We start from the raw sequence: 72089 nt of genomic DNA, 5'->3' as shown, positions 1-72089 counted from the left end.
GTGAGTTTCTAGATTATTCACATGTCTACAAATTGGTGTTCCCACAACTACCTGCTCAGGTTTGGTAATTTGCTAGAAAAGGCTCTCAGAACTCAGGGAAAGCAGTTTACTGTTACTGGTTGCTTATGAAAGATACATCTCAGGACAACCAAATGGAATATATGATTAGGGCAAGTTATGGGAATGAGCACAGAACTTCCATGCCCTTTCGGGGCATGTTACCCTCCCAGCACCTCAATGTGATCACCAACCCAAAAGCTCATCAAATCGTGTTGTTCAAGAGTTTCTGTGGTGCTTAATCTCCAGCCCCTCTTCTGCTTCCTGGAGGTTGGCAGGTTGGGTTAAAATTTCCAATCCTCTAATCACCTGGTCTTTCTGATGACCAGCCCCATTTTGAAGCCATCTAGGGGCTCCACACTAAGTCACCTTATTAACATCAGATGTGATTGAAAGGGGATCATTATGAAAAACAATAGATATTCCTATCACTCAGAAAATTCCAAGGGTTTAGGAGACATATGCCAGGAACTAGGATAAAAACCAAATGTATTTCTTATTATACCACAAGAATACAGTTGTTTAAAATTATACTTATTTGTTCTCCAAATAAGAACAAGTACAGCATTTGTCTTCATTAGAACGCTCTAGGAAAATTGTCAGGATCTAGGGTTTCTTTGTGGGAATAGTTTGAATGACAGATTCAAATTCCCTAATGGTTATAACAATATTTGGATATTCTGTTTCTAGTTGATCCCATTTCAGTAAGTTATATTTTTTAACATCTTTATTGGAGTATAATTACTTTACAATGTTGTCTTAGTTTCTGCTGTATAACAATGTGAATCAGCTATACGTATACATATATCCCCATATCTCCTCCCTCTTGCGTCTCCCTCCCACCCTCCCTATCCCACCCCTTCAGGTGGTCACAAAGCACTGAGCTGATCTCCCTGTGTGATGCAGCTGCTTCCCACCTGCAATCTATTTTACATTTGGTAGTGTATATATGTCAATGCCACTCTCTCACTTCGTCCCAGCTTACCCTCCGCCAGCCCCGTGTCTTCCAGTCCATTCTCTACATCTGTGTCTTTATTCCTGTCCTGCCCCTAGGTTTATCAGAATATTTTTTTCTTAGATTCCATATATGTGTGTTAGCATACAGTAATTGTTTTTCTCTTTCTGACTTACTTCACTCTGTATGACAGACTCTAGGTCCATCCACCTCACAACAAATAACTCAATTTAGTTTCTTTTTATGGCTGAGTAATATTCCATTCTATATATGTGCCACATCTTCTTTATCCATTCATCATTCGATGGACACTTAGGTTGCTTCCATGTCCTGGCTATTGTAAATAGTGCTGTAATGATATTGTGGTATGTGACTCTTTTTGAATTATGGTTTTCTCAGGGTATGTGCCCAGTAGTGGGATTGCTGGGTCATATGGTAGTTTTATTTCATTTTATTTTTTTTTAAGAGAGAAAGAAAATTTTATTGCAATTTTTTTTTCAGGATTGCTGGTAAAGATGATAGTAGCAAAGTCTTACTAACGCAGAACACTTCAGTGTTTATGATATATATTTCATTTTCTTAATATCTTTATTGGAGTATAATTGCTTTACAACTGTGTGTTACTTTCTGTTTTATAACATAGTGAATCAGCTATACATTTACATATATCCCCATAAGTCCTCCCTCTTCGTCTCCCTCCCACATTCCCTATACCAACTCTCTAGGTGGTCACAAAAAATAGAGCTGATCTCCCTGTGCTATGCAGTTGCTTCCCACTAGCTATCTATTTTACATTTGGTAGTATATATAAGTCCATGCCACTCTCTCACTTCGGCCCACCATACACTTTCCCCTCCTCATGTCCTCAAGTCCATTCTCTACGTCTGTGTCTTTATTCCTATCCTGTCCCTAGGTTCTTCATAACCATTTTTTTGTTTTTATAGATTCCGTATATATGTGTTAGCATAAAGTATTTCCTTTTCTTTATCTGACTAACTTCACTCTGTATGACAGACTCTAGGTCCATCCACCTCACTACAAATAACTCAATTTCGTTTTGTTTTATGGCTGAGTAATATTCCATTGCATATACGTGCCACATCTTCTTTATCCATTGATCTGTTGATGGACACTTAGGTTGCTTCCATGTCCTGGCTATTGTAAATAGAGCTGCAGTGAACATTGTGGTGCATGACTCTTTTTGAATTATGGTTTTCTCAGGGTATATGCCCAGTAGTGGGATTGCTGGGTCATATGGTCATTTTATTTTTAGTTCTTTAAGGAACCTCCATACTGTTCTCCATAGTGGCTGTATCAATTTACATTCCCACCAACAGTGCAAGAGGGTTCCCTTTCCTCCACACCCTCTCCAGCATTTATTGTTTGTAGAAATTTCAACTTAGGTTTTCTGCACATTTTTGGATTGTGTTGTTCGTTTTTCTGATATTGAGCTGCATGAGCTGCTTGTAAATTTTGGAGATTAATCCTTTGTCAGTTGCTCCCTTTGCAAATATTTTCTCCCAATCTGAGGGTTGTCTTTTCGTCTTGTTTATGGTTTCATTTGCCGTGCAAAAGCTTTTAAGTTTCATTAGGTCCCATTTGTTTATTTTTGTATTTATTCCCATTTCTCTAGGAGGTGGGTGAAAAAGGATCTTGCTGGGATTTATGTCATAGGGTGTTCTGCCTACGTTTTCCTCTAAGAGTTTTATAGTGTCTGGCCTTACATTTAGGTCTTTAATCCATTTTGAGTTTATTTTTGTGTATGGTGTTAGGGAGTGTTCTAATTTCATTCTTTTACATGTAGCTGTCCAGTTTTCCCAGCACCACTTATTGAAGAGGCTGTCTTTTCTCCATTGTATATTCTTGCCTCCTTTACCAAAAATAAGATGACCATAGGTGCGTGGGTTTATCTCTGGAGTTTCTATCCTGTTCCATTGATGTATATTTCTGTTTTTGTGCCAGTACCATACTGTCTTGATTACTGCAGCTTTGGAGTATACTCTGAAGTCAGGGAGCCTGATTCTTCCAGCTCCATTTTGCTTTCTCAAGATTGCTTTGGCTATTGGGGTCTTTTGTGTTTCCATACAAATTGTGAAATTTTTTGTTCTAGTTCTGTGAAAAATGCCATTGGTAGTTTGATAGGGATTGCACTGAATCTGTAGATTGCTTTGTGTTGTATAGTCATTTTCACAATGTTGATTCTCCCAATCCAAGAACATGGTATATCTCTCCGTTTGTATCATCTTTAATTTTTTTCATCAGTGTCATATAGTTTTCTGCATACAGGTCTTTTGTCTCCTTTGGTAGGTTTATTCCTAGGTAGTTTATTCTTTTTGTTGCAATGGTAAATGTGAGTGTTTCCTTAATTTCTCTTTCAGATTATTCATCATTAGTGTATAGGAATGCAAGAGATTTCTGTGCGTTAATTTTGTATCCTGCTACCTTACCAAACTCATTGATTAGCTCTAGTAGTTTTCTGGTAACGTCTTTAGGATTCTCTAAGTATAGGATCATGTCATCTGCAAACAGTGACAGCTTTACTTCTTTTTTTCGAATTGGATTCTGTTTATTTCTTTTTCTTCTCTGATTGCTGTGACTAAAACTTCCAAAGCTATGTTGAATAATATTGGTGATAGTGGGCAATCTTGTCTTGTTCCTGATCTTAGTGGAAATGTTTTCAGTTTTCACCATTGAGAAGGATGTTGGCTCTGAGTTTGTCATATATGGCTTTTATTATGTTGAGGAAAGTTCCCTCTATGCCTACTTTCTGGAGGGTTTTTAATCATAAATGGGTGTTGAATTTTGTCAAAAGCTTTTTCTGCTCTATTGAGATGATCATATGGTTTTTCTCCTTCAGTTTGTTAATAAGGTGTATCACATTGATTGATTTGCGAATATTAGAGAATCCTTGCATTCCTGGCATAAACCCCACTTCGTCATGGTGTATGATCATTTTAATATGTTGTTGGATTCTGTTTGCTATTGTTGTGTTGTGGATTTTCGCATCTATGGTCATCAGTGTTATCGCCCTGTAGTTTTCATAGTGACATCTTTGTCTGGTATTGGTATCAGAGTGTTATTAGCCTCATAGAATGAGTTTGGGAGTGTTCCTCCTTTTTCTATACTTTGGAAGAGTTTGAGAAGGTTAGGTGTTAACTCTTCTCTAAATGTTTGATAGAATTCACCTGTGAAACCATCTGGTCCTGGGCTTTTGTTTCTTGGAATATTTTTAATCACAGTCTCAATTTCAGTGCTTGTCATTGGTCTGTTTATATTTTCTATTTCTTCCTGTTTCAGTCTCAGAAGGTTGTGCTTTTCTAAAAATTTGTCCATTTCTTCTGGTTTTCCATTTTATTGGCATATAGTTGCTTGTAGTCATCTGTCATGATCCTTTGTATTCCTGCAATGTCAGTTGTTACTTCTTTTTCATTTCTAATTCTGTTGATTTGAGTCTTCTCCCTTTTTTTCTTGATGAGTCAGGCTAATGGTTTATCAATTTTGTTTATTTTCTCAAAGAACCAGCTTTTAGTTTTATTGATCTTTGCTATTGTTTCCTTCATTTCTTTTTCATTTATTTCTTATCTGATCTTTATGATTTCCTTCCTTATGCAAACTTTGTTTTTTTTTGTTCTTCTTGGTCTAATTGCTTTAGGTGTAAGATTAGGTTGTTTATTTGAGGTGTTTCTATTTTCTTGAGGTAGGATTGTATTGCTATAAACTTTCCTCTTAGAGCTGCTTTTGCTGTATCCCATAGGTTTTGGGTCGTTTAGTTTTCATTCTTATTTTTTTTTTTATTTCCATACATATTTCCATACAAATACAAATATAAGATTTTTAGAAATTTCATGTAATGTCTGAAGCATTTATATTAACATATTTCCATACAAATAACCCAATGAAAGTTTAGTATTAGTTGTTTTGTTTGTTTTTTTTTTATACTGCAGGTTCTTATTAGGCATCAATTTTATACACATCAGTGTATACATGTCAATCCCAATCGCCCAATTCAGCACACCACCATCCCCACCTCACTGCAGTTTTCCCCCTTGGTGTCCATATGTCCATTCTCTACATCTATGTCTCCACTTCTGCCCTGCAAACTGGCTTATCTGTACCATTTTTCTAGGTTCCACATACATGCATTAATATACGATATTTGTTTTTCTCTTTCTGACTTACTTCACTCTGTATGACAGTCTCTAGATCCATCCACGTCTCAACAAATGACTCAATTTCGTTCCTTTTTATGGCTGAGTAATATTCCATTGTATATATGTACCACCACTTCTTTATCCATTCGTCTGCTGATGGGCATTTAGGTTGCTTCCATGACCTGGCTATTGTAAATAGTGCTGCAATGAACATTCGGGTGCATGTGTCCTTTTGAATTACGGTTTTCTCTGGGTATATGCCCAGTAGTGGGATTGCTGGGTCATATGGTAATTCTATTTTTAGTTTTTTAAGGAACCTCCATATTGTTCTCCATAGTGGCTGTATCAATTTACATTCCCACCAACAGTGCAAGAGGGTTCCCTTTTCTCCACACCCTCTCCAGCATTTGTTGTTTGTAGATTTTCTGATGATGCCCATTCTAACAGGAGTGAGGTGATACCTCATTGTAGTTTTGATTTGCATTTCTCTAATAATTAGTGATGTTGAGCATCTTTTCATGTGCTTCGTGGCCGTCTGGATGTCTTCTTTGGAGAAATGTCTATTTAGGTCTTCTGCCCATTTTTGGATTGGGGTGTTTGTTTCTTTGATATTGAGCTGAATGAGCTGTTTATATATTTTGGAGATTAATCCTTTGTCCGTTGATTCATTTGCAAATATTTTCTCCCATTCTGAGGGTTGTCTTTTCGTCTTGTTTATGGTTTCCTTTGCTGTGCAAAAGCTTTGAAGTTTCATTAGGTCCCATTTGTTTATTTTTGTTTTTATTTCCATTACTCTAGGAGGTGGATCAAAAAAGATCTTGCTGTGATTTATGTCAAAGAGTGTTCTTCCTATGTTTTACTCTAAGAGTTTTATAGCGTCCAGTCTTATATTTAGGTCTCTAATCCATTTTGAGTTTATTTTTGTGTATGGTGTTAGGGAGTGTTCTAAATTCATTCTTTTACATGTAGCTGTCCAGTTTTCCCAGCACCACTTATTGAAGAGACTGTCTTTTCTCCATTGTATATCTTTGCCTCCTTTGTCATAGATTAGTTGACCATAGGTGCGTGGGTTAATCTCTGGGCTTTCTATCTTGTTCCATTGATCTATGTTTCTGTTTTTGTGCCAGTACCATATTGTCTTGATTACTGTAGCTTTGTAGTATAGTCTGAAGTCAGGGAGTCTGATTCCTCCAGCTCCATTTTTTTGCCTCAAGACTGCTTTGGCTATTCGGGGTCTTTTGTGTCTCCATACAAATTTTAAGATGATTTGTTCTAGCTCCGTAAAAAATGCCATTGGTAATTTGTTAGGGGTTGCATTGAATCTGTAGATTGCTTTGGGTAGTATACTCATTTTCACAATGTTGATTCTTCCAATCCAAGAACAAGGTATATCTCTCCATCTGTTGGTATCATCTTTAATTTCTTTCATCAGTGTCTTATAGTTTTCTGCATACAGGTCTTTTGTCTCCCTAGGTAGGTTTATTCCTAAGTATTTTATTCTTTTTGTTGCAATGGTAAATGGGAGTGTTTCCATAATTTCTCTTTCAGATTTTTCATCATTAGTGTATAGGAATGCAAGAGATTTCTGTGCATTAATTTTGTATCCTGCAACTTTACCATATTCATTCATTAGCTCTAGCAGTTTTCTGGTGGCAGTTTTAGGATTCTCTATGTATAGTATCATGTCATCCGCAAACAGTGACAGTTTTACTTCTTCTTTTCCAATTTGGATTCCTTTTATTTCTTTTTCTTCTCTGATTGCCGTGGCTAGGACTTCCAGAACTATGTTGAATAATAGTGGTGAGAGTGGACATCCTTGTCTCGTTCCTGATCTTAGAGGAAATGCTTTCAGTTTTTCACCATTGAGAATGATGTTTGCTGTGGGTTTGTCATATATGGCCTTTATTATGTTGAGGTAGGTTCCCTCTATGCCCACTTTCTGGAGAGTTTTTATCAGAAATGGGTGTTGAATTTTGTCAAAAGCTTTTTCTGCATCTATTGAGATGATCATATGGTTTTTATTCTTCAATTTGTTAATATGGTGTATCACATTGTTTGATTTGCGTATATTGAAGAATCCTTGCATCCCTGGGATAAATCCCACTTGATCGTGGTGTATGATCCTTTTAATGTGTTGTTGGATTTTGTTTGCTAGTATTTTGTTGAGGATCTTTGCATCTATATTCATCAGTGATATTGGTCTGTAATTTTCTTTTTTTGTAGTGTCTTTATCTGGTTTTGGTATCAGGGTGATGGTGGCCTCATAGAATGAGTTTGGGAGTGTTCCTTCCTCTGCAATTTTTTGGAAGAGTTTGAGAAGGATGGGTGTTAGCTCTTCTCTAAATGTTTGATAGAATTCACCTGTGAAGCCATCTGGTCCTGGGCTTTTGTTTGTTGGAAGATTTTTAATCACAGTTTCAATTTCATTACTTGTGATTGGTCTGTTCATATTTTCTATTTCTTCCTGATTCAGTCTTGGAAGGTTATACCTGTCTAAGAATTTGTCCATTTCTTCCAGGTTGTCCATTTTATTGGCATAAAGTTGCTTGCAGTAGTCTCTTAGGATGCTTTGTATTTCGGCAGTGTCTGTTGTAATTTCTCCTTTTTCATTTCTGATTTTATTGATTTGAGTCCTCTCCCTCTTTTTCTTGATGAGTCTGGCTAATGGCTTATCAATTTTGTTTATCTTCTCAAAGAACCAACTTTTAGTTTTATTGATCTTTGCTATTGTTTTCTTTGTTTCTATTTCATTTATTTCTGCTCTGATCTTTATGATTTCTTTCCTTCTGCTAACTTTGGGTTTTGTTTGTTCTTCTTTCTCTAGTTTCTTTAGGTGTAAGGTTAGATTGTTTACTTGAGATTTTTCTTGTTTCTTTAGGTAGGCTTGTATAGCTATAAACTTCCCTCTTAGAACCGCTTTTGCTGCATCCCATAGGTTTTGGGTCGTCGTGTTTTCATTGTCATTTGTCTCTAGGTATTTTTTTATTTCCTCTTTGATTTCTTCAGTGATCTCTTGGTTATTTAGTAACGTATTGTTTAGCCTCCATGTGTTTGTCTTTTTTACATTTTTTTCCCTGTAATTCATTTCTAATCTCATAGCGTTGTGGTCAGAAAAGATGCTTGATATGATTTCAATTTTCTTAAATTTACTGAGGCTTGATTTGTGACCCAAGATGTGATCTATCCTGGAGAATGTTCCGTGCGCACTTGAGAAGAACGTGTAATCTGCTGTTTTTGGATGGAATGTCCTATATATATCAATTAAATCTATCTGGTCTATTGTGTCATTTAAAGCTTCTGTTTCCTTATTTATTTTCATTTTGGATGATCTGTCCATTGGTGTAAGTGAAGTGTTAAAGTCCCCCACTATTATTGTGTTACTGTCGATTTCCTCTTTTATAGCTGTTAGCAGTTGCCTTATGTATTGAGGTGCTCCTATGTTGGGTGCATATATATTTATAATTGTTATATCTTCTTCTTGGATTGATCCCTGGATCATTATGTAGTGTCCTTCCTTGCCTCTTGTAACATTCTTTATTTTAAAGTCTATTTTATCTGATATGATTATAGCTACTCCAGCTTTCTTTTGATTTCCATTTGCATGGAATATCTTTTTCCATCCCCTCACTTTCAGTCTGTATGTGTCCCTAGGTCTAAAGTGGGTCTCTTGTAGACAGCATATATATGGGTCTTGTTTTTGTATCCATTCAGCCGGTCTATGTCTTTTGGTTGGGGCATTTAATCCATTCACGTTTAAGGTAATTATCGATATGTATGTTCCTATGACCATTTTCTTAGTTGTTTTGGGTTTGTTTTTGTAGGTCCTTTTCTTCTCTTGTGTTTCCCACTTAGAGAAGTTCCTTTAGCATTTGTTGTAGAGCTGGTTTGGTGGTGCTGAATTCTCTTAGCTTTTGCTTGTTTGTAAAGCTTTTGATTTCTCCATCAAATCTAAATGAGATCCTTGCCGGGTAGAGTAACTTGGTTGTAGGTTCTTCCCTTTCATCACTTTAAGTATATCATGCCACTCCCTTCTGGCTTGCAGAGTTTCTGCTGAGAAATCAGCTGTTAACCTTATGGGAGTTCCCTTGTATATTATTTGTCGTTTTTCCCTTGCTGCTTTCAATAATTTTTCTTTGTCTTTAATTTTTGCCACATTGATTACTATGTGTCTCGGCGTGTTTCTCCTTGGGTTTATTCTGTATGGGACTCTCTGTGCTTCCTGGACTTGGGTGGCTATTTCCTTTCCCATGTTAGGGAAGTTTTCGACTATAATCTCATCAAATATTTTCTCTGGTCCTTTCTCTCTCTCTTCTCCTTCTGGGACCCCTATAATGCGAATGTTGTTGCGTTTAATGTTGTCCCAGAGGTCTCTTAGGCTGTCTTCATTTCTTTTCATTCTTTTTTCTTTAGTCTGTTCCGCAGCAGTGAATTCCACCATTCTGTCTTCCAGGTCACTTATCCGTTCTTCTGCCTCAGTTATTCTGCTATTGATTCCTTCTAGTGTAGTTTTCATTTCAGTTATTGTATTGGTCATCTCTGTTTGTTTGTTCTTTAATCCTTCTAGGTCTTTGTTAATCATTTCTCGCATCTTCTCAATCTTTGCCTCCATTCTTATTCCGAGGTCCTGGATCATCTTCACTATCATTATTCTGAATTCTTTTTCTGGAAGGTTGCCTATCTCCACTTCATTTAGTTGTTTTTCTGGGGTTTTTTCTTGTTCCTTCATCTGGTACATAGCCCTCTGCCTTTTCATCTTCTCTATCTTTCTGTAACTGTGGTTTTTGGTCCACAGGCTGCAGGATTGTAGTTTTTCTTGCTTCTGCTGCCTGCCCTCTGGTGGTTGAGGCTATCTAAGAGGCTTGATGGGAGGCTCTGGTGGTGGGTCGTTTTCATTGTTATTTGTTTCTAGGTAATTTTTGATTCCTCTTTGATTTCTTCAGTGACCTTTTGGTTATTAAGTAGTGTATTGTTTAGCTTCCACCTGTTTGTACTTTTTAAAGGGTTTTTTTTTTTTCCTGTGGTTGATACCTAATATCATAGTGTTGTGGTCGGAAAAGATACTTGATACGATTTCAATTTTCTTAAATTTTCCAAGGCTTTATTTGTGACCCAAGATATGATCTATCCTGGAGAATGTTCCATGAGCACTTGAGAATAAAGTGTATTCTCTTGTTTTTGGATGGAATGTCCTATAAATATCAATTAAGTCCATTGTGTTTAATGTAAAACTTGTGTTTCCTTATTTATTTTCATTTTGGATGATCTGTCCATTGGTGAAAGTGGGGTGTTAAATTCGCCTACTATGATTGTGTTACTGTTGATTTCCCCTTTTATGGCTGTTAGTATTTACCTTATGTACTGACGTGCTCCTATGTTGTGTGCATAAAAAATTACAGTTGTTATATTTTCTTCTTGGATTGATCCCTTGAACATTATGTAGTGTTGTTCTTTGTCTCTTGCCTTAATTTTAAAGCCTATTTTGTCTGATATGAGAATTGCTACACCAGCTTTCTTTTAATTTACATTTGCATGGAATATCCTTTTCCACCCCCTCCCTTTCAGACAGTATGTGTCCCTAGGTCTGAAGTGGGCCTCTTGTAGACAACATATATACAGGTTTTGTTTTTGTATCCATTCAACCAGTGTATGTGTTTTGGTTGGAACATTTAATCCATTTACATTTAAGGTAATTATCAATACGTATGTTTCTATTACCATTTTCTTAATTGTTTTGGGTTTGTTATTGTAGGTCTTTTCCTTCTCTTGTGTTTCTTGCCTAGAGAAGTTCCTTTAGCATTTGTTGTAAAGCTGGTTTGGTGGTGCTGAATTCTGTTGGCTTTTGCTTGTCTGTAACGGTTTTAATTTCTCCATCGAATCTGAATGAGATCCTTGCTGGGTAGAGTAATCTTGGTTGTAGGTTTTTCCCTTTCATCACTTTAAATATGTCCTGCCACGCCCTTCTGGTTTGCAGAGTTTCTGCTGAAAGTTCAGCTGTTAACCTTATGGGGATTCCCTTTTATGTGATTTGTTGTTTTTCCCTTGCTGCTTTTAATATGTTTTCTTTGTATTTTATTTTTTATATTTTGATTAACATGTGTCTTGGCATGTTTCTCCTTGGATTTTTCCTGTGTGGGACTCTCTGCTCTTCCTGGACTTGATTGAATATTTCATTTCCCATATTAGAAAAGTTTTCAACTGTAATCTCTTCAAATATTTTCTCAGTCCATTTCTTTTTCTCTTCTTCTTCGGAAACCCCTATCATTCGAATGTTGGTGCATTTAATGTTGTCCCAGACGTCTCTGAGACTGTTCTCAATTCTTTTCATCCTTTTCACTTTTTTCTGCTCTGCAGTAGTTATTTCCACTATTTTATCTTCAACGTCATGTATCCGTTTTCCTGCCTCAGTTATTCTGCTATTGATCCCTTCTAGAGAATTTTTAATTTCATTTATTGTGTTGTTCATCATGGTTTTGTTTGCTTTTTATTTCTTCTGGGTCCTTGTTAAACGTTTTTTGTATTTCTTCATTCTATTTCCAAGATTCTGGATCTTCTTTACTATCATTACTCTGAATTCTTTTTCAGGTAGACTGCCTATTTCCTCTTCATTTGTTTGATCTGGTGGGTTTTTACCTTGCTCCTTCATCTTCTGTGTGTTTCTCTGTCTTCTCATTTTGCTTAACTTACTGTGTATGGGGTCTCCTTTTCTCAGGCTGCACGTTCATAGTTCCCATCGTTTTTGGTGTCTGCCCCCGGTGGCTATGGTTGCTTCAGTGAGTTGTGTAGGCTTCCTGGTGGAAGGGACTGGTGCCTGTGTTCTGGTGGATGAGGATGGATCTTGTTTTTCTGATGGACATGTCCGCATCTGGTGGTGTGTTTTGGGGTGTCTGTGCCCTTATATTGATTTCAGGCAGCCTCTCTGCTAATGGGTGGGGTTGTGTTCCTGTCTTGCTAGTTGTTTGGCATAGTGTGTCCAGCACTGTATCTTGCTGGTCGTTGATATGTGCTGGGACTCAGCATTGAGATGAAATCTCTGGGAGAGCTTTCATTGTTTGATATTACATGGAGCTGGGAGGTCTGTGTTGGACAAATATCTTGATGTCGGCTCTCCCACATCAGAGGCACAGGCCTGACACCAGGCTGGAGCACCAAGAAGCTGTCAACCACACAGCTCAGAAGAAAAGGGAGACATAAATAAATAAATAAATAAATAAATAAATAAATAAATAAAATAAAGTTATTAAAATAAAAAATATTTATTACAAATTGAAAAAAAATTCAAAGTAATAAATAAACAAGAAAGAAAAAATGGACAGACAGATCCCTAGGAAAAATGGTAAAAGCAAAACTCTACAGACAAAATCACACAAAGAAGCATACACATACACACTCACAAAAGAGAAAAAGGAAAAAAAAAATATATATCATTGCTCCCAAAGTCCACTGCCTCAATTTTGGAATGATTCATCATGTATTCAGGTCTTCCACAGGCACAGGATACATCAAGTTGATTGTGGAGATTCAATTCACTGCTCCTGAAGTTGCTGGGAGAAATTTCTCTTTCTCTTCTTTGTTCGCACAGCTTCTGGGTTTCAGCTTTGGATTTGTCCTTGCCTCTGCATGTAGGTCACCTGAGGGCCTCTGTTCATGGCTCAGAAAGGACTGGGTTAAAGTAACAGCTGATTAGGGGGCTCTGGCTCACTCAGGCCAGGGGGAGGAATGGGTACAGATTGCAGGGTGAGCCTGCAGCGGCAGAAGCTGGCGTGACCTTGCAACAGCCTGAGGCTTGCCTTGTGTTCTCCTGGGGAAATTGTCGCTGTATCACGAGACCCTGGCAGTGGCCGGCTGCACAAGGTCCTGGGAGGGGAGGTATGGAGAGTGACCTGTGCTTGCACACAGGCTTCTTTGTGGCTGCAACAGCAACCTTAGCGTTTCATGCCTGTATCTGGTGTCTGCACTGTTAGCTGCGGCTTGCATCCAACCCTGGAGCTCATTTAGGCGGTGCTCTAAATCCCCTCTCCTCACACACCCCGAAACAATGGTCTCTTGCCTCTTAGGCAGGTGCAGACTTTTTCTTGGACTCCCTTCCTGCTAGCTGTGATGTACTAGCCCCCTTCAGGCTGTGTTCATGCAGCCAACCCCAGTCCTCTCCCTGGGATCTGATCTCCGAAGCCCGAGCCTCAGCTCCCAGCCCCCACCCACCCCAGTAGGTGAGCAGACAATTCTCTCGGGCTGGTGAATGCTGATTGGCACTGATTCTCTGTGTGGAAATCTGCCCACTTTGCCCTCTGCACCCCTGTTACTGTGCTCTCCTCCATGGCTGTGAAGCTTCCCCCCACCACCCCCGTCTCCACCAGTGAAGGGGCTTCCTAGTGTGTGGAAATTTCTCCTCCTTCACAGCTCCCTCCCAGTGGTGCAGATCCCATCCCTATTTTTTGTCTCTGTTTTTTTCTTTTTTCTTTTTCCCTAGCCACTTATGGGAGTTTCTTGCCTTTTGGGAATACTGAGGTCTTCTGCCAGTGTTCAGTAGATGTTCTGTAGGAGTTGTTCCACATGTAGATGTATTTCCGATGTATTGTGGGGAGGAAGGTGATCTCCACGTCTTACTCCTCTGCCACCTTGAAGGTCTCCAGTAGTTTTATTTTTAGTTTTTAAGGAACCTCCATACTGTTCTCCATAGTGGGTGTATCAATTTACATTCCCACCAGCATTGCAAGCAGGTTCCCTTTTCTCCACACCCTCTCCAGCTTTTATTGTTTATAGATTTTTTGATGATGGCCATTCTGACCAGTGTGAGGTGATACCTCATTATAGTTTTTATTTGCATTTCTGTATTGATTAGTGATGTTGAGCATCCCTTCATGTGTTTGTTGGCAATCTGTATATCTTCTTTGGAGAAATGTCTATTTAGATCTTCTAGCCATTTTGGATTGGGTTTGCATTTTTGATATTGAGCTGCATGAGCTTTTGTATATTTTGGAGATTAATCCTTTGTCATTTACTTCTTTTGCAACAATTTTCTCCCATTCTGAGGGTTGTCTTTTGGTCTTGTTTATGGTTTCCTTTGCTGTGCAAAAGCTTTTAAGTTTCATTAGGTCTCATGTATTTATTTTTGATTTTATTTCCATTACTCTAGGAGGCAAGTCAAAAAGGATCTTGCTGTTATTTATGTGAAAGTGTGTTCTTCCTATTTTTTCCTCTAAAGTTTTATAGTGTCTGGGCTTACATTTAGGTCTTTAATCCATTTGGAATTTATTTTTGTGTATGGTGTTAGGAAGTGTTCTAATTTCATTCTTTTACATGTAACTGTCCAGTTTTCCCAGCAACACTTATTGAACAGGATGCCTTCCCTCTATTGTGTAGTCTTGCCTCCTTTATCAAAGATAAGGGGACCATATGTGCATGGGTTTATCCGTGGGCTTTCTTTCCTGTTCCATTTATCGATATTTCTCTTTTTGTGGCAGTACCATACTGTCTTGATGACTGTAGCTTTGTAGTATAGTCTGAAGTCAGGGAGCCTGATTCCTTCAGCTCCGTTTTTCTTTCTCAAGATTGCTTTGGCTCTTCGGGGTCTTTTGTGTTTCCATACAAATTGTAAAAATTTTTGTTCTATTTCTGTGAAAAATGCCATTGGTAGCTTAATAGGGATTGCATTGAACCTGTAGATTGCTTTGTGTTGTATAGTCATTTTCACAATGTTGATTCTCCCAATCCAAGAACATCGTATATCTCTCCATTTGTTTATATCATTTTTAATTTCTCTCATCAGTGTTTTATAGTTTTCTGCATACAGGTCTTTTGTCTCCTCAGGTAGGTTTATTCCTAGGTATTTTATTCTTTTCGTTGCAATATTAAATGGGAGTGTTTCCTTAATTTCTCATTCAGATTTTTCACCGTCAGTGTATAGGAATGCAAGAGATTTCTGTACATTAATTTTGTTTCCTTCTACTTTACCAAATGCATTGATTAGTTCTAGTAATTTTCTGGTGGCATCTTTAGGATTCTCTATGTATAGTGTCATGTGATCTGTAAACAGTGACAGCTTTATTTCTTTTCTGATTTGGATTCCTTTTATTTCTTTTTCTTCTCTTATTGCTATACCTAAAAGTTCCAAAACAATGTTGAACAACGGTGGTGAAAGTGGGAATCCTTTTCTTGTTCCTGATTTTAGAGGAAATGTTTTCATTTGTTCACCCTTGAGAGTTATGTTGACGGTGGGTTTGTTATATATGGCCTTTATTATGTTGAGGTAAGTTCCCTGTATGCTTACTTTCTGAGAGCGCTTATCATAAATGGGTGTTGAATTATGTCAAAATTCTTTCTGCATCTAGTGAGATAATCATATGGTTTTTATCTCTCAATTTGTTAATATGGTGTATCACATTTGTTGATTTGCGTATATTGAAGAATCCTTGCATTCCTGGGACAAACCTTACTTAATCATGATGTATGACCCTTATAATGTGCTGTTGGATTCAGCTTGCTAGTATTTCATTGTGGATTTTTGCATCCATGTTCATCAGTGATATAGGCCTGTAGTTTTCTTTCTTTGTGACATCTTTGTCTGGTTTTGGTATCAGAGTGATGGTGGCCTCGTAGAATGTGTTTGGGTGTGTTCCTCCCTCTGCTATATTTGGAAGAGTTAGAGAAGGATAGGTGTTAGCTCTTCTCTACATGTTTGATAGAATTCTCCTGTGAAGCCATCTGGTCCTTGGCTTTTGCTTGTTGGAAGATTTTTGTTTTAAACATCTTTATTGCAGTATATTTGCTTAACAATGGTGTGTTTGTTTCTGCTTAGTAATAAACTGAATCAGTTATACATATACATATGTTCCCATATCTCTTCCCTCTTGCATCCCCCTCTCTCCCACCCTCCCTATCCCACCCCTCTAGGTGGTCACAAAGCACCGAGCTGATCTCCCTGTGCTATGCGGTTGCTTCCCACTAGCTATCTATTTTAATTTTCATAGTGTATATATGTCCATGCCAATCTCTCAATTTGTCACAGTTTACCCATCCCCCTCCCCATATCCTCAAGTCCATTCTCTAGTAGGTCTGTGTCTTTATGTGTCTTTATTCCCGTCTTACCACTAGGTTCTGCATGACCGTTTTTTTTTCCATTAGGTTCCATATATATGTGTTAGCATAATGTATTTGTTTTTCTCTTTCTGACTTACTTCACTCTATATGACAGACTCTAACTCCATCCACCTCACTACAACTAACTCAATTTTGTTACTTTTTATGGCTGAGTAATATTCCATTATATATATGCGCCACATCTTCTTTATCCATTCATCCAAAGATGGACACATAGGTTGCTTCCATGTCCTGGCTATTGTAAATAGAGCTGCAATGAATATTTTGGTACATGACTCTTTTTGAATTATGGTTTGCTCAGGGTATATGCCCAGTAGTGGGATTGCTGGGTCGTATGGTAGTTCTATTTTTAGTTTTTTAAGGAACCTCCATACTGTTCTCCATAGTGGCTGTATCAATTTACATTCCCACCAACAGTGCAAGAGTGTTCCCTTTCCTCCACACCTTCTCCAGCATTTATTGTTTCTAGATTTTTTGATGATGGCCATTCTGACCGGTGTGAGATGATATCTCATTGTAGTTTTGATTTGCATTTTTCTCATGATTAATGATGTTGAGCAGTCCTTCATGTGTTTGTTGGCAATCTGTATATCTGCTTTGGAGAAATGTCTATTTAGGTCTTCTGCCCATTTTTCGATTGGGTTGTTTGTTTTTTTGTTATTGAGCTGCATGAGCTGCTTGTAAATTTTGGAGATTAATCCTTTGTCAGTTGCTTCATTTGCAAATATTTCTCCCATTCTGAGGGTTGTCTTTTGGTCTTGTTTATTGTTTCCTTTGCTATGCAAAAGCTTTTAAGTTTCATTAGGTCCCATTTGTTTATTTTTGTTTTTATTTCCATTTCTCTAGGAGCTGGGTCAAAAAGGATCTTGCTGTGACTTATGTCATAGAGCGTTCTGTCTATGTTTTCCTCTAAGAGTTTGATAGTGTCTGGCCTTACATTTAGGCCTTTAATCCATTTTGAGTTTATTTTTGTGCATGGTGTCAGGGAGTGTTCTAATTTCATACTTTTACATGTACCTGTCCAATTTTCCCAGCACCACTTATTGAAGAGGCTGTCTTTTCTCCACTGTATATGCTTGCCTCCTTTATCAAAGATCAGGTGACCATATTTGCGTGGGTTTATCTCTGGGCTTTCTATCCTGTTCCATTGATCTATATTTCTGTTTTTGTGCAGGTACCATACTGTCTTGATTACTGTAGCTTTGTAGTATAGGCTGAAATCAGGGAGCCTGATTCCTCCAGCTCCACTTTTGGTTCTCAAGGTTGCTTTGGCTATTGGGGTCTTTTCTGTTTCCATACAAATTGTGAAAATTTTTGTTCTAGTTCTGTGAAAAATGCCAGTGGTAGTTTGATAGGGATTGCATTGAATCTGTAGATTGCTTTGGGTAGTAGAGTCATTTTGACAATGTTGATTCTTCCAATCCAGGAACATGGTATATCTCTCCATCTATTTGTATCAACTTTAATTTCTTTCATCACTGTCTTATAATTTTCTGCATACAGGACTTTTGTCTCCTTAGGTAGGTTTATTCTTAGATATATTATTTTTTTTGTTGCAATGGTAAATGGGAGTGTTTTCTTAATTTCACTTTCAGATTTTTCATCATTAGTGTGTAGGAATGCCAGAGATTTCTGTGCATTAATTTTGTATCCTGCTACTTTACCAAATTCACTGATTAGCTCTAGTAGTTTTCTGGTAACATCTTTGGGATTGTCTATGTATAGTATCATGTAATCTGTAAACAGTGACAGCTTTACTTCTTCTTTCCTGATTTGGATTCCTTTTATTTCTTTTTCTTCTCTGACTGCTCTGGCTAAAAGTTCCAAAACTATGTTGAATAATAGTGGTGAGAGTGGGCAACCTTGTCTTGTTCCTGATCTTAGTGGAAATGGTTTCAGTTTTTCACCCTTGAGGGCGATGTCAACAACCATAAATGGGTGTTGAATTTTGTCGAAAGCTTTCTCTGCATCTATTGAGATGATCATATGTTTTTTCTCCTTCAGTTTGTTAATATGGTGTATCACGTTGATAGCTTTGCTTATATTGAAGAATCCTGCATTCCTGGAATAAACCCCACTTGATCATGGTGTATGATCCTTTTAATGTGCTGTTGGATTCTGTTTACTAGTATTTTGTTTAGGATTTTTGCATCTATGTTCATCAGTAATATTAGCCTGTTGTTTTCTTTCTTTGTGACATCTGAGTCTGGTTTTGGTATCAGGGTGATGGTGGCCTCGTAGAATGAGTTGGGGAATGTTCCTCCTTCTGCAATATTTTGGAAGAGTTTGAGAAGGATAGGTGTTAGTTCTTCTCTAAATGTTTGATAGAATTCACCTGTGAATCCATCTGGTCCTGGGCTTTTGTTTGTTGGAAGATTTTTAATCACAGTTTCAATTTCAGTGCTTATGATTTGTCTGTTCATATTTTCTATTTCTTCCTGGTTCAGTCTCGGCCGGTTGCGCATTTCTAAGAATTTCTCCCTTTCTTCCAGGTTGTCCATTTTATTGCCATAGAGTTGCCTGTAGTAATGTCTCATGATCGTTTGTATTTCTGCAGTGTCACTTGTTACTTCTCCTCTTCCATTTCTAATTCTTTTAATTTAAATCTTCTCCCTTTTTTTCTTGATGAATCTGGCTAATGGTTTATCAATTTTGTTTATCTTCTCAAAGAACCAGCTTTTAGTTTTATTGATCTTTGCTATCGTTTCCTTCATTTCTTTTTCATTTATTTCTGATGTGATCTTTATGATTCCTTTCCTTCTGCTAACTTTGGGGGTTTTTTGTTCTTCTTTCTCTAATTCTTTTAGGTGCAAGGTTTGGGTGTTTATTTGAGATGTTTGTTTTTTCGTGAGCTAGGATTTTATTGCTATAAACTTCCCTCTTAGCACTGCTTTTGCTGCATCCCATAGGTTTTGGGTCGTCGTGTCTCCATTGTCATTTGTTTCTAAGTATTTTTTGATTTCCCCATTGATTTCTTCAGTTATCACTTCGTTATTAAGTGGTGTATTGTTTAGCTTCCATGTGTTTGTATTTTTTACAGATCTTTTCCTGTAATTGATATCTAGTCTCATAGCATTGTGTTCGGAAAAGATACTTGATACGATTTCAATTTTCTTAAATTTACCAAGGTTTGATTTGTGACCCAAGATATGATCTATCCTGGAGAATGTTCCATGAGCACTTGAGAAAAATGTGTATTCTGTTGTTTTTGTGTGGAATGTCCTATAAATATCAATTAAGTCCATCTAGTTTAATGTATCATTTAAAGCTTGTGTTTCCTTATTTATTTTCATTTAGGATGATCTGTCCATTGGTGAAAATGGGGTGTTTAAATCCTCTACTATGGTTGTGTTACTGTCAATTTCACCTTTTATGGCTGTTAGTATTTGCCTTATGTATTAAGGTGCTCTTATGTTGGGTGCATAAATATTTACAATTGTTATATCTTCTTCTTGGATTGATCCCTTGATCATTATGTAGTGTCCTTCTTTGTCTCTTGTAATAGTCTTTATTTTAAAGTCTATTTTGTCTGATATGAGAATTGCTGCTCCAGCTTTCTTTTGATTTCCATTTGCATGGAATATCTTTTCCCATCCCCTCACTTTCAATCTGTATGTGTCCCTAGGTCTGAAGTGGGTCTCTTGTAGACAGCATATATATGGGTCTTTTTTTTGATAGCCATTCAGCCAGTCTGTGTCTTTTGGTGGGAGCATTTAATCCATTTACATTTAAGCTAATTATCGATATGTATGTTTCTATTCCCATTTTCTTAAATGTTTTGGGTTTGTTATTGTAGGTGTTTTTTCTTCTCTTTTGTTTCTTGCCTAGAGAAGTTCCTTTAGCATTTGTTGTAAAGCTGGTTTGGTGGTGCTGAACTCTCTCAGCTTTTTCTTGACTGTAAAGGTTTTAATTTCTCCATCAAATCTGAGTGAGATCCGTGCTGGGTAGAGTAATCTTGGTTGTAGGTTTTTCTCCTTCATCACTTTAAATATGTCCTGCCACTCCCTTCTGGCTTGCAGAGTTTCTGCTGAGAGATCAGTTGTTAACCTTATGGGGATTCCCTTGTGTGTTATTTGTTGTTTTTCCCTTGCTGCTTTTAATATGTTTGCTTTATATTTAATTTTTGATAGTTTGATTAATATGTGTCTTGGCATGTTTCTCCTTGGATTTATCCTGTATGGGACTCTGTGCTTCCAGCACTTGATTAGCTATTTCCTTTCCCATATTAGGGAAGTTTTCAACTATAATCTCTTCAAATATTTTCTCAGTCCCTTTCTTTTTGTCTTCTTCTTCTGGGACACCTATAATTTGAATGTTGTTGCATTTAATATTGTCCCAGAGGTCTCTGAGACTGTCCTCAGTTCTTTTCATTCTTTTTTCTTTATTCTGGTCTGCAGTAGTCATTTCCACTATTTTATCTTCCAGGTCACGTATCCATTCTTCTGCCTTAGTTATTCTGCTATTGATCCCTTCTAGAGTATTTTTAATTTCATTTATTGTGTTTTTCTTCGTTGCTTGGCTCCTCTTTAGTTCTTCTAGGTCCTTGTTAAATGTTTCTTGCATTTTGTCTAGTCTGTTTCCAAGATTTTGGATCACGTTTACTATCATTATTCTGAATTCTTTTCAGGTAGTCTGCCTATTTCCCCTTCATTTGTTAGGTCTGGTGTGTTTTTATCTTGCTGCTTCATCTGCTGTGTGTTTTTCTGTCTTCTCATTTCGCTTATCTTACTGGGTTTGGGGTCTCCTTTTTGCAGGCTGCAGGTTCGTAGTTCCCGTTGTTTTTGGTGTCTCTTCCCAGTCGCTAAGGTTGGTTCAGTGGGTTGTGTAGGCTTCCTGGTGGAGGGAACTAGTTCCTGTGTTCTGGTGGATGAGGCTGGATCTTGTCTTTCTGGTGGGCATGTCCACATCTGGTCGTGTGTTTTGGGGTGTCTGTGGCCTTATTATGATATTAAGCAGCCTCTCTGCTAATGGATGGAGCTGTGTTCCTGTCTTGCTAGTTGTTTGGCATATGGTGTCCAACAGTGTAGCTTGCTGGTCTTTGAGTGAAGCTGGGTATTGGTGTTGAGATGGAGATGTATGGGAGATTTTTGCTGTTTGGAATTACGTGGAGCTGGGAGATCTCTTGTGGGCCAGTGTCCTGAACTTGGCTCTCCAACCTCGGAGACACAGCCCTGATGCCTGGCTGGAGCACCAAGAGCCTTACATCCACATGGCTCAGAATAAAATGGAGAAAAATAGAGAGAAATAGCGAAAGAGGATAAAATATAATAAAATAAAATAAAGTTATTAAAATAAAAAATAATTATTAAGAAAAAAAAATTTTTTAAGTAAAAAAAAAAAAACCTACAGACAGAACCTGAGGACAAATGGTGAAAGCAAAGCTATACAGACAAAATCTCACACAGAAGCATACACATACACACTCACAAAAAGAGGAAAAGGGAACAAAATGGTATATCTTGCTCCCAAAGTCCACCTCCTCAATTTGGAATGATTCGTTGTCCATTCAGGTATTCCACAGATGCAGGGTACATCAACTTGACTGTGGAGCTTTAAACCACTGCTTCTGAGGCTGCTGGGAGAAATTTCCCTTTCTCTTCTTTGTTCGCACAGCTCCCGTGTTTCAACTTTGGATTTGAACTCGTCTCTGCGTGTGGGTCGCCTGAGGGCTTCTGTTCTTCGCTCACACAGGACGGGGTTAAAGGAGCAGCTTATTCGGGGGCTCTGGCTCACTCAGGCCAGGGGGATGGAGGGGTACGGATGTGGTGTGAGCCTGTGGTGGCAGAGGCCATCGTGACATTGTAGCAGCCTGAGGTGTGCTGTGTGTTCTCTCGGGGAAGTTGTCCCTGGATCATGGGACCCTGGCAGTGGTGGGCTGCACAGGTTCCCGGAAGGGGAGGTGTGGATAGTGACCTGTGCTTGCACACAGGCTCCTTGGCAGCTGCAGCAGCAGCCTTAGCGTCTCATGCCCATCTCTGAGGTCCACGCTGATAGCCACGGCTTGCGCCCGTCTCTGGAGCTCCTTTAAGCAGTGCTCTTAATCCCCTCTCTTCGTGCACCAGGAAAGAAAGAGGGAAGAAAAATTCTCTTGCCTCTTTGGCAGCTCCAGCCTTTCCCGGACTCCCTCCCGGCTAGCTGTGGTGCACTAACCCCTTCAGGCTGTGTTCACACCGCCAGCCCCAGTCCTCTACCTGGGATCTGACTGAAGCCCGAGCCTCAGCTCCCAGCCCCCGCCCACCCTGGCGGGTGAGCAGACAAGCCTCTCGGGCTGCTGAGCGCTGGTCGGCACCCATCCTCTGTGTGGGAATCTCTCTGCTTTGCCCTCCGCACCCCTGTTGCCGCGCTCTCCTCCACGGCTCTGAAGCTTCACACCTCCGCCACCCACAGTCTCCACCTGCAAAGGGGTTTCCTAGTGTGTGGAAACTTTTCCTCCTTCACAGCTCCCTCCCACTGGTGCAGGTCCCGTCCCTATTCTTTTGTCTTTGTTTTTTTCTTTTTTCTTTTGCCCTACCCAGGTATATGGAGGAGTTTCTTGCCTTTTGGGAGTTCTGAGGTCTTCTGCCAGCGTTCAGTGGGTGTTCTATAGGAGCAGTTCCACGTGTAGATGTATTTCTGATGTATCTATGGGGAGGAAGGTGATGTCCACATCTTACTCTTCTGCCATCTTCTTCTCTCTCCTGTTGGAAGATTTTTAATCACAGTTTCAGTTTCAGTGCTTGTGATTGTTCTGTTTATATTTTCTATTTCTTCCTCGTTCAGTCTCAGATGGTTGTGCTTTTCTAAGATTTTTTCCATTTTATTGGCATATATTTACATGTAGTAATCCCTCATGATTCTTTGTATTTCTGCAGTGTCATTTGTTACTTCTTCTGTTTCATTTCTAGTTCTTTTGATTTGAGTCTTCTCCCTTTTTTTCTTGATGAATCTGGCTACTGGTTTATCAATTTTGTTTATCTTCTCAAAGTACCAGATTTTAGTTTTATTGATCTCTGCTATTGTTTTCTTCATTTCTTTTTCATTTATTTCTGATCTGAATTTTATGATTTCTTTCCTACGGCTAACTTTGGGTTTTTTTGGTTCTTCTTTCTCTAACTGCTTTAGGTGTAAGGTTACTGGTTTAATTGTGATTTTTCTTGTTTCTTGAGGTAAGATTGTATTGCTATAAACTTCCCTCTTAGAACTGCTTTTTCTGCATCCCGTAGGTTTTGGGTCACTGTGTTTTCATTGTCACTTGTTTTAGGCATTTTTTGATTTCGTCTTGATTTCTTCAGTGATCTCTGTTATTTAGTAGCGTTTTGTTGAGCCTCCATGTGTTTGTATTTTTTACAGTTGTTTTTCCTGTAATTGATATCTAGTCTCATAGCTTTGAGTTTGGAAAATATACTTGATACATTTTCAATGTTCTTAAATGTACCAAGGCTTGATTTGTGACCCAAGATATGATCTATCCTGGAAAATGTTCCATGAGTTCTTGAGAAGAAAGCGTATTCTGTTGTTTTTGGATGGAATCTCCTTTAAATATCAATTAAGTCCATTTTGTTTAATGTGTCATTTAATGCTTGTGTGTCCTTATTTATTTTCATATTGGATGATCTGTCCATTGGTGAAAGTAGTGTGTTAAAGTCCCCTATTATTATTGTGTTACTGTCGATTTCCCCTTTTATGGCTGTTAGCATTTACCTTATGTATTGAAGTGCTCCTATGATGGGTGCATCAATATTTACAATTGTTATGTCTTCTTCTTGGATTGATCCCTTGAGCATTGTGTAGTGTCCTTCTTTTTCTCTTGTAATAATCTTTATCTTAAAGTCTACTTTTCATATGAGTATTGCTACTTCAGCTTTCTTTTGATTTCCATTTGCATGGAATATCTATTTCCATCCCCTCACTTTCAGTCTGTATGTTTCCCTAGGTCTGAAGTGGGTCTCTTGTAGACAGCATATATATGGGTCTTGTTTTTGTGTCCATTCATCCAGTCTATGTCTTTTGGTGGGAGCATTTAATCCATTCACATTTAAGGTATTATCGATATGTATGTTCCTATTACCATTTTCTTAATTGTTTTGTGTTCATGTTTGTAGGTCTTTTCCTCCTTTTGTGTTTCCTGCTTAGAGAAGTTCCTTTAGCATTTGTTGTAAACCTGGTTTGGGAGTGCTGAATTCTCTTAACTTTTGCTTATCTGTAAAGGTCTTAATTTCTCCATCAAATCTGAATGAGATCATTGCTGGTCAGAGTAATCTTTGTTGTACGTTTTTCCCTTTCATCACCTTAAATATGTCCTGCCACTCCCTTTTGGTTTGCAGAGTTCCTGAGGAAAGTTCAGCTGTTAACCTTATGGGGATTCCCTTGTATTTTATTTGTTGCTTTTCCCTTGCTGCTTTTAATATTTTTTCTTTGTACTTAATTTTTTATAGTTTGATTAATATGTGTCTCGGTGTGTTTCTCCTTGGACTTATCCTGTATGGGACTCTCTGCGCTTCCTGGACTTGATTTACTGTTTCCATCCCATGTTAGGGAAGATTTCAACTATAATCTCTTCAAATATTTTCTCAGTCCCTTTCTTTCTCTCTTCTTCTTCTGGGACCCCTATAATTTGAATGTTGGTTCATTTAATGTTGTCCCAGAAGTCTCTGGCTCTGTCCTCAATTCTTTTCATTCTTTTTACTTTATTCTGCTCTGCTGTAGTTATTTCCACTATTTTATCTTCCACATCACTTATCCGTTCTTCTGCCCCAGTTATTCTGCTATTGATTCCTTCTAGACAAGTTTTAATTTCATTTATTGTGTTGTTCATCATTGTTTGTTTGCTCTTAACTTCTTCTTTGTCCTTGTTAAATGTTTCTTGTATTTTCTCCATTCCATTTCCAAGACTTTGGATCATCTTTACTATCATTTTTCTGAATTCTTTTTAGGGTAGACTGCCTATTTCCTCTTCATTTGTTTGGTCCAGTGGGTTTTTACCTTGCTCCTTCATCTGCTGTATATTTCTCTGTCTTCCCATTTTGCTTAACTTACTGTGTTTGGGGTCTCCTTTTGCAGGCTGCATGTTCGTAGTTTCCATGGTTTTTTGTGTCTGCCTGCAGTGCGTAAGTTTCATTCAGTGGGTTATGTAGTCTTCCTGGTGGAGAGGACTGATTCCTGTCTTGTGGTTTGTGGGGCTAGATCTTGTCTTTCTGCTGGGCAGGGCTGTGTCCAGTGGTGTGTTTTGATGTGTCTGTGACCTTATTATGATTTAAGCAGCCTCTCTGCTAATGTGTGGTGTTGTGTTCCTGTCTTGCTACTTGTTTGGCATGGGACATCCAGCACTGGTGCTTGCTAGCCGTTGGGTGGAGATTTGTCTTAGCACTGAGACAGAGATCTCTGGGAGAGCTCTCCCCAATTGACATTACGTGGGGCCCCGAGCTCCCAGCTGGTCCAATATCCTGAAATCGGCTCTCCCTCCTCAGAGGCTCAGGCCTGGCACCCTGCCAGAGCACCAAGACCCTGTTAGCCACACAGCTCAGATGAAAAGGGAGGAAAAAAAGACATAAAATAAAATAAAGTTATTAAATAAAAATTTTTTTTAATTATTAAAATAAAAAAAATTTAAAAGGTAATTAAAAAATAAAAAGAAGAGAGCAACCAAACCATTAAACAAATCCTCCAATGATAACAAGTGCTAAAAACTATACTAAGATAAACATAAAAATCAGAATTACATCAGTTGCTGACAGCAAACCCCACGCCTACATTTGCTCCAAAGTCCACCACTTCAATTTTGGGTTGATTTGTTATCTATTCAGGTATTCCACAGATGCAGGGTACCTCAAGTTGATTGTGGGGATTTAATCCACTGCTCCTGAGGCTGCACGGAGAAATTTCCCTTTCTCTTGTTTTTCACACAGCTCCTGGGGTTCAGCTTTGCATTTGGCCTTGCCTCTGCATGTATGTTGCCCTCAGGCTTCTGTTCCTGCCCAGATAGGACTGGGTTAAAGCAGTGGTTTATTAGGGGACTCTGGCTCACTCATGCCGGGGGGAGAGGGGGTACAGTAGTTGTAATTGGAATGTGGGGCGAGCCTGTGGCAGCAGAGGCCGGCGTGAGTTTGCAACAGCCTCAGGTGCACGGTTTGTTTTTCCAGGGAACTTGTCTCTGGATCATGGGACCCTGGCAATGGCAGGCTGTGCAGGCTCCCTGGGGGCTGTGGATAGTAACCTGTGCTTGCACACAGGATTCTTGGTGGTTGCAGCAGCAGCCTTAGCGTTTCATGCCCGTCTCTGTTGTCCAAGGTGATAGCCGTGGCTCGAGCCTGTCTCTGGAGCTCGTTTAGGCAGTGCTCTATCTTCTGTGGGCAGACAGGGAAGGAATTCCCTCTCCTCATGCACCCGAAACAATGGTCTCTTGCTCTTCTGCAGGTCCAGACATTTTCCTGGACCCCCTCCCGTTTAGCTGTGGCACACTAGCCCCTTTCAGGCTGTGTTCACCCAGCCAACCCCAGTCGTCTCCCTGCAGTCTGACCTCTGAAGACCAACCTGAGCTTCCAGCCCCTACCTGCCCCAGCGGGTGAGCAGACAAGCCTCTCAGGCTGGTGAGTGCTGGTCGGCACTGATCCTCTGTGCAGGAATCTCTCCACTTTGCCCTCTGTACCCCTGTTGCTGAGCTCTCCTCCGTGGCTCCAAAGCTTCCCCCCCCCATGCACCCCCTCTCTCCACCAATGAAGGGGCTTCCTAGTGTGTGGAAACTTTTCCTCCTTCACAGCTCTCTCCCAGAGGTGCAGGTCCCATCCTTATTCTTTTGTCTCTGTTTTTTCTTTTTTCTTTTGCCCTACCCAGGTATGTGGGGATTTTCCTGCCTTCTGGGAAGTCTGAGGTCTTCTGCCAGCATTCAGTAGGTGTTCTGTAGGGGTTGTTCCACATGTAGATGTATTTTTGATGTATTTGTGGGGAAGAACGTGATCTCCACGTCTTACTCCTCTGCCATCTTGAAGGTCCCTCCCTCAGTAAGTTATACTTTTTAAGAATTTATTCATGTCTAACAAATTTTCAGATTTTTAGCATAAACTTAATAATATTCTATCATCTTTTTCATGTTTTTACATCTGTAACTATTAAACTTTTTCATTCTCAGAACTGTTTTTTTATATATTTTCCCAGAGGTTTGTCAATATTATTAGCCTTTCAACAATCTTTGATGTTGTTGACACTCTGTGTAGTTTGTTTTATTAATTTCAATTATTTTTATTATTCTCCTACTGTGTTTTTATTCTGTTGCTCTTTTTCTAACTTCTTAAATTGACTGGCTAGTTTGTTAAATTTTAACCTTTCTTTTTTCCTATTATAAGCTCTTAATGCTATAAAGTTTGCTCTAATTATTGCTTTAAATGCGTCTCTCATCATTTTTTTTTTAATAGGGAGCCCAGTGAGGAGGCTTTCTTTTTTTTTAAATTTTACACTTTATTTATTCATTTATTTTTGCCTGTGTTGGGTCTTCGTTTCTGTGCGTGGGCTTTCTCCAGTTGCGGCAAGTGGGGGCCACTCTTCATCGCGGTGCGTGGGCCTCTCACCGTCGTAGCCTCTCTTGTTGCGGAGCACAGGCTCCAGACGCACAGGCTCAGTAGTTGTGGCTCACGGGCCTAGTTGCTCTGCAGCATGTGGGATCTTCCCAGACCGGGGCTCAAACCCGTGTCCCCTGCATTGGCAGGCAGATTCTCAACCACTGCGCCACCAGGGAAGCCCTCTCATAATTTTTATGTGTAACTTTGCTATCATTGTTTATATCTAAATATTTTATATTTTATATATTTTATATATCTATCTTCTTTTACCTATGACCTATGTTTCTTTATTTCTAAATTTATGGGTATTTTCTAGCATATGTTATTATGATTTTTAAAAATGTATTATGAATTGTAGCTAAATGTTATTGGAGTTTAAGAATATGGCCTGTATGTTATCAGTGCTTTAAAATTGACCAATATGTAGTTTTGTGTTTTTTTTTCAAAACCCATGTGGGCCTCATCTCTCCTGTGAAGTCTTTCCTGCCTGCTCTGCCCTAGGCAACTGATTATACCTTACATTGTATCACCACATTTTCCCAGGTATACTTCTAATACCATATTATCAAATTTTATCTGCAATTATTTATTTCAGTCTGCTTTTCCATGAGCCTATAAAGAATTTGAAGGCAAGGCCTACTGTTTATTCATTTTTATATCCCAAAGCATAGGACTCAGCTCTCTCAGTCATTTGCAGGAATAGGGTCCTATAGGTTTCTATAGAAACTTTATAGAACTACCATGAATAATGAGAAGTGATTGTATATCCATATGTGTATGGATATATATGTGTATATGTATATGCATATACAATGTACAGTTGACCCTTGAACAGTGTTAGGATTAAGGATGCCCACCATTCACACAGTTGAATATCCAGATATAACTTTACAGCCAGCCCTCTGTATATGTGGTTCGGCATCTGCAGATTTATCCAACAACAGATTAAGCAGTACTGTAGAACATATTTAGTAAAAAAAGAATCCATGTGTGTGTAATCATTTCTAAAAAATATTCTGTGTGATCTTGAAAAGAATGCATATTCTGAATTTATATAGTATGTTTAATTGTATATGTGTGTAAATATATATACATATATATTAATATACACATACATGCATATGAATAAGTTGACATATATCATTTTATATATAGATGTAAATAGATATATACATAAATTTATATATATCATTTTGTGCACACATGTGAATTGTGTTGCTCATTGTGTTGTCTGCTTGTTCTACAAGTTATTGTGAGGTAAGTTAAAATCCCCCACAATGATTATGAATTTATTATTCCTTTGTTTGTCAATGTTTACTGTACATGTTTTTTTACAATTTAAAAAGTTTTATCCTTTCTTCTATTCTAAGAATTTCACATCTCTGAAATCAATATATGTCTAATAATTGGTAGCATATTGAAGTAATAATTAGCAACATTCTTTAAAATTTTTTATAATCTGGCACATATTGATTGATGTACCCTACAATTTTTGTAATTCTTGATGTGATGAATTATGGTGTCATCATTGTGAACTGAAACTTCTATCAATATATAGTGATCTTTATGTTCCACAATGCTTTTATCTATTTATTTCTGGTATGACTATAGTTATGTCATATTACTGTTGATTAATATTTGTCTGGAATATATTTTTCCTTATGTTTTATATGTGTATCTTATAAACAGCTTGTAATTAATCTTGAATTTTAGTCTGACATTCTTTGCCTTTTAAATTACATGAAGTATTAAGTCAGGTTATATTTATTGTACTTACTGATATTTTTGGATTTTTATCCATTTTATTCTGTGTTAATTGTTTCACTTTTTCAGTTTTTTTCTTTCTTTGTTTCTTTTAGATTATTATACAGTTTTCTTTTGGCATTTTTCACTCTACTAGGAAGTTAAATTCTCTATTTCTTTAGTTGCTGTCTTAGAAAATTTTAAAGCTAGTCTTAACTTTAGAAAAATTAATCATTATTCTTTACCATCCACCTGAAAAATATAAGGACCTCAGAACACTGTAATTTTATTCTCCACTATTGATATATTTGATTTTTTTCATGTGTGTTAGGTGTATCTCTGTTTTAAACACATAAGGTGCTGTTATTGTTTTATACAATTAGTATTTGTTTTAATTTATTGACATATTTACAACTTCTTTCTTCCTCATTACTTATTGCTTTTCAGATGTTCTATCTGGGATCATTTCACTTAGGCTTGAAGAACATTCTCTACACTTTCTTTGGTATGGGTCCATTGATGGCAAACTTTTTCACTTTTTGTTTGTTAAAAATGTATTTATTCTGACTTTCAAAGATTCCTTTGCCAGATATAAAATCCTGAGTTGATGGATTTTGTTTGTTTTATTTTGTTGTTGTTGTTATTCTCTCAGCAAAACAAAGATACAAATCCACTGTTACCTGGCTTCCATGTTGGTATTGAAAAGCTAGCTATGAGTGAAATTATAGTCTTTCTAAGAGTAATAGATACATAATTTTTGTTGCTTTTAATATTTTTCTATTTCTTTTACTTGCTAACTGTTATGACTTGAAGATTCTATTGTATTTATCCTCCTTTATATTCCTTCAGTTTTAATATACAAATTTATGTATTTTATCACTTTTGAAATTTCTTAGCTATTATATCTTTATATATTGATTCTGTACATTTTTCTCTTCTATTATGGTACTCCAACTGGATTGGTTAGTCCTTCTTAATTTGTCTCTTAACCTTTAGAAAAATTTTTTAAACTTTTTTGTCTCTCTATGTTGCGCTCTGACAATTTCTTCTCTTCTATCATCCTTGTCACTAATTCTCTCTTCAACTCTGGTCAATTTGCCACTAAACCTATTAGAGGTTTTTAATTCAATTATTTAATTTTTTATTTCTAGAACTTATGCTTAAATTTTTAAAAACTTTATTTATTTTAAAAATTCTCTCTTGCACTTTACTATATCATTTTCAGTCTTTAAAATTGTTTTTAAACATTATTAATTCTTGTATTATGTGTCTTATAATTCCATTATCTGAAATCTTGATAAATCTAAGTCTGTTGTCTATTGTTTCTGCTGGTTGTACACATGGTATTTTTTTTCTTTATGTGTTTTAGGATTTTTGAGTATGGAATTTTATTTCTTAGAACCTTATCTATGAGAATTATTTGAGCTTGTGATTACATTTTGTTTTGACTTCCATTCCATTTATGAGGAGAGATACTTTATGCAATTTCAAACTTTTAAAATTTATTAAGACTTGTTTTGTGGTCTAATATATTGTTGATCCTGGAGAATGCTCCGTACGCACTTGAGAAAAATGTGTATTCTGCTTTTGTTGGGTGAAGTGTCCTGTATATCTTTTTGTTATTCAATTGATCTGTAGTGTTGTTCAAGTCCTCTATTGCTTTAGTACTTTTCTGTCTGGTTCTATCCATTATTGTAAGTGGGGACATTGAAGCCTCCTTTTACTATTGTAGAGTTGTCTATTTCTCCCTTCAATTCTTTCAATGTTTGCTTCGTTCTTTTGAGAGCTCTGACGGTTGTGCAAATATATTTATAATTATTGAATTTTCTTGATGAATTGACTCGTCTATCATTACATAATATCTTTATTTTTTGTAATAGTTTTTGACTTAAAGTCTATTTGCCTGATTTTAGTGTAGCTATCCCTGCTCTCTTCTGGTTACTATTTTCATGGAATATATTTTTCCATCCTTTCATTTTCAACATATATGTGTCTTTAGATCTAAAGTAAGTCTCTTGTAGATGGTACATAATTGAATTCTGTTTTTTAAAATTCATTCTGTCAATCTATGCCTTGTTGGGGAGTTTAATCCATTTAAATTTAAAGTAATTACTGATTGAGGTGTAATTACTGTAAGTGTAAATTTTTGTTTTTTCCATCACATTTCTTCCATTACTGCCTTCCTTACTGATTAGTTGATTGTTTTTGGTAGTGACATTTTTTATTCCCTTTTTATTTTTTTCTGTGTATGCTCTACAGATATTTACTTTTGATTACCATGAGGATTACATATCACATCCTAATGCTATAATAATCTATTTTAAACTGATACCAACTAATCTTCAGTCATATATAAAAACTGTACTCCCTTAATGCTCTATCCTTCCTCGTGTTGTTATTGATGTCACAAATTACTCCTTTATATATTGTGTACCTCTTTATATAGATTTATAATTGTCTTTCAAAAATAGCAGAAGAATAAAAAGTAGAGTTACAAACCAAAGTTACAATCATACTGATTTTTATATCTGTCCATGTATTTACCTTTACAGATGAGCTTTATATTTTTGTATGGTTGAAGTTATTGTCTCTTTCATTTCAACCTGAATCATTCCCTATCACATCCCCTATAGGGCAGATGTAGTGATAATTAATTCTCTCCACTTTTTGTGTATCTGGGAATGTCTTAATTTCTCCTTCATTTTTGAAGGACAGATATGAAGGATATAGGATTTTAAGGCTGTAGATTTTAAGCAGTTTTTTTTTCTCTCAGTGCTTTAAATATATTACCCAACAGCCTTCTGGACTGCACGTTTTTTGCTGAGGGATCTGTTGGTGATCTTATTGAGGATTCATTGGCCATAACAAGTCACTTTTCTATTGTTGCTTTCAAAATTTTCCCTTTGTCTTTTGATAGTTAAATTATAATGTATCTCAGTGTGAGTCTCTTTGTTTATCATACTTAGAGTTCACTGAGCATATTGGATTTGTAGATCCATGTATTTCCTCAAACTTGTGAAGTTTTCAGCCATTTTTTTCTTCCAAAAATCTCTCTACCCCTTTCTCTACCTCTCCTTTTGGGACTCCCATAGTATGTATCAGTTCCACTTGATTCTGTCCCGTAAATCTGTGTTCACTTTTCTTTATTATTTTTCCATTCTCCACTTCAGACTTGACTATTTCAATTGTCCTATATTTACGTTCACTGACTCTCACCTGCCTGATCAAATCTGCTGTGGACCCTTCTAGTGAATTTATTATTTCAATTATTTCACACAACATTTCCTTCTATAGTCTTTCACAGCCCGAGATCCAAATTATGCCAGCTTTCCCAGTCTGAGCTCCAAATCAGGGAAAACAGTAACATAGCAAATTGTTCTGCTCTGCTCCTTCAGGCCTGAGGGGGGAAAACAAGAAGTGGGCTGCTGCCTCCTGACCACGCTGTGCTAGGGAAAGTGTAGAGCAAGGGCAAGTAAAAATGCCATAATTTAAAAAATCATTTGGAATGTGGCTTTTTCATGATTAGGTTGTTTGATTGGTGGCTGTAGATTTTTGATTACCATAGCTCTTATAAATTTATTTTAAACAATCTGGAGCTGTTATTTTAATGTTTCCATAGGATATCAAGGACCTGGAGCTTCCTAGTCTACCATTTGGCTGATGTTACCTACAGTATTCATTCTCTTTCTTTTAGTGTATTTAGATCACTTTCATTTAATGTAATAGTTGATAGATTAGGGTATAAATTTGAATTTTGTATTTGTTTTCTGATTGTTTGGTATGTATTTTGCTTTTCTGTATTCATTTCATGCCTTCCTGTGGATTACTTGAATATATTTAGAATTTCATTTAGATTTATTTTCACTGTTTTTGCCTATATCTTTTGTATTGCTTTCTAAGTAGTTGATCTAGGTATTACATTATGTATATATTTGTATATAAGTAATTTGTGTCATCTTTTTTCATTGTCATTCTTGCTTGTCATATATATATATATATATATATATATATATATGGCATAAATATTTTATATGTATATCTATATACTCAGAATCTAATGATACTGCCTTTTATCAGTTCTAGTGAAGTATACCTCCCTTTGTCTTCCCTGGTTATGATACAATTGTTTAAAATACATCCTCTACATACACTTAGAACCACACCAGATGGTCATATAATTTTTGCTTTAACTGTCACACATTATATATAAAACTCAAGGAAAGTAAAGCTTATTGTACATACTCTAATTTTTGCTGGCTCTGTTCTTTATTCCTTACTGATGTCCCAATTATCCTCATTTTATTATTTTCTTTCGTTCTAGATTAACTTGCTTTAGCTATTTTTTGTGTCTAATCTGGTGAAAAATTATCTTAGTTCCTTCATCTAAGAATATCTTAATTTCCTCTCCTTTATTGAAAGATATTTTCAGTTGGAAAAGTATCTGGATTCTTTTCTTTTTATACTTAAAATATTTCACACCACTTCTTTCTGTCTTCTCTGGTATCTGATAAGAAGTCTGTTGTCATACTATTGTTTTTCTCCATTTGGTAAGGTGTTATTTCTCACTATTTTCAATTGTGTTTCCTTTGTCTTTACTTTTTAGAAGTTTGATTTTGATGTGTCTTGGCATGGATTTTTTTGAGCTTGTTATGTTTGAGTTTTTTTAAGCTGCTTAAATTTGTAGGTTTATGTCCTTTGCCAAGTGTTTGAAATTTTAAGCCATTATTTCTTTGAATAACTTTTCTATTTTCTCTCTACAGTAAGTCCCCTACATACAAACAAGTTCCATTCTGAGAGTCTGCTTGTAAGTCCAACTTGTTCATAACTCCAACAAAGTTAGTCTAGATACCCACCTAGCATGATTGGCTATATAGTACTGTACTGTAATAGGTTTATAACACTTTTCACACAAATAAAACATAAAAAAAACAAAAAAAATAAAGAAAACATTTTTAATCTTACAATATAGTACCTTGAAAAGTACAGTAGTACAGTACAACAGCTGGCATACGGGGGCTGGCATCGAGTGAACAGGCAGGAAGAGTTACTGACTGGAGGAGGGAGAGGAGGTGGGAGATGGTAGAGCTGAAGGATTGTCAGCAATAGGAGATGGAGGGCTAGCTGTAATTTCACACAGGTCTGACGTTGATGGCACAGGTTCTGGTTCCTTGCTGGATTCAATTCTATCTACCCTCTTGAAACAAATGATCCAGTGATGTTTGGGTAAAAACTCTTTTTTTCTCATCATAGATGACACGGTAGCACTGGATTCCATTCTGAACAGCTGCTACAACCTTCGTGTACCATTCTACGTTTCGGTCCTGTGCCTCAAAAATTAAGTGTCTCCTCAAATAAAGAAAATCCCCTTGCCATTTCCTGCATCGTGAATCTCTTCAGTTCTTCAGTTACTTCTTCTTCCTCTTGTCTCTCTTCATCCTTTCTCTGGGCCTCCAATTACATTGGGTCTTCATTAGTAAGCTCTTTGTGTTGCACAGCAACAGTGCTGTACAGTAAAGTACACAACAGCACAACCACTTGTAGAGGATGCACGCATGTGACAATGTACACCAGACAGGTGAACTAACTTATTTGATTGGACATGCGAACACACGTTCACATCTTTGAAAGTTCACAACTTGAAGGATCATATGTAGGGAACTTACTGTACTCAAATTGGGTGATTTTTATTGTTCTCTCTTCCAGATCACTGATTCTCTTCTCTGTCTCCTCCTGTCCATTATGCTGTTGAGAATAACTCTGGAACTTTTTTTCTCTCCTTTTTTTCCTAAACTTTAATGAGATATAGTTAATTAAAACATTGTAAATTTAACGTGTATAATATGATTATTTCATGCTTGTATATATTGCAAAATTCTTACCACAAAAAGGTTAGCTAGCACATACACATAATTGTCATTTTCATTGTTGTTGTTTTGTTCCTGTAGTTATGTTGGTGAGAACATCTAAGATCTACTCTCTTACCAAATTTCAAGTAGATAAGAGAGTATTGTTAGAGTCATCATGCTGTATATTAGATTCCTCAGAAATTATTCCTCTTATAACTGGAAGTTTGAACACTTTGACCAACACCACCCCATTTTCCCCACCACTCAGCCAATGGCAACCATCAATCTACTCTCTGTTTCTTCCATTATGGCTTCTTTAGATTCCACATATAAGTGAGAGCATATGGTATTTGTCTTTCTATGTCTGACTGATTTCACTTAGCATAGGGCCCTCAAGGTTCCTCGTGTTGTTACAAACGGCAGGATTCCATCTATTTTAAGGTTGAGTAATAATTCATCATATATATACAACATCTTCTTTATCCATTCATCCATCAGTGGACATTTAGGTTGTTTCCAAGTCTTGGTTATTGTGAATGATTCACATGGGGGTTAAGATATTGATTCGACATAGTGGGTGTTTTTTATCCTTCAGAATAATATCCCAAATTGGGATTGCAGAATTGTATGGTAGTGATATATTTTTTTGAGGAAACTCCATCTCTTGTGGGTTCTTTCTTTTTTTTTTTTTTTATTTCTTGGTGTATAGTTGCTTTACAATGTCGTGTTTGTTTCTACTGTACAACAAAGTGGAGTTCCCTGTGCTATACAGTGGGTTCTCAGTAGTTATCTATTTTATACATATTAGTGTATGTATGTTAATCCCAGTCTCCAAGTTCTTCCCACCCCCCTTTCCCCTCTTGGTGTCCATATATTGGTTGTCTACGTCTGTGTCTCTATTTCTGCCTTGCAAACAGGTTCATCTGTATCATTTTTCTAGATTCCACATATATGCATTAATATATGATATTTGTTTTTCTCTTTCTGACTTACTTCACCCTGTATGACAGTCACTAGGTCCAAAAACATCTCTACAAATCACCCAATTTCATTCCTTTTTATGGCTGAGGAATATTCCATTGTATATATGTACAATATCTTCTTTATTCATTCATCTGTCGATGGGCACTTAGGTTGTTTCCATGACCTGGCTATTGTAAAGAGTGCTGAAATGAACATTGGGGTGCATGTATCTTTTGGAATTATGGTTTTCTCTGGGTATATGCTCAGTTGTGGGATTGCTGGGTCAAATGGTAGTTCTGTTTTTAAATTTTTAAGGAACCTCCATACTGTTCCCCATAGTGGCTGTATCAATTTACATTCCCACCAACAGTGCAAGAGGGTTCCCTTTTCTCCACACCCTCTCCAGCATTTGTTGTTTGTAGATTTTCTGATGATGCCCATTCTAACCAATGTGAGGTGATAACTCATTGTAGTTCTGATTTGCATTTCTCTAATAATAAGTGATGTTGATCACCTTTTCATGTGTCTCTTGCCCATCTGTATGTCTTCTTTGGAGAAACGTCTATGTTTCTTGCACACATATTTTGGTTGGGTTGTTTGGTTGTTTTTTTTTTTTTTTTATATTGAGCTGCATGAGCTGTTTGTATACTTTGGAGATTAATTCTTTGTCCGTTGATTCATTTGTAAATATTTTCTCCCATTCTGAGGGTTGTATTTTCATCTTGTTTATGGTTTCCTTTGCTGTGCAAAAGCTTTTAAGTTTCATTAGGTCCCATTTATTTTTGTTTTTGTTTCCATTACTCTAGGAGGTGGGTCAAAAAAATCTTGCTGTGATTTATGTCAAAGAGTGTTCTTCCTATGTTTTCCTCTAAGAGTTTTATAGTGTCCAGTCTTACATTATGGTCTTTAATCCATTTTGAGTTTACTTTTGTGTATGGTATTAGAGAGTGTTCTAATTTCATTCATTTCCATGTAGCTGTCCAGTTTTTCCAGCACCACTTATTGAAGAGCCTGTCTTTTCTCCATTGTATATTCTTGCCTCCTTTGTCATAGATTAGTTGACCATAAGAGTGTGGGTTTATCTCTGGGCTTTCTATCCTGTACCATTGATCTATATTTCCATTTTTGTGCCAGTACCATACTGTCTTGATTACTGTAGCTTTATAGCATAGTCTGAAGTCAGGGAGACTGATTCCTCCAGCTTCAATTCTTTTTTTTTTCTTTTTCTCAAGATTGCTTTGGCTATCCAGGATCTTTTGTGTCCCCATACAAATTTTAAGATTTTTTGTTCTAGTTCTGTGAAAAATGCCATTGGTAATTTGAGAGGGATTGCACTGAATCTGTAGATTGCTTTGGATAGTATAGTCATTTTCACAATATTGATTCTTCCAACCCAGGAACATGGTATATCTCTCCAACTGTTTGTGTCATCTTTGATTTCTTTCATCAGTGTCTTATAGTTTTCTGAATACAGGTCTTTTACCACCTTAGATAGGTTTATTCCTATATATTTTATTCTTTTTGTTGCAATGGTGAATGGGATTGTTTCCTTAATTTCCCTTTCTGATCTTTCATTGTTAGTGTATAGGAATACAAGAGATTTCTGTGCATTAATTTTGTATCCTGCAACTTTCCCAAATTCATTGATTAGCTCTAGTAGTTTTCTGATAGCATCTTTAGGATTCTCTATGTATAGTGTTATGTCATCTGCAAACAGTGACAGCTTTACTTCTTCTTTTCCAATCTGGATTCCTTTTATTTCTTTTTCTTCTCTGACTGTCATAGCTAGGATTTCCAAAACTATGTTGAATAATAGTGGACATCCTTGTCTTGTTCCTGATCTTAGAGGAAATGCTTTCAGTTTTTCACCATTGAGAATGAAGATTGCTGTGGGTTTTCATACATGGTCTTTATTATGCTGTGGTAGGTTCCCTCTATGCCCATTTTCTGGAGAGTATTTTATCATAAATTGGTGTGAATTTTGTCAAAAGCTTTTTCTGCATCTATTGAGATGATCATATTATTTTTATTCTTCTATTTGTTAATACATTGTATCACATTGATTGATTTGCATATATTGAAGAATCCTTACATCCCTGGGATAAATCTCACTTGATCATGGTGTATGATCCTTTTAATGTGTTGTTGGATTCTGTTTGCTAGTACTTTGTTGAGGATTTTTGTGTCTATATTCATCAGTGATATTGGTCTATAATTTACTTTTTTGGTGATATCCTTGTCTGGTTTTGGTATCAGGGTGATGGTGGCCTTGTAGAATGAGTTTATGTGTGTTCCTTCCTCAGCAATATTTTGGAAGAGTTTGAGAAGGATGGGTGCTAGCTCTTCTCTAAATGATTGATAGATGTCACCTGTGAAGCCATCTGGTCCTGGACTTTTGCTTGTTGGAAGATTTTTAATCACAGTTTCAACTTCATTACTTGAGATTGGTCTGTTCATATTTTGTATTTCTTCCTGGTTCAGTCTTGGAATGTTATGCCTTTCTACGAATTTGTTCATTTCTTCCAGGTTGTCCACTTTGTTGGCATAGAGTTGCTTGTAGTAGTCTCTTAGGAACATTTGTATTTCTGTGGTGTCTGTTGCAACTTCCTTTTCATTTCTAATTTTATTGGTTTGAGCCTTCTCTCTCTTTTTCTTGATGAGTCTGGCTAAAAGTTTATCAATTTTATTTATCTTCTCTAACAACCAGCTTTTAATTTTATTAATCTTTGCTATTGTTTTCTTCATTTCTATTTCATTTATTTCTGCTCTGATCTTTATGATTTCTTTCCTTCTACTAACATTGTTGTTTCTATTGTTCTTTTTCTCTAGTTCCTTTAGGAGTAAGATTAGATTGCTTATTTGTGATTTTTCTTGTTTCTTTGGGTAAGATTGTATTGCTATAAACTTCCCTCTTAGAACTGCTTTTGCTGCATCCCATAGGTTTTTGGTTGTTGTGTTTTCATTGTCATCTGTCTCTACGTATTTTTTGATTTCTTCTTTGATTTCTTCAGTGATCTGTTGGTTATTTAGTAGCATATTGTTTAGCCTCCATGTGTTTGTGTTTTTTACAGGTTTTGTTTCCTGTAATTGATTTCTAATCTCATAGCATTGTGGTTGGAAAAAAATGCTTGATACAATTTCAATTTTCTTAAATTTACCAAGGCTTGATTTGTGACCAAAGATATGATTTATCCTGGTGAATATTCCGTGTGCACTTGAGAAGAAATTGTTTTCTGCAGTTTTTGGGCAGAATGTCCTATAAATATCAATTACATCTATCTGTTATATTTTGTCATTTAAAGTTTGTGTTTCCTTATTAATTTTCTGTCTGGATGATCTACCCATTGGTATAAATGAGGTGTTAGATCCCCCACTGTTATTGTGTTACTGTCCATTTCCCCATTTATGGCTGTTAGCATTTGCCTTATGTATTGACGTGCTCCTCTGTTCAGTGCATATAAATTTTTTAAATAAATTTATTTATTTATTTATTTATTTATTTATGGCTGTGTTGGGTCTTCATTGCTGCATGCAGGTTTCCTCTAGTTGTGGAGAGCATGGGCTACTCTTTGTTTCAGTGCATGTGCTTTCTCACTGTGGTGACTTCTCTTGTTGTTGAGCACAGGCTCTAGACATGCAGCCTTCAGTAGATGTGGCATGTGGGCTCAGTAGTTGTGGCCCCCAGGCTCTAGAGCACAGGCTCAGTAGTTGTGGCACATGGGCTTAGTTGCTTCACAGCATATGTGATCTTCCAGGACCACGGATCGAACCCATGACCCCTGCATTGGCAGGTGGATTCTTAACCACTGGGTCCTCAGGGAACTCCCAGTGCATATATATTTGTAATTGTTTTATCTTCTTCTTGGATTTATCCCTTGATCATTATGTAGTGTCCTTCCTTGCCTCTTGTAACAGTCTTTAGTTAAAGTCTATTTTATCTGATATAAGTAATGCTACTCCAGCTTTATTTTGATTTCCATTTGCATGGAATGTCTTTTTCCATCCCCTCACTTTCAGTCTGTATGTGTCCCTAGGTCTGAAGTGGGTCTCTTGTAGACAGCATAATACGGGTTTTGCTTCTGTATCCATTCAGCCAGTCTGTGTCTTTTGGTTGGAGCATTTAATCCATTCACATTTAGGGTAATTATCAATAAGTATGTTCCTATTACCATTTCCTTAATTGTTTTGGGTTTGTCTTCTCTTGTGTTTCCCACTTAAAGTCAAAGTAAGCTCACAGAAAAGCCACTACTTTTAATATTTTTTCTTTCTAATTAATTCTTGATAGTTTGAATAATATGTGTCTCATTGTGTTTCTCCTTGGGTTTATCCTGTATAGGACTCTCTGTGCTTCCTGGACTTCATTGACTCTTTCCTTTCCCATGTTAAGGAAGTTTTCAACTGTAATCTCTTCAAATATTTTCTCAGACTATTTTTCTTTCTCTTCTTCTTCTGGGACCCCTATAATTCGCATGTTGGTATATTTAATTTTGTTCCAGAAATCTCTGAGACTGTCCTGAATTCTTTTCATTCTGTTTTCTTTTTCTTTTTTTTTTAAATTTTTATTTATTTATTTATTTATTTATTTATGGCTGTGTTGGGTCTCCACTTCCGTGCAAGGGCTTTCTCCTTTTGCGACAAGTGGGGGCCGCTCCTCATCGCGGTGCATGGGCCTCTCACCATTGCGGCCTCTCTTGTTGCAGAGCACAGGCTCCAGACGCGCAGGCTCAGCAATTGTGGCTCACGGGCCCAGCCGCTCCGCAGCATGTGGGATCCTCCCAGACCAGGGCTCGAACCCGTGTCCCCCGCATTGGCAGGCAGACTCCCAACCACTGCGCCGCCAGGGAAGCCCCCATTCTGTTTTCTTTATCCTGCTCCATGGCAGTTATTTCCACCATTCTATCTTCCAGCTCACTTATCCATTCTTCTGCCTTAGTTATTCTCCTATTGATTCCTTCTAGAGTATTTTTAATTTCAGTTATTGTGTTGTTTATCACTGTTTGTTTGTTCTTTTCTTCTTGTATGTCTTTTTTAACTGTTTCTTGTATTTTCTCAATTCTATTTCCGAGATTTTGGGTCATCTTTACTATCATTACTCTGAATTCTTTTTCAGGTAGACTGCCTATTTCCTCTTCATTTGTTTGGTCTTGTGGGTTTTTACCTTACTCCCTCTGCAGCATATTTCTCTGTCTTCTCATTTTGTTTAATGCTGTGTTTGGGGTCTCCTTTCTGCAGGCTGCAGGGTCATACTTCCTCTTACTTCTTGTGTCTGCCCCTAGTGGCTGAGGTTGGTCCAGTGGATTGTGTAGGCTTCCAGGTTGGGGGGACTGGTTCCTGTGTTCTGGTAGGTGGAGGTGGATCTTGTCCCTCTGATGGACAGGGCCATGTCTGGTGGTGTGTTTTGGGATGTCTGTGAGCTTACTTTGACTTTAAGCAGTGTGTCTGCTAATGGATGGGGTTTTGTTCCTGTCTCACTACTTGTTTGGCATGAGGCAGCCAGCACTGGAGCTTGCTGGACATTGGGTGGAGCTGGGTCTTGGTGGTAAGATGGAGACCTCTAGGAGAGTTCTTGCTGATTAATATTCCCTGGGACCGGGAGTTCTCTGGTGGTCCAATGTTCTGGACTCAGCCTTCCCACCTCAGAGGCTCAGGCCTGACCCTTTTCCAGAGCACCAAGACCCTGCAGGCCTCACACACATAAGAAAAGGAAAAAAAAATATGAACAAAAAAACCTCAAGACAAACGGTAAAAGCATAACCAAACAGACAAAAACACACAAAGAAACACACACACATGAAAGAGAAAACAAAAAAGAGCAGCCAAACAAATAAATGAACCCCAAAATGAAAAAAAAACACTAAAAACTAAACTAACAAAAGCAAAACAACAGATACAAATCAGAAGCAGAAAGAAAACTCTAGATAGGTCTCTGGCCCTGCTGTGGGCACTGTGGCCAGCTCAGACTCTGGCCTGGCCCAACTCCTGCGTGTACTTGTCCCCAAAGTCCACAGTTGCCCCCAAAATTCAAATCCTCAATTGGGGGAACACTTGTTGTCTATTCAGATATTCTGCATATGCAGGATTTACCAAGCCAATTGTGGGGATTTAATCCACTGCTTCTGTGCCTGCACAGAGATTTTTCCCTTCCTCTTTGGTTGCACTGCTCCTGGAATTCAGCTTTGGTTTTGGCCCTGCCTCTGCATGTGGGCCACCCTCAGGCATCTGTTCCTTACCCAGGCAAGCAGGGGCGAAAGCAGTGTCTGATTAGGGCTCACTTGCTCACTCAGGCCATGGAGAGGGAGGGATACAGCAGTCACAGTTAGGATGTGCAGGGAGTGCCTGCGGTGGTGGAGGCTGGAAGGAAGTTTCAACAGCCTGAGGTGTGCTGTGAGCTCTCCCAGGGGAGGTGGCCTTGGATCACAGGACCCTCAACTGTGGCGGGCTGCTCAGGCTCCTGAGAAGGTGTGGGCAGTGACCTACACTTACTCACAGGACCCTTGGTGGTAATGGCGACAGTGGTAGCTGTCACACCTGCCCCTGGGGTCTGAGATAGCAGCTGCAGCTCCCACCCACCCCTGGAGCTCGTGTAGGCAGTGCCCTTCCGTCTGTGAGCACATGGAAAAAGAAGCTCCTATGGCGGGCCTGCCCCTCACGTCGCACACCCCCAGCAATTGTCCCTTGCCTCTCTGGCAGGCCCAGGCTTCTTGGCACTCCCTCAGCTGTGGCACACTAGCTCCCTCAGGCTGTCTTTATGCCCCAGTCCTCTCCCTGGGGTCTTACCTCTGATTCCTGAGCCTCACACCCACCCCAGTGGGCAGACAAGCATCTCAGGCTGGGGAGTGCTGGTCAGCACTGATCCTCTGTACAGGATTCTCTCCACTTTGCCATCTGCACCCCTGTTGCTGTGCTCTCCTCTGAGGGTCTGAAGCTCCCCCCGCATCCCCGCCAGTGTGGGGGCTTAATCGTGTGTGGAAATTTTCTTCCTTCACAGCTTCCTCCCAGAGGTGCTGGCCCTGTCCCAATTCCTTTGTCTCTTTTTTTTTTCTTTTTTCGTTTGCCCTACCCAGTTACATGGAGATTTCTTGCATTTTTGGAAGTCTGAGGTCTTCTGCCAGCATTCAGTAGGTGTTCTGTAGGAGTTGTCCCACATGTAGTTGTATTTTTGATGTATCTGTGGTGAGAAGGTGATCTCCATTTCTTACTCCTCTGCCATCTTAAAGGTTCCCTCTTTTATTTTGTATAATACCCATTATAACATGTGTGAGGTGGTATCTCATTGTGGTTTTGATCTGCATTTCCCTGATGATTAGTGATGTTGAGTATGATATTAACTGTGAGATTTTTATACATGGCCTTTATTATGTTGAAGTAAGTTTCTTCTCTATTCAATTTGTTGAGTGAGGATATGGCATTTTTTCAAAAAAAATTTTCTGCATCTGTGGAGATGATCACACGTTTTTTATCTTTCATTCTCTGAATGTGGTCTATCACATTTATTGATTTGTTTAAATTCAACCATCCTCACATCCTAGGAATAAATCACCCTTGATCATGGTGTATGATTCATGGTGTATGATTTTGAATTTCACTCACTATTATTTTGTTGATAATTTTTGCATCTACATTTTCAGGGATATTCACCTATAGTTTTCTATTCTGGTAGTATCTTTATCTGACTTTGGTATCAGGGTAATGCTGACCTCATTAAATAAGTTTGGGTGTGTTCCTCCCCTTCAATTTTTGGAGGAATTTGAGAACGATTGGTGTTAATTCTTCTTTAAATGCTTTGTAGAATTCAACCTTGAATCCATATGTTCATGGGCTTTTCTTTGTTGGGAAAGTTTTGATTAGTGATTCAGTCTCCTTATTCATTATTGTTCTTTTTAGATATTTTATTTCTTCATGATTCAGTCTTGGTAGGTTGTATATTTCTAGGAATTTATCCATTTCTTCTAGGTTGTTTAATTTGTTGGCATATAATTTTTCATCGCAGTCTCTTATAATCCATTGTATTTCTGTGATATCAATGGCAATATCTCTTCTTTCATGTATATTATAGCTTATTTTTGTGAGTCATGTTTCATTTTTCTTGGCATGTTTAGCTAAAATTTGTAAATTTCATCTTTTTCCAAAAATCAACTCATAGTTTTATTTATCTTTTCTATTGTTTTTCTATTCCTTATTTCAAACATTCTGCTATGATTGTTGTTATTTATTTTCTTCCGCTAACTTTCAGCTTAGTTTTTTTTCTTCTTTTTCTCTTCCTTGAGGTATAAAGTTAGGTTGATTATTTCAGTTTTTTTTATGTAGACAATTATCACTATAATCTTCCCACTTAGAACATCTCATATTTCATCTCATAAGTTTTAGTATCTTGTGTTTCATTTTCATTTGTTTCAAGACATTTTAAGAATTTCCCTTTTGATTTCTTCTTTCACTCATTAGTCATACAGGAATGTGTTGTTTAATTTATATATATATATGTTACTTTTCCAGTTTTCCCCCAATTGAGTATCTAGTTTTAACCATATGGTTAAAAAAGATATTTGGCTTGATTTTAAATTTTTTTAAATTTTTATTTATTTTTGGCTGTGTTGGGTCTTCGTTGCTGCATGCAGGCTTTCTCTAGTTGCCACGAGTGGGGGCAACCCTTCGTTGTGGTGTGTGGGCTTCTTATTGTGGTGGCTTCTCTTGTTGTGGCATGCAGGCCCAAGAGTGTGTGGGCTCAGTAGTTGCAGCACATGGGCTGTAGAGCTCACAGGCTTCAGTAGTTGCAGTGCATGGGCTCAGTAGTTGCAACATGCTGGCTCTAGGGTACATGGTCTTCAGTAGCTGTGGTGCATGGGCTCAGTAGTTGTGGCTCATGGGCTCTAGAGCACAGGCTCAGTAGTTATAGTGCATGGGCTTAGTTGCTCTGCAGCATGTGGGATCTTCCCGTACCAGGGATCGAACCCATGTCCCCTGCATCAGCAGGTGGATTCTTAACCACTGCACCACCAGGGAAGTCCCATGATTTTAAATTTTTAAATTTGCTAATATTTGTGTTGTGATGTAATATATGATCTATCCTGGAGAATGCCCCATTTCCACTTGAAAAGAATGCATTTTTTTGTTGCTTTTTGATGGAATATTCTGTATATGTTTCTTAGGTTCATTTACTATGGAGTATAATTCAAGTCCAATGTTTCCTTATTGATTTTCTGTCTGGATGATCTATCCATTGTTGAAAGTAGGTCATTTAAGTCACCTAATATTATTGTATTGTTTTCTATTCCTGCCTTCAATCTGTTAGTACTTGTTTAATATATTTAGATGTCCATTGTTGGATAAATAATTGTTATATCTTCTGGATGAATTGACACTTTTATCACAATATAATGACCTTCTTTGTCTCTTCTTACAGTTTTTGACCTAAAGTCCATTAAGTTTGATATAAATATAGTTATACTTGCTCTCTTTTTTTCCACTTATACGGAATTTCTTATTCCATCTCTCATGTTGAGCTTATGTGTATCTTTAAAGTTAAAATGAATCTCTTGTAGGCAGCATATGTTTGTTTTTTCCTTAATACACATCATTTATTTTTTTCTTGCAGTTTTTTTAAAGATAAACTTGACATAGATCATTGTAGAAATTTAAGGTGTACAACATAATGAGTTGACTTGCACACATCATGAAAAGATTACCATGAAAAGTTTAGTGAACATCCATCATCTCATATATATACAAATTAAATAAAATATTAACCCTGTGATGAGAACTCTTGGTATTTACTCTCATAACAAATTTCATACATAATATACAGCAGTCTTAAGTATATTTATTATGATGTACCTTCTGTCCCTGGAACTTACTTATGTTATAACTGGAAGTTTGTATCTTTTGACTACCTTCATCCAATTCCCCCTCCCCCCACCTCTAGTAAGAATAAATCTGATCTCTTTTTCTATGAGTTTGTTTATTTGTTACTGAAGTATGATTGACCTATAACACTGTTAGTTCCTGGTACACAACAGGAACTAACAGTTTCAATATTTCTATATATTTCAAAATGATCACCATGATAAATCTAGTTACCATCTGTCCATGAATACTATATCTTTAAATCTGTTTGTGTTGTCTTCAGTTTCTCTCATCAGTGTTTTATAGTTTTCCAACCACATGTTTTTACCTCCTTAGTTAGATTTATTCCACAGTATCTTCTTTTGATAAGATTGTAAGTGGTTGGTAAAGATTTTCTTAATTTCTATTTCAGATAGTTTGTAGTTGGCATAAAAACACAAATGATATAATTTTGTATCCTGCATATTTACTGAATTTATTAATGAGTTCTAGTAGTTTTTTGGTGGTTCCTTTAAGATTTTCTATGTATAGTATCATGTTATCTGAAAATAGTGGTAGTTTTACTTCTTCCTTTCCAATTTGGATTCCTTTTACTTCTTTTTCTTGTCTGATTACTGTAGCTAGGATTTCTAATACTATGTTGAATAAAACTGGTGAGAGTGGACATCCTTGTCTTGTTCCTGATCTTAGAGGAAATGCTTTCAGCTATTCACCATTGATTATGTTATTAGCTGTGACCTTGTCACATAAGGTCTTTATTATGTTGAGGTATGTTCCCTCTCTATAAACTTTTTGAGATTTTTATCAAAAATGGATGATGAATTTTGTCAAAAGCTTTTTCTGCATCTATTGAGATGATCATATGATTTTTAGTTTTCAATTTGTTAACCTGGTGCATCACATTGATTGATTTGCGAATATTGAACCAGATTTGCACCCCTGGTATTAATCCCACTATATCATGGGCTATGATCATTTTAATGCATTATTGAATTTAGTTTGCTAATATTTTGCTGAGTATTTTTACATCGATGTTCATCAGTGATATTGGCCTGTAATTTTCTGAAAAAGGGTTTGTGATATCTTTATCTGGTTTTGGTATCAGGGTGATGTTGTTGTAGAATGGGATTGGAAACATTCCTTCCTCTTAAATTTTTTGGAATAATTTGAGAAAGATGGGTGTTAACTCTTTTTTGCATGTTTGGTAGAATTCACCTTTGAGGCTGTCTTGTCCTGAACTTTTGCTTGCTGGGATTTTTTTTTTTTTAATTACAGATTCAATTTCATTTCTTGTAGTTGTTCTGTTCATATTTTCTGTTTATTCCTGACTCAGTCTTGGGACTTTGTACATTTCTAGGAATTTTTACATTTCTGTAGGTTTTCCATTTTATTGGCGTATAATTGTTAGTAATATTCTTGCATGATCCTTTGTATTTCTGTTATTTCTGTTGTAAATTCTTTTTCATTTCTGATTTTATTGGTTTGGGACCTCTATCTTTTTTCTTGATGAATCTGGCTAAAGGTTTATCAATTTTATTTACCTTTTCAAAAAGTCAGTTCTCAGTTTCTTTGATCTTTTCTAATTCTTGTTTCTATTATATTTATTTCTGCTCTGATCTTTATTATTTTTTACCTTCTACTAACTTTGGGTTTTATTCATTTTTCCTTTTCTAGGTCCTTTAGGTGTAAGTTTAGGTTGTTTACCTGAGATTTTTTTTTTGTTATTTCATGAGGTAGGATTATACTGCTATAAAATTTTCTCTAAGAAGTGCTTTTGCTGCATCCCATAGATTTTGGATCATTGTATTTTCACTTTCACTTGTCTCCAGGTATTTTTTGATTTACTTTTTGATTTCTTTAGTGACTCATTGGCTGTTTAGCAGCATATCTTTTAGCCTCCACGTGTTTGTGTTTTTCCAGTTTTTTTTTTGATGTATTTGATTTCTTGTCTCATAGTGTTGTGGTCAGAAAAGATTCTTGATATGATTGCAATATTCTTGTATTTAATGAGACTTTTTTGTGGCCTAGCATGTGATCTATCCCAAAGAATGTTCTATGTACACTTGAAAAGATTGTGTATTCTACTGCTTTTTGATGGAATGTTCTTTATAGATTTATTAAGTCCATTTGATTTAATGTGTCATTTAAGGCCAGTGTTTCCTTATTGATTTTCTGTCTGGATGATCTGTCCGTTGATGTAAATGGGGTGTTAAAATCCCCTACTCTTATGTGTTACTGTCAATTTCTCCCTTTATGTCTGTTAATATTTGCTTTATGTATTTAGGTGTTCCTGTGTTGGGTGCATATATATTTTTTCAATTGTTATATCTTCTTGGATTGATCCCTTGACTATAATGTAACATCCCTCATTGTATCTTGTTACAGTCTTTATTTTAAAGTCATTTTGTCTGATATAATTATTGCTACCTGGCTTTCTTTTCACTTCCATTTGCATGGAATAACTTTTTCCATCCCCTCACTTTCATCTATGTGTATCTTTAGATCTGAACTGAGTCTCTTGTAGGCAACATACATATGGGTCTTGCTTTTGTTTCCATTCAGCCACTCTACATTTTAGATTGGAACATTTAGCCCATTTACATTTAACATAACTATTGATAGATAGTATTTATTGCTATTTTGTTAATAGTTTTGTAGTTATTTTTTGTTACTTTCTTCTTCTTTTACTCTCTTCCCTTGTGATTTAATGACTATGATTAGTGTTATGTTTGAATTCCTTTCTCTTTGTGTGTGTCTATTATAAATTTTTGGTTTGTGGTTACCATGAGGTTGATATATATAGCAATCTATCCATCTATCTAAATTATTTTAAGTTATCAATCTCTTAAGTTTGAATGTATTTTATCAGCCCTGCATTTTTATCCCCCCATGTTTAAAGTTTTTGACATCATATTTTACATCTTTTCATTTTGATTAAACCTTAACTACTTCTCCTTTACCAATAGATTTTTCTTTTCACAATTTTCATATTTCTACTTGTGAACTTTTCTTTTACACTTAGAGAAGTATTTTTAACCGTTCTCGTGATGCTGGTTTCTTGGTGCTGAACTCATTTTGCTTTTTCTTTTCTATAAACTTTTGATCTCTCCTTCAAATTTGAATGTTAGACTTGATGTGTAGTGTATGCTTGGTTGTAGAGATTTCCATTTCATCACTCTAAATATATCATGTCTCTCCCTTTTGGTGTGCAGAGTTTCTGCTGAAAAATCAGTTCATAGTCTTATGAGAATTTCCTTTTATGCAACTTGTTGCTTTTCCGTTGCTGCTTTTAATATTCTTTCTTTATCTTTAATTTTTTTCATGAGCTGGTGACAGCTCACTGGTGGGTTCAGCTGGGACCCAGTGTGGCTAGGTGAGTGGCCCAAAGTGTCCTGAAGCTGGTGTTGGCCTTCTGTTGGGCAGGGCTAGGGCCCAGGACATCCTAGGTTGGTGGTAACCTGCTGATGGTTGGACTGGGTCTTGACATGACTGGCTGTGAATCCACAGTAGTTTTGAAGCTGGTTTTGGCCTGCTTGTGTTCAGGGTTAAGGTCTGGGGGCATCCTGAGTCTGGTTCATCCCACTAGTGGTTGAGACCAGGTCCCAGGGCTAACTCTGGCCCAATGGTGGCCAGGGCCATGTCCCAGGTTCTCTTAGCTGCAATGCTCTGGGGGTCCTGAGCTGGTTTTTGTCCAGTGATGGATTGGGTCATGGTTCAAAGGGTCCTGGGGTTAGTGCTGGCCCACAGGTGGGGAGAATCAGATCTTCCCAGGTTTCTGGTTACAGGGCCCTGGGGATCCTGGAGTTGGTATTGGCCAGCTTGTTGGTGGGGCATGGGACCTAGCAGATCCTGGGGCTGAGCCTGCCTGCTGGTGGGTGAAGCCTGGTCCCAGGGCTAGTGTTGGCCCACTGTTGGGTGGAGTTGTGTCCTGTATCTCTGGCTGTGGGGCCTCGGGGTCCCAGAGTTGGTGTCAGCCTGCTGGTGGGCAGAGCCTGGACCAAAACCTAGCAGCAAGACCCCAGGGATCCTGGGACTAGTGCTGGTCCACTAGTGGATGGGGTCAGGTACAGGGCCCTCTGATGAATGGGGCTAGGTCCTGGGGTGACTGGGGGCTCAGGGAGTCCTACAGCACCCTCTCTGCTGGCGGTGTGGGTGCTTGGCCTAAGGCTTCCCAAGACTAGTGCCTACCAGCTGGTGTGTGGGGCCAGGTCCTTGTACTTAGAGTCTAGAGTGAGGACTCCAAAATGGTGCTTGCCAGCACCAGCATCCTCATGGTAAGATGAGCTCCCCAAAATTGCTGCTGCCAACGTATTTGTCCCTTGGTGAGTCCCAATTACTTCCTGCTTCTCCAAGAGGCTCTCCAAGATCAGCAAGTGAGTCTAACCCAGGATCCTTTCAATTTATTGCTTCTGCCCTGCATTTTGGAGTATGTGAGATTTTGTGTACACCCATTAAGAGGGGAGTCTTTATTTCCCACAGTCCTCTGGCTCTCCCAAAAGTAAGCTCCATTGGCCTTCAAAGCCGACCTTTCTGGGAGCTCGTCTTCCCAGTGCAGGACCCCCAGGCTGGGGAGCCCAGTGTGGGGCTCTGACCACTCACTCGGAGGGGAGAACCTCTGCAATTGTAATTATCCTCCTATTTGTGAGTCTCCTATCTGGGGAAATGGGTCTTGACTATACTGCATCTCAGCTCCTTCTATCTGTATTTACTTGTAGAAGATCTTTTCTGCTAGTCTTCAAGTCATTCTCTTTGATAGTTGCTCTGTAAATAGTTGTAACTTTGGTGTGTCCGTGGGAGGACCTGACCTTGGGGTTTTCCACTCCACCATCTTGGCCTCTCTCCTGTATTTAGTTCTTGTTTTTAATCCTTTGAGCCACTCTATGCCTTTGATGGAGAATTTAATCCATTTGCATTGAAAGTAATTATTGGTAGGTAAGGACTTAGATCATCTCATTGTTTTTTTGCTGACTTTTTAAACTTCCTTTGTTTTTTTTATGCCTCTTTTCTTCTCTTTGTTATTTGATGGTTTTCCATAGTGGTATACTGATTTCCTTCTCTTTATCTTGTGTGTATTACTGTAAGGTTTTGCTTTGTGAATACCCTGGCACTTTTATAAAGCTGCTTATAGATGTAAGTCTATTTTGTACTGATAACAACTAAACTTTGATTGCATATAAAAAAACTCTATCCTTTTACTTCCCCTTCAAATTTTATGCTTTTGTTATCACAATTAACATAATTTTATATTGTGTTTTCATTAATAAAGTATTGTAGCTATAGCTATTTTAATGCTTCTGTTTTTGAGCTTTTTACTGCAGCTAAGTGATTAACACACCACCACATTACAGTTAGAATATTCTGAATTTGACTCTGTGCTTACTTTTGCCAGTTTGTTTTATATTTTCATACATTTTCAGGTTACTCATTAGCATCCTTTCATTTCAGCTTAAAGAATTTCCTCCAGCATTTTTTATAGGGCAGGTATAGTGGTGATGAGCTCCTCATCTTTTGTTTTTCTGTGAAAGTCTTTATTTCTCCTTTATTTCTGAAAGACAACATGCTGGATAAAGCATTTTTGATTGGCAAGATTTTTTCTTTGGGAGGTTTGAATACTTTATCCCCGTATTCCTGGCCAGTAAGTTTTCTCCTGATAAATCTACTTATAGCCTTTTTGGGGTTCCCTTGTAAGTGAAAGCTTCTTTTCTCTTGCTGATTTTTGGATTCTCTCTTTGTCTTAATTGTTTTACAGTTTTAATATAAATGTGTTTTGGAGACGATCTCTTTGAGTTTAATTCATTTGGGTATCTTTGAACTTCATGAACTTGGATGTCCAAATCTCTCCTCTAACTTGGGAAGTTGTCAGTCATTTTTTTTAATAAGATTTTCTTCTCCAATCTCTCTCCCTTCTCCTTCTGGAGCTCCAATAATCCATAGATTGCTTCCCTTAATGATGTCCCATAGCCTTTCTTCATTCATTTTTATTCTTTTCTTTTTTTTGGACTGGATGATTTCAAATTATTTGTATTTGGGTTCATTGAGTCTTTCTTCTTTGAGGTCCAGTCTATTTTTGATGCTCCCTATTGAATTTTTAAGTACAGTCATTGTTTTCTTCAACTTCAAAATCTCTGTTTGATTCTTTTTTATGTTTCCTCTTTGTTGAACTTCTCATTTTGTCCGTGTATTATTTTCCTAAATTCATAAAATTGTTTTATCTGTGTTCTCTTGTTGTTCTCTGAGCATCTTTAGAACAGTTATTTTGAATTCTTTTTCAGCCAATTCATGTATATTCATGAATTTCCATTTCTTTGGTGTCAGTTACTGGAAGTTTACTGTATTTTTTTATTGGTGTTATGTTTCCCTGATTCTTTGTGGTCTTTGCAGTCTCATGTAGGTGTCTGTGTATTAGAAGAAGCATTCACCTCTTCCAGACTTTATACACTGACTTCAGTAAGGAAAGATGTTTATCTGTGGGTGGGGGTACACTAGGACATCTGTGACTCCAGGTCTAGTGGTTCAGGGCATGTTGCCGTATTGTGTCCAGAGGGCCTGACACTTCATCAGCTCAGGTTGCTGGGCTCCATGACATCGACAACTGTGTGACTCTTGGCAAGATCAGAAAAGGTACTGCAGAGGCTGTAAAAGCTATTGGGGTGCTCAGTGGTGCCTTCAGGTCCAGTGGTTAGGGGCCAAGGAAGGTGGTGGTGTTGGCTGGATCTGGTGGCATGCTTACACTTTGTTTCAGGGGCCAGCTACAGGTGTCTATGTAGTGGCAGGTGCCAGTTGCTGACACACACATAGTAGCAAGGGCCAGCACCAATATAAGGAATTGGGATCAACTGTGGATGTACTAGCAGCTGTGGTGACCCTGGCTATCAGTGTGTACTCCTGTGGCTGTAGGGTCTTGCCACAAGCATGTACATGGCAGTGGAGGTCAGTGGTGGGAGTTGGGCTTCAGGTGCACAGCTGCAGGGGCTAGCCATGAACACATGCATGGTGGCAGTGGTAAACTGCAGGCATCTTACATGTAAGCACCACAGAGTTTTGTACTGTTTTCCAATGTGGATCCTGGGCGCTGGCAGCTGGTTGTGGAGAGGAGGGAGTGAGCAAGGAGTGCCTCAGGTGGCTGTTGTCTGAATGCAAAACCTATGGGGTAAAAACGTCATTGGAAAAATCTTCAGGGCATCTGTGGTAGTCGTCCTGGCTATTGGTTTCTTCAGTGGCAAAAGCTGCTGGGGTTCTTTGTGTAGCAAACTACCAGGAACCATAGTTGCTCCCACTTCATGGCTGATACTGCTATCCTCTGCTCTTCTTGTTCCTGGCTATCTCTAGATGTCTTTGCTTTGTCTGTCTCTGGATGCAGTGAAAACAAAATGGATCCTTCATGCAGTGTCCCCAAAGGTTTGGGAAGCTGGTTGCTCACCCAGTTCTCCCTTTCCCAGTGAGGGGAACTCTTTCAAGCCAAGACATTTCTTCTCGAGGAATGCTGGCCTGGGGTATGGGATGATGCAGACAAAATGCAGCTGTTATTCCTACCCTTTTGTGTGGATATTTTCACGCTTTTTGTTTCTCTTTGTTGCTGAAGTATCTTAAGTAAACTCCTGAGCTCTCCCAGAACTATTTTTGTTCGTGGATAGTTGTCTAATTTGTCATCTTTGTGGGGTAATGGATGCTGGAGTCTCCTACTCTTCCATCTTGATGGCATCACTTGATGACATCACTAGAACCTTTTATTGGGTTGACCAAAACGTTCATTTGGTTTTTTTGGCTCTAGCAGCACTAGATGGCTCTAGCAGCGCTTAGTTGTCTTTAACCTCATTCGGAACAATTTTGTTAGATTGTATTGTGACAGCTGTCATATCAGTGTGCATTTTTTTAAAAAACTTATCAAAATTGGTGAATTTTTGTGTAGCCATTTTAATATTGAAGATGGAAGAAACAAATCAAAATTTTTGGCATATTATGCTTTATTACTTTAAGAAAGGTAAAAACGCAACTGAAATTTAAAAAGAAAGATTTGTTCAGTGTATGCAGAAGGTGCTGTGACTGATCAAACATGTCAAAAGTGGTTTTCAAAGTTTCGTGCTGAAGATTTCTCACTGGACGATGCTTCACAGTCGGGTAGACTCCTTCAAGTTGATAGAAATCAAATCAAGACATTAATTGAGAACGATTAACTTTATACCATGTGGGAGATAGCTGACATACTCAAAATATCCAAATCAAGTGTTGAAAATCATTTGCACCACCTTGGATATGTGAATCACTTTGACATTTGGTTTTCACATAAGTTAAGTGAAGAAAACATTCTTGACCATATTTCTGCATGAGATTCTCTACTTAAACCTAATGAAATTGTCTGTTTTTAAAGCAAATTGTGATGGGCAAAGAAAAGTGAATACTGTACAATAATGTGTAAAGGAAGAGATCTGGGGCAAGCAAAATGAACCACCACCAACCTCTCCAAAGGCCAGTCTTCATCCAAAGAATGTGGTGTTGTATATATGTGGGATTGGAAAGGAGTCCTCTATTATGAGCTCCTTCCGGAAAACCAAACAATTAATTCCAACAAGAACTGCTCCCAGTTAGACCAACAGAGAGCAGCACTCGACGAAAAGCATTCAGAATTAGTCAACAAAAAACACATAATCTTCCATCAGGATAACGCAAGACCGCATGTTTCTTTGATGACCAGGCAAAAACTGTTACAGCTTGCCTGGGAAGTTTTGATTCATCCTCCATATTCACCAGACATTGCACCTTCAGATTTCCATTTATTTCGGTCTTTACAAAATTCTCTTAATGGAAAAAATTTCAATTCCCCAGAAGACTGTAAAAGGTACCTGGAACAGTTCTTTGCTCAAAAAGATAAAACGTTTTGGGAAGATGGAATTATGAAGTTACCTGAAAAATGGCAGAAGGTAGTGAAACAAAACGATGAATACATTGTTCAACAAAGATCTTGGTGAAAATGAAAAATATGTCTTTTATTTTTACTTAAAAACCAAAGTAACTTTTTGGCCAATGCAATGTCTCAGTTATTGTATATATGAGTCCTTATTTTCCATTTTCCTGTTCTTTGTTCGGTTTTTTTTTTTCGTTCTTTGGTTCTTTCTTTATTTGGTTCATCCTTCCTTCCTTTACTTTTGCTGAGTCTTTCTTTTTCTTTGCTGAAGATTTCTATTTTATCATAAGTTTTATGTGTTTGTAATTGTGTGTTGAAAAATTTTTATCATGGCTGCTTTAAAATATTTGTCAGATAATTCTAAAATCTCTATCATTTTGTTTTGCCATCTATTGATTTCCTCTGTTCATTCTGCTTGAAATCTTCCTGGTTTTTCATTTGATGAGAGATTTTTCATTAAAACCTAGACATTTCCAAGTATGTCAGGAGACTCTAGATGTTATTTAAAACATATGTAATTTATGTTTTAGGTGGATTTTTTAAAACACCACTCCAGCAAGGGAATTAAATGTTCCACCTCATTATTCTACATGGAGGTAGAAGTTCAGGTTCCCTATGTAGCCTGTTGACAAAAGAGGGAATTTCTCATTACTGCTGGTTGGGGGTGAGATTTCTGACTCCCTACATGGTCTGTCCGCTTGCAGCATGTTGGAGCAAGCCTCTTTATCACTTGGTGATTGTGAAAGTCCCGACTCTTTCTTGTCCAACTTTGACATCACTCCAGTAGAGATGAGGAGGGGCACTTTTATTACTGCCAAGTGGTAGAGGAAGTCTAAGCTCCTGAGCTGTCTCCACTAACATGTCTGGAATGGGGGAATGTGTTACTGGACAACTGGTTGAAAGTTCTGACTTCCTACTTACTCTTTTCTGACACCAGTCCAGTGGAGATATAGGGGTGCCTCATTACAGCCTCATGGGTGGAAGTGTAGGTTTCCCACTCAATCTGCATTCAATTCACCTATTTAGCCTGTGTAGAAAACAGATGGATGTTGAAGAATTAAAGTGGATTGTCGTAAGCTTAACCAGGTGATGATGCCAATTGCAGCTGTTGTACCAGACATAGTTTCATTGCTTGACCAAATTAATACACCTTTAGTACCTGGTATACAGCTATTGATCTGACCATTGCTTTTTTTAAAATCCATACTGCTAGTAAAGACCACCAGAGCCATTTTTCTTTCACTTGGCAAGGCCATAAATACACCTTCCCTGTTCTACCTCATTGGTAAGGTACTTGCATATCAGAGGGTGTGAAATAAATCTGACAAAAGTTCAGGGGCTTTCCAACTCAGTGAAATTTCTAGGCATCCAGTGGTGTGGGGCATGTTAAGATATCCTTTCTAAATTGAAGGGTAAGTTGTTATATTTTGCCCCTCCTACAACCAAAATAGAGGTACACTGCTTAGTGGGCCTCTGAAATATGAAGGCAAAATATTCTTCATTTGGGTGCGCCACTCTGACCCATTTACTGGGTAACCTGAAAAGCTGTTAATTTTGGGTGGCCCCTAGATGAGAGAAGGCTCTGTAACAGGTCCAGGCTGCCATGCAAGATTCTAGCCACTTGGGGGCATGCAGATCCACTGGTGCTTGAAGTGTCAGTGGCAGAAAGGGGTACTATTTGGAGGTTTTGGCAGGACTTTATATATGAATCAAAGCTCAGAACCTTAGGATCTCAGATCAAAGACTTAAAATTCTCAGCAGATAATCATGAACATTGTCTCCCAAGTTCGTGAACTTCCCATCATGAACTGGTTGTTTACTGACCTACACAACCATAAAGTGTGAACAGCAGCAATCTATTATCAGTGGAAGTGGTATATGAGATTGGGCTCAAGCAAGACTTGAAGACACAATAAGTTATATAGAGGAGTGGCCCAAATACCCATGGTCCCCATTTCTGCTACATTACCTTCTTTCCCTTAGCTTGAAGCTAAGCCTTATGGAGAGTTCTCTGTGATCAGAGAGCAAAAGTAAACTAGGGCCTGATTTACACATGCTTCTGTACAATATGCAGGCACCACCCAAAAGTGGACAGCATCAGCACTAGCACTACAACCCCTTTCTGGGACATCCCTGAAGGATAGTGGTGAAAGTAAATCTTCCCAGTGGAAAAATTTCCTGGTACATGGTTGTTTGTTTTGCTTAGAAGGAGAAATGGCCAGAGATGTAGCTGTATACCAGTTTATGAGCTGTGGTCAATGGTTTGCCTGTATGGTCAGGTAATTGGAAGGAACATGATTGGAAAATTGGTACCCAGGATGTCTGGGGTATAGGGATGTCAATAGATCTTTCTGAATGGGTGAAAAATATAAAGATATTTATGTACCATGTGAATGCTCACCACAGGGTAACATCAGCAGAGGAAATTTTTAATAATCAAGTGATAGGATGACCCATTCTGTGGCTACCAGTTAGCCTCTTTCCCCAGCCTCTCTTGTCATTGTCCAATGGGCTCATGAACAAAGTGACCATGTTGTCAGGGATGGAAGTTAGGCATGGACTTAGCAATATGAGCTTCTATTCGCCAAGGCTGACCTGGTTAAGGCCATGGCTCACTACCCAATCTGCCAATAGTAGAAATCAACACTGAGTCTCTGATATGGCACTGTTCCCTGAGGTGATCAGCCTGGTGGCAGGTTAATTACACTGGAGCATTTCCATCATGGAAGCAGCAGCACTTTGACCTTACTCAAATAGATACTTACCCTGGATACAGATTTGCCCTCTCTGCATGCAGTGTTTCTGCTATAATTACCATCCATGGCAATTTACCATACAGAATGGATCCTCCACTGTCCTGGTATTTGTATTAGTCAGCTTAGGATGCCATAACAAAATATAATATACTGGGAGAATTAAACAACATAAAATTTATTTTCTCACATTTTGGAGGCTAGACATCTCAGATCAACAGCCAACAGTGTAGGTTTCTTGTGGTAAATTTTCTCTGGGCTTGTAGGCAGCTGCCATCTCACCATGTGCTAACATGACCTCTTCTTTGTGTGCATGTGGGAGAGGGAAGGAGAATGCTCTGAGTGTCTCTTCTTATAAGGACACTAATCCTATCTGATCAGGGCCCCACTCTTATGAATTCATCTAAACTTAATTAATTCCTTACTCCAAATACAGTCACATTGATGTTAGGAATTCAACAGATGAAGTTTGAGGGGGAAAACAATTGAGTGCATAGCATTATTCCACACAGTATTACATTTTTTAACTTTTATTTTATATTGGAATATAATTGATTAACAATGTTGTGTTAGTTTCAGGTATACAGCAAAGTGATTCAGTTATAAATATACATGTATCTATTCTTTTCCAATTCTTTTCCCATTTGGGTTATTAGAGAATATTGAGCAGAATTCCCTGTGCTATACAGAAGGTTCTTGTTGGTTATCTATTTTAAATATGGCAGTGTGTACATGTCAATCCCAAACTCCCAATCTATCCCCCACCCTACCCTTCTGCCCTGGTAACCATAAGTTCGTTTTCTACATCTGTGAGTCTGTTTCTGTTTTGTAAATAAGTTCATTTGTATCATTTTTATTAGATTCTGCATATAAACAATATCATATAATATTTGTCTTTGTCTAACTTAATTCTCTTAGTATGATAATCTCCAGATCCATCTATGTTGCTGCAAATGGCATTATTTCATTGATTTTAATGTCTGAGTAATATTCCATTGTATATATGTGTCACATCTTCTTTATCCATTCATCTGTCGAAGCAACATTTAGGTTGCTTCCATGTCTTGGCTATTGTAAACAGCACTGCAATGAACTATGGGGTGCATGTATCCTTTTGAACCATGTTTGTCTCCAGATATATGCCCAGCAGTGGGACTGTGGGATCATATGGTAGCTCTATTCTTAGTTTCTTAAGTAACCTCCATACTGTTCTCCATAGAGGTTGTGTGATTGTACCAATTTACATTGCCACTAACGGTGTAGGAAGGTTTCCTTTTCTCCACACCTTCTCCAGCATTAATTCTTTTAGATAATTTGAAGATGGCCATTCTGACTGGTGTGAGGTAATATCTCATTGTAGTTTTGATTTCCATTTCTCTAACAATTAGCGATGTTGAACATCTTTTCATGTGCCTCTTGACTATCTGTATGTCTTCTTTGGAGAAATGTCTATTTAGGTATTCTGCCATTATTTTGACTGGGTTGTCTGGCTTTTTTTGACATTGAGCCACATGAGCTGTTTGTAAATTATGAAGATTAATCACTTGTCAGTCCCATCATTTGCAAATATTTTCTCCCATTCTGTGGGTTGTCTTTTCATTTTGTTTATGGTTTCCTTTGCTGTGCAAAAGCTTTTGAGGTTAATTAGGTCCCATTTTTTATTTTTTGTTTTTATTTCCATTACTCTATAAGATGGATCAAAAAGATATTGCTGGGATTTATGTCAAAGAGTGTTCTGCCTATATTTTCCTCTAAGAGTTTTATAGTATCTAGTCTTCCATTTAGGTCTTTAATCCATTTTGAGTTTATTTTTGTGTATGGTGTTAAAGAATATTCTAATTTCATTTTTTTACATGTAGCTGTCCAGTTTTCTTGCACCATTTATTGAAGAGACTGTCTTTTCTTCATTGTGTAGTCTTGCCTCCTTTGTTGTAGATTGATTGACTATAGGGGTGTGGGTTTACTTCTGCACTTTCTATCCTGTTCCTTTGATCTATATTTCTGTTTTTGTGCAAGTACCATACTGCTTTGATGACTGTAGCATTGTAGTATAGTCTGACTATAGTATAGTATAGTCAGATAGGCTAGTTTTTCCAGCTCCGTTTTTCTTTCTCAAGATTGCTTTGGGTATTCAGGGTCTTTTGTGTCTCCATACAAATTTTAAGAATTTTTGTTCTAGTTCTGTAAAATATACCATTGGTAATTTGAAAGGGATTGCATTCAATCTGTAGATTGCCTTGGGTAGGATAGTCATTTTGACATTATTGATTCTTCCAATCCAAGAACATGGTATATCTCTCATCTGTTTTTGTCATCTTTGATTTCTTTCAACAGCATCTTGTAGTTTTTGGAGTACAGGTCTTTGACCTCCTTAGATAGGTTTATTCCTAGGTATTTTATTCTTTTTGATGTGATAGTAAATGGTATTGTTCCTTTAATTTCTCTTTCTGATATTTCATTGTTAGTGTATAGAAATGCAAGCGATTTCTGTGCATTAATTTTATATTCTGCAACTTTACCAAATTCATTGATGAGCTTTAGTAGTTTTCTGGTAACATCTTTAGGATTTTCGATCTATAGTATCATGTCATCTGCACACAGTGACAGTTTTACTTCTTCTTTTCCAATTTGGATTCAATTTATTTCTTTTTGTTCTCTGATAGCCATGGGTAGGACTTCCAAACTTTGTTGAATAAAAGTGGTGAGAGTGGACATCCTTGTCTTGTTCCTTACCTTAGAAGAAATGCTTTCAGCTTTTCAACATTTAGTATGGTGTTAGCTGTAAGTTTGTCTTATATGGCCTTTATTATGTTGAGGTATGTTCCCTCTTTGCCCACTTTCTGCAGAGTTTTTATCATAAATTGGTGTTGAATTTTGTCAAAACCTTTTTCTGCATCTATTGAGATGATCATATGGTTTTTATTCTTCAATTTGTCAATGTGGTGTATCACACCAATTGATATGAGGATATTGAAAAAACCTGGGATAAACCCCACTCGATTGTGGTGTATGATCCTTTTAATATATAGTTGGATTTGTTTGCTAGTATTTTGTTGAGAATTTTTCCATCTATGTTCATCAGTCAAATTGACTTCTGATTTTTTTTTTTTTTTTGCATCTTTGCCTGGCTTTCGTATCAGTGTGATGGTGGCCCCATAGAATGAGTTTGGGAGTGTTCGTTCCTCTTTGATTTTTTTGGAATAGTCTCAAAATGATAGGTGTTAACTCTTCTCTGTTTGCTAGAATTCACCTGTGAAGCCATCTGGCCCTGGACTTTTGTTTGTTAGGAGTTTTTTAATCACAGTTTCAATTCCAGTACTTGTGATTGGTCTGTTCATATTTTCTATTTCTTCCTGGTTCAGTCTTGGGAGATTGTACCTTTTTACCAATTTGTCCATTTTTTCTAGGTTGTCCATTTTATTGGCATATCGTTGCTTGTAGTAATCTCTTATGATCCTTTGTATTTCTGTGGTGTCCCTTGTATCTTCTCCTTTTTCATTTCTAATTTTATTGATTTAAGCCCTCTCCTTTTTCTTGATGAATTTGGCTAAAAATTTATCAGTTTTGTATATCTTCTCAAAGAACCAGATTTTAGTTTCATTGAGATTTTCTGTTGTTTTCTTCATCTCTATTTCATTTATTTCTGCTCTGATCTTTGATTTCTTTCCTTCAACCAACTTTGGGTTTTGTTTGTTCTTCTTTCTCTAGTTGATTTAGGTGTCAGGTCAGGTTTTTTATTTGAGATTTTTTCATGTTTCCTGAGGTAAGATTATATTGCTATAAACTTCCCTCTTAGTACAGCTTTTGCTGCCTCCCAAAGGTTTGTCATGTTTACACTTTCATTTGTCTTTCAGTAGTTTGGATTTCTTCAGAGATCCATTGGTTGTTTAGTAGCATATTGTTTAGCCTCCATGTGTTTGTGTTTTTACATTTTTTTTCCTGGAATTCACTTCTAATCTCATAGCGGTGTGGTCGGAAAAGATGCTGATATGATTTCAATTTTCTTAAATTTATTGATGCTTGCTTTTTGGTCCAGCACGTGATCATTCCTGGAGAATGTTCCATGTGCACTTAAGAAGAATGTGTATTCTGCTGCTTTTGGATGGAATGCTCTATAAATATCAGTTAATTCCATCTGGTCTAATGTCTCAATTAAGGCCTGTGTTTCCTTATTGATTTTCTGTCTGGATGATCTGTCCATTGATGAATGTGGGATGTTAATGTCCCCCATTTTTATTGTTACTGTTGATTTCTTATTTTATGGCTGTTAGTATTTGCCTTATATATTGAAGTGCTCCTATGTTGGGTGCATATATATTTACAATTGTTATATCTTCTTCTTGGCTTGATCCATCTTTGTCTCTTGTAACACTCTTTATTTTAAAGTCAATTTTGTCTGATATGAGTACTGCTACTCCAGCTTTCTTTTGATTTCCATTTGCATGGAATATATTTTTCCATTTCCCCACTTTCAGTCTGTATGTTCCCTTAGTTCTGAAGTGGGTCTCTTTTAGACAGAATATATATGGGTCTTGGTTTTTTATCCATTCAGCCAGTCTATGTCTTTTGCTTGGAGCATTTACTCCATTTACTTTTAAGGTAATTATCAATATGTATGTTCTTATTGTCATTTTGTTAATTGTTTTGGATTTGTTTTTGTAGGTCTTTTTTCTTCCTTTCATCTTTTGTTCTCTTCTCTTGTGATTTGATGACTAACTTTAGTGGTTTGGACCATTTTTCTATTTTGTGTGTGTATCTATTGTAGATTTTTGGTTTGCAGTTGCCATGAAGTTTTGGTATAGCAGTCTATATGCAAACAAGCTTGTTTTAATTTGCTGCTCTTTTAATTTCAAATGCATTTCCAGTATCCTGCATTTGTTCTCTCCTCTTCTCACAGTTGCTGGTTTTGATATCATATTTGTGTGCACATGATTTCCTACCTTTACTATATGTTTGCCTTTATCAGTGAGCTTTTCCATTTGTAATTTTATTTTTTTCTAGTTGTGACCTTTTCTTTTCCACCTAGAGAAATTTCTTTAGCATTTGTTGCAAAGCTGGTCTGTTGGTGCTGAATTCTCTTAGCTTTTGCTTGTCTGTAAAGCTTTGGATTTCTCCATCAAATCTGAAAGAGAGCTTTGCTGGGTAGAGTATTTTTGGTTGTAGGTTCTTCCCTTTCATCACTTTAAATATATCATGCCACTCCCTTCTGACCTACAGAGTTTCTGCTGAGAAATCAGCTGATAACCTTATGGGAGTTCCATTGTATGTTATTTGTTGCTCTTCCCTTGTTGCTTTTAATAATTTTTCTTTGTCTTTAATTTTTATCAATTTGATTACTATGTATCTCACACAGTAATCAAGTGAGTTCCTTCAAGGAATGCACTTCACAGCAATTGAAGTGTGGCTATGGGTCTGTGTTCATGGAATTTATTGGCCCTACCATTTTCCCTACCATCCTAAAGCAATAAATGATAAAATGGCTTTTTGAAGACTCTGTTAAAACATCAGCTAAGTGGGAAACCCTACCTTGTAGAGCTGGGGCAAGGTTCTCCAGGGGGCTGTTTAAACTCTAAATCAGCATCAAATTTATGGTACTGTTTCTCCTATAGCCAATATTCATGAGTCCAGGCATCAAAAGGTAGAAATAAGAGTGGCACTACTCATTATTACCACTAGTGATCCACCAGCTTCCTGTCCCTTTAATCTTTTGCTCTGCTGGTCTAGATATCTTAAAGAGTTACAAAGGGAGGAATGCTTCTACTAGTAGACACAGCAATGATTCCATTGAACTGGAAAACTATCACACAGCCACTTTGGGCTCCTCAGGCTCTGAATCAACAGTCAAGGAAGGGAATAACTGTACTGGCTGCAATGATAGATACTGATCGCCGTGACAAATTGGACTAGTAATCCACAACAGATGTAAAGTAGAGTATGTCTGGAATACTGAAAATCCCTTAGGATGTTTCTTAGTGCCATGCCCTGTGATTAAAGCCAATGGAAAACTACAACAACTCAATTCAGGCAAGACTATTAATGGCCCAGAACCTTCAGGAATGAAGATTTGGGTCATGCCATCAGGTAGGGAGCCACTACAATCTGAGGCGTTTGCTGAAGGCAAATGGAATACAGAATGGGTAGAGGGAGAAGGTAGTTATAAATACCAGCCATGTGACCAGTTGCAGAAATTAGAACTGTAATTGTTATGAATATTTCTTCCTTATTTTTATGAATATTTTTTGTATGTGTGTATATAGTATGTACATATACATGTATCTACATGTATATCTTTGTTTTCATCTCTCTTTTATCCCCTTTTTATATAACATAAGATGTATTGACTTTCCATAACTGTATATAAGTACTGCTAACTCTACATCATAATATTTAAGTTACAGGATATTGAGAAGAGAAAACGTCACTCAAGGACTTTGTTTCCTCTTCTAGGGAGAGAGTTAGTGAATTTTCAGTTGTATATAGAGTAGTTGTATTATGTTAGGCAAAATTAGAACCTTGTTATTGTCTTTTTGAGATTAAGTATAATTTAAGGAGATGTGTATGGGTGTTACATTGACAAGAGGTGAACTGTGATGGTTAATTTTATGTATCAGCTTGTTTAAGCTATAATGTCCAGTAGTTTGGTCAAACACCAGTCTAAATGTGATTGTAAAGGTATTTTTTGGATGCGATTAGTGTTTAAATAAGTAGAGCTTGAGTAAAGCAGATTACTCTCCATTATGTGGATAGACCTCATACAATCAGTTGAAGGCCTTAGAGAAAAGACAAGGGTCCCCTGAGGAAGAAGGGATTCTGCTTTGAGACTGCTTTTGGGCTCAAGACTACAACATCAACTTTTGCCAGAATTTCCAGCATATCAGCTTGCCCTAATAATTTTGGACTTGCTACACCCCACAGTTGTGTCGGCCAAGTCACTAATATTTAAAATAAATCTTTATATATATGTTTAAGGCCTATTGGTTCTGTTTTTCTGGGGAACCCCTACTAATACACATAGCTTGGTATGGGGCCATCATTTTTTTCCATGTTGTCTGGCTGGAGTAAAGCGGTATTGCTTAAAACTTTCTGTTTTGCTAGGTTGCTCCTTTTCTGGTCTTTTGGCTATAGAGAGCAGTGTTGTTGTAGCAGGTTTTTATGTCTGTGCCATTCGTGTTTCTGGGTTGTTGGTCTTCAGCTCCATGTCTTAATAAGCAAAAGAAAACCTGGGGAGCTGACCACCATTTCTCAAGTCTCAAAGTCCCTTGCCAGTCTGCCTTCTTCTCTCCACATTTCAGTCTTGTTATATTTGTTTTATATACAATGTCCAGGGTTTTTAGTTGTATTTAATATGAAGAATAAGAAAAATTATGTCTGTTCCATCTTGCCAAAAGCAAAAGTCTATATAGCATTTTTAACTTTTAAGTTTTTTACTTGTCACACCATATTGTCTTCTGGATCCTATGAGGTAGGCACAACCCATTTTGAGAACTCTGATCTAAAGAATGAGTCCTTAGGCAACAAGAACTAAAGGAAAAAAATCTAGGACTGGAAGTCAAGGAAAGTGAGTTATAGTCCTAGCTAGAGTACTACTTGACTTTAGACCAATCACTTCTTTCCCTGTGTGCCTATTACTTTAGCTCTAAAATGGGGGTAACAACAACTACCTTGTCCACCTCTCAGGGCTATGGGATACAAATTTTTAAAGGAATGTGAAAAATCTGTACAAATATTAATAATTGATAGAAATCCAAGACGGGACATTACACATCTAAGAAAATGGGACCTCATATATTTTACATAAGAGTTCATAAGGATATGGAAATGTAGAAGAAGGAACACTTTGATAAAAAGGATTGAGGGGAGGGAGAGGTTAGGAGTTTCTATACATAGACTTTATAGTTCTCTCTCTTTTTTAAAGGTATTTATTCTAACATTTTTTTTCTTTTTTGTCTGCATTGGGTCTTCGTTGCTGCACGCAGACTTTCTCTAGTTGTGGCGAGTGGGGGTTACTCTTCATTGCAGTGTGTGGGCTTCTCATGTGGTGGCTTCTCTTGTTGTGGAGCATGGGCTCTAGGTGAGAGGGCTTCAGTAGTTGCAGTGCGCGGGCTCAGTGGTTGTGGCTCATGGGCTCTAGGGCGCAGACTCCGTAGTTGTGGTGCACGGACTTAGTTGCTTCACAGCATGTGGGATCTTCCTGGACCAGGGATCGAACCCGTGTTCCCTGCCTTGGCACGCGGATTCTTAACCACTGCACCACCAGAGAAGTCCCTAGGCTTTATAGTTCTTTTGGTTATAATAAACTCTCTGTTTCTTTAAGTATGATAGATTTATTTTAGGGACATGCCCCCAGGAGCACAAGATAAACAAATCGCCTGGTATTCAGTAAAAGAGGGAACTATAGAATGGGTCAAAAAAGTTCCACAGATTTCAGCAGCTAGAGGTTATGGCTCCTCATTCTGGTAGTCTTCTATGAATGGAACTCAGCTACCCCATGATTACTCCATGATTTCACATTTCAATTATGGCCAGTTTATCACCCTCTTCTCTGCCTCTAGACTTCTGGTTCTATTTCCATAGAATTTAGGCTTAAAGTTGGCACATTATGGTTGCCATTGTCTCTCTTTACCTCATCACCTTTTAGATTCTAGTCCTACTGCTAACTCCCTCCTTCTCTATATATTTCTTAGTTCAATTTCTGAAGAATTGAGAGTTTCCCCAATAAAACTTTTTGTAGTAGACAATGTCATAAGTCACAGGCAAGTCTATGGCTAGGCTAACATTTCATTAATTTTGCACCCATAGTTTAATAGCTATGGCTATGCATGGGAGCACAGTCATATCTTCCTATACCAAGGTCTGAAGGTGTAGCCAGCTATCTATAAGAAACTGTGGGTGAGGCAGGCATCAAGATTGACATCTAGTGCTCAATGAATAATGTGTGGACTACAGTAGTAAATATAGTACCAGTTGATATTTCTTAATATAAAATTGAAGGACATTAAGGAAAAGGAGACTTCCAGTTTAGGTTATTCAGAGACCAAACAAACAATAATTCCTTCCTCTTCTTTCTACTGGAAAACAAGTACAGCCCTTGAGTCTCTTTTCTTTCTGGGCTCCTTTGTGCCTAAGTACTTGGAGCTGAATCCATGGACTCTGGGATTTGTGCCCTCTCAATACTCATCCTGCTGGCTCAGTAAGTGACTCCTTTATGATCATGCTTGATGTTTTACTGTTTCTTTAATATCCAAGTATCATCTGCTATTTCCCTTGTTAACGATCAAGCTGAGTAATAAGCTTTGTGTCTCAAGCAGTTTAGAGCTAACATTAATGTTATGTCCCATTATTAATGGGTTGATTTTTTCTAGAGCCATTTTTCCCCTTGAGCTGTCAGGAGAAAGCTATTAACCCCTTTGTCAAGTGCCCTATCTTTTTCCTTATCACCAACTTGCCTTCCTCTTTCATCTGCATGGGGTAGCATCTTGAATTGCATGTCTTATCATTCTTGTTTTTTCACCCTTGACTATGCACATGACCACCTTGTTGACAAGTCTGTCAGACAGAATAATAGCTAGCCAGTCACCCATTTCCACACCCAGTGGACTAGCCTGTCAGTCAGACTGAAGATCCATCAGTTGGAAATAAAGCTACGCAGTCTGTCAGCTAGTATGACAACCAGCCAGTAGGTCAGACAGTCAAAGAGTCAGACAGTCAGATAGTCACCAAACTTGTATGTCATGAATCTGTATATCTGAACACAGTCCATCAGATTAGCCTATCAGTCATATGTAGAATAGGAAACAGTAACAAAACAATCAGCCTGCCAGGCAGCTGAGACAGACAGGCAGAAAGCTTGTATAATAGACCGATAATAAATCATCCAGCAAATTATTCAATTAGTCAGAATATCAGCAAGTCATCCTATCAACTGTCAGTTTGCCACTCATTCTGTCAGTTTGTAAGTCATCCAATCAGAAATTTAGTTAGTTCCAGCTGGCTAGCTTAACAGTAAGCCTGTTAGTCACACAGACTTCTAAAACAGACTTCTGTTAATCAGCCAGCTAACCAACACAGGAAAAATTAATATATTGACTTTTCTTTTATTTTAAGGTGCCTGAAACAGGCAGAATGAGGCGGACGTGTTCCCTCATGGCTCAGGTCACATCTCATATCTTTTTTTTTTTTTTTTCTTTAACATCTTTATTGGAGTATAATTGCTTTACAATGGTGTATTAGTTTCTGCTTTATAACAAAGTGAATCAGTTATACATATACATATATCCCTATATCTCTTCCCTCTTGCATCTCCCTCCCTCCCACCGTCCCTATCCCACACCTCTAGGTGGTCACAAAGCACCAAGCTGATATCCCTGTGCTATGCGGCTGCTTCCCACTAGCTATCTATTTTACATTTGGTAGTGTATATATGTCCATGTCACTCTCTCACTTTGTCCCAGCTTACCCTTCCCCCTCCCCGTATCCTCAAGTCCATTCTCTAGTAGGTCTGCATCTTTATTCCCGCCTTGCCCCTAGGTTCTTCATAACCTTTTTTTGTTTTTAGATTCCGTATATATGTGTTAGCATACATTATTTGTTTTTCTCTTTCTGACTTACTTCACTCTGTAGGACAGACTCCAGGTCCATCCACCTCACTACAAATAACTCAATTTCGTTTCCTTTTATGGGTGAGTAATACTCCATTGTATATATGTGCCACATCTTCTTTATCCATTCGTCTGTTGATGGACACTTAGGTTGCTTCCATGTCCTGGCTATTGTAACTAGAGCTGCAATGAACATTGTGGTACATGACTCTTTTTGAATTATGGCTTTCTCAGAGTATATGCCCAGTAGTGGGATTGCTGGGTCGTATGGTAGTTCTATTTGTAGTTTTTTAAGGAACCTCCATACTGTTCTCCATAGTGGCTATATCAATTTACATTCCCACCAACAGTGCAAGAGGGTTCCCTTTTCTCCGCACCCACTCCAATATTTGTTGTTTGTAGATTTTCTGATGATGCCCATTCTAACTGGTGTGAGGTGATACCTCATTGTAGTTTTGATTTTCATTTCTCTAATAATTAGTGATGTTGAGCAGTTTCTCATGTGCTTCTTGGCCATCTGTATGTCTTCTTTGGAGAAATGTCTATTTACGTCTTCTGCCCATTTTTGGATTGGGTTGTTTGTTTTTTTGATATTGAGTTGCATGAGCTACTTGTAAATTTTGGAGATTAATCCTTTGTCAGTTGCTTCATTTGCAAATATTATCTCCCATTCTGAGGGTTGTCTTTTAGTCTTGTTTATGGTTTCCTTTGCTGTGCAAAAGCTTTGAAGTGTCATTAGGTCCCATGTGTTTATTTTTGTTTTTATTTCCATTTCTCTAGGAGGTTGATCAAAAAGGATCTTGGTGTGATTTATGTCATAGAGTGTTCTGCCTATGTTTTCCTCTAAGCGTTTGATAGTGTCTGGCCTTACATTTAGGTCTTTAATACATTTTGAGTTTATTTTTGTGTATGGTGTTAGGGGGTGTTCTAATTTCATTCTTTTACATGTAGCTGTCCAGTTTTCCCAGCACCACTTATTGAACAGGCTCTCTTTCCTCCACTGTATATTCTTGCCTCCTTTATCAAAGATAAGGTGACCATATGTGCGTGGGTTTATCTCTGGGCTTTCTATCCTGTTCCATTGATCTGTATTTCTGTTTTTGTGCCAGTACCATACTGTCTTGATTACTGTAGCTTTGTAGTATAGTCTGAAGTCAGGGAGCTTGATTCCTCCAGCTCCATTTTTCTTTCTCAAGATTGCTTTGGCTATTCGGGGTCTTTTGTGTTTCCATACAAACTGTGAAATTTTTTGTTCTAGTTCTGTGAAAAATGCCAGTGGTAGTTTAATAGAGATTGCATTGAATCTGTAGATTGCTCTGGGTAGTATAGTCATTTTCACAATGTTGATTCTTCCAATCCAGGAACATGGTATATCTCTCCATCTATTTGTATCATCTTTAATTTCTTTCATCAGTGTCTTATAATTTTCTGCATACAGGTCTTTTGTCTCCTTAGGTAGGATTATTCCTAGATATTTTATTCTTTTTGTTGCAATGGTAAATGGGAGTGTTTTCTTAATTTCGCTTTCAGATTTTTCATCATTAGTGTATAGGAATGCAAGAGCTTTCTGTACATTAATTTTGTATGCTGCTACTTTACCAAATTCATTGATTGGCTCTAGTAGTTTTCTGGTAGCATCTTTAGGATTCTCTATGTATAGTTTCATGTCATCTGCAAACAGTGACAGCTTTACTTCTTCTTTTCCAATTTGGATTCCTTTTATTTCTTTGTCTTCTCTGATTGCTAAAAGTTCCAAAACTATGTTGAATAATAGTGGTGAGAGTGGGTAACCCTGTCTTGTTCCTGATGTTATTGGAAATGGTTTCAGTTTTTCACCACTGGGGATGATGTTGGCTGTGGGTTTGTCATATATGGCCTTTATTACACATCTCATATCTTTATTGTCACTTTCTAAGAGAGAAAGGCCATTGTTAAGATGTATAGGACCTTTGTGTAAATTATAAAAAGACACCATCCCACCCATGATAAACTGCATAAAGGAGCACCTTCAGGGAATGATTAGGGAAAGATACTCCTTTTTTCCTGACACAGTCCCAAGACCCAAGTCTAAGGTAGCAGAAGGTGGGCTGAAGTTCAGCCCCTCTCTTCTTCAGTTGTGTACCTCTGTGCAAAATACATTGTATTGTGAAGCTTCTGTCCAGAAGACCTTTCCTGACACAACCTAAAGTATCTCCAGTTATTCTAGATTGTCTCTGTCAATTGAAAATCACCAAATTCAGAACTACATTTTTTTAGAATACCCATCTTCATATGATTTCAGGTTGTAGTTTGCCAACAAGAGACACTTGCATAAGAATTGGAAGGATACAAGATATTCTGTGGAGGCAATTGGAGCTGGACAAGTAGGCAGATATGAGATTTACAACAGCTTTCTTATGAGCTCTTAATATTTACTTACTTCACTGGGACTAAGATTATAAGTGGGAACCTCCCCAGGATTCTAGAGAAATTTAGCAGCTTCCTCACCAGCTCCTGAAAACCACCCACTTCGATACTTCAGAGTAAGATAATTATTGCGCCCCCAGCTCATGTAATAGCTGTATAAGCTCCTAATTCCTATAGTAACCTCTTCATACCTGGAATCCACATAGTGGTTTCTCTTCTTGTGACCAAATTCTAATTGACAACCCAGTTACCCCCAATCATATTACCCTGTTTAATTCTATAATAACACTTCTTTATTACTCACTGATATTTCCTTGTTTACTTTCTAGCTCTCTTACCAAAATTAATATTTTAAGAAAATAGGGGCCGTGTTTGTTTTCTTCAGCACAGCATATCCCATGCTAAATGCTATTCCATTATCTTGCAAATTCCTTAAGAAATGAGATGTAGGTAGACACCTTGGTGGGGAGCTCCAATCTGAAAATCTGACTCTTGAATACCCCCACCCAATGGGCCAGAATGACTTTGTCTTCACCTATTACCTGAACTTTTCTCAGATTCAGAGATCAATGACTCACATTTGTTGAACATCTCTTATGTGCCAGACTGTCGCTATGTATAAAATCTTTCAGATACACCATTGTAACAAACTCTGTAATTTGCCCACCCTTTATCCATTCTTCCCTTCTTCCTTATAGAATCATGATTTAACTTGGGTCAACAATGCACTCACATAAAATTCTCTCCTCCCCAGACTCACTGCAGCTAGTAATGGCCATGTGATGCAGTTGTGGCCAAAGAAATACAAACAAAAGATCCCTGGTTGAGGCTTCTAGGAAAGATTTTTTTTCCTGATGAGAAGGGATAGACTCAGCTGGCATGTCCTTTTTTCCTTCTCCTTTGCATGCTTAGAATGTGATAATTTGAGAGCACAAGGAAGAAAGATATATGCTTGGGATGGTAGAACCAAAAGCACAAGAATCTGATCCTTAATGACTTTGTGGAACCATTGTCCCACTCCTCTGTGATCTACTTCCAGATTTTCATTAGTGACACAGAGTCCTTATTTATTTAAGTCATTTTAGTTTAATTTCCATTATAGGAACTCAACACAACCTTAACTGTAATTTAATCAACTTTTTATTAAATCATCTCATCTAATCTTCCCAACAACACTGTGAGGAAGGTTTTTTAAATTCCCATTGGACAGATTAGGAAACAAGCTTGGAGAGGTTAAGAGATTTGTC

The sequence above is a fragment of the Eschrichtius robustus genome, chromosome X (genome assembly GCF_028021215.1).
Source record: "Eschrichtius robustus isolate mEscRob2 chromosome X, mEscRob2.pri, whole genome shotgun sequence".
NCBI lineage: Eukaryota > Metazoa > Chordata > Mammalia > Artiodactyla > Eschrichtiidae > Eschrichtius > Eschrichtius robustus.
This window is presented reverse-complemented; position numbering follows the sequence as displayed.